Here is a 69,764-nt window from a genome sequence, read left to right as displayed (position 1 = left end):
TTCCCTTCTTCTCTCGCCTTGTTCCTTTCCTCTCTCGCCTTGTTCCTTTCTTCTCTCGCCTTGTTCCTTTCCTCTCTCGCCTTGTTCCTTTCCTCTCTCGCCTTGTTCCTTTCTTCTCTCGCCTTGTTCCTTTCTTCTCTCGCCTTGTTCCTTTCTTCTCTCGCCTTGTTCCTTTCTTCTCTCGCCTTGTTTCCTTTCTTCTCTCGCCTTGTTCCTTTCCTCTCTCGCCTTGTTCCTTTCCTCTCTCGCCTTGTTCCTTTCCTCTCTCGCCTTGTTCCTTTCCTCTCTCGCCTTGTTACTTCCTCTCTCGCCTTGTTCCTTTCCTCTCTCGCCTTGTTACTTCTTCTCTCGCCTTGTTCCTTTCCTCTCTCGCCTTGTTCCTTTCCTCTCGCCTTGTTACTTCTTCTCTCGCCTTGTTACTTCCTCTCTCGCCTTGTTCCTTCTTCTCTCGCCTTGTTCCTTTCTTCTCTCGCCTTGTTCCTTTCCTCTCTCGCCTTGTTCCTTCCTCTCTCGCCTTGTTCCTTTCCTCTCTCGCCTTGTTCCTTTCCTCTCTCGCCTTGTTCCTTTCCTCTCTCGCCTTGTTCCTTTCTTCTCTCGCCTTGTTCCTTTCCTCTCTCGCCTTGTTCCTTTCTTCTCTCGCCTTGTTCCTTTCCTCTCTCGCCTTGTTCCTTTCCTCTCTCGCCTTGTTCCTTTCCTCTCTCGCCTTGTTCCTTTCCTCTCTCGCCTTGTTCCTTTCCTCTCTCGCCTTGTTCCTTTCCTCTCTCGCCTTGTTCCTTTCTTCTCTCGCCTTGTTCCTTTCCTCTCTCGCCTTGTTCCTTTCCTCTCTCGCCTTGTTACTTCTTCTCTCGCCTTGTTCCTTTCCTCTCTCGCCTTGTTACTTCCTCTCTCGCCTTGTTCCTTTCCTCTCTCGCCTTGTTCCTTTCCTCTCTCGCCTTGTTACTTTCCTCTCTCGCCTTGTTCCTTTCCTCTCTCGCCTTGTTCCTTTCCTCTCTCGCCTTGTTACTTTCCTCTCTCGCCTTGTTCTTTTCCTCTCTCGCCTTGTTACTTTCCTCTCTCGCCTTGTTCCTTTCCTCTCTCGCCTTGTTACTTCCTCTCTCGCCTTGTTCCTTTCCTCTCTCGCCTTGTTATTTGCCTCTCTCGCCTTGTTCCTTTCCTCTCTCGCCTTGTTCCTTTCCTCTCTCGGCTTGTTCCTTCTTCTCTCGCCTTGTTACTTTCTTCTCTCTCGCCTTGTTCCTTCCTTCTCTCTCGCCTTGTTCCTTCTTCTCTCGCCTTGTTCCTTCTTCTCTCTCCTTGTTACTTCTTCTCTCGCCTTGTTCCTTCTTCTCTCGCCTTGTTCCTTCTTCTCTCGCCTTGTTCCTTTCTCTCTCGCCTTGTTACTTCTTCTCTCGCCTTGTTCCTTTCCTCTCTCGCCTTGTTACTTCTTCTCTCGCCTTGTTCCTTTCCTCTCTCGCCTTGTTACTTTCTTCTCTCGCCTTGTTCTTCTTCTCTCGCCTTGTTACTTTCTTCTCTCGCCTTGTTCCTTTCTTCTCTCGCCTTGTTCCTTTCTTCTCTCGCCTTGTGTTCTCTCTTTTCCTCCTCTCTCGCCTTGTTACTTCTTCTCTCGCCTTGTTACTTCTTCTCTCGCCTTGTTCCTTTCCTCTCTCGCCTTGTTACTTCTTCTCTCGCCTTGTTACTTCTTCTCTCGCCTTGTTCCTTTCCTCTCTCGCCTTGTTCCTTCTTCTCTCGCCTTGTTACTTCTTCTCTCGCCTTGTTCCTTTCCTCTCTCGCCTTGTTACTTCTTCTCTCGCCTTGTTACTTCTTCTCTCGCCTTGTTCCTTCTTCTCTCGCCTTGTTCCTTTCCTCTCTCGCCTTGTTCCTTCTTCTCTCGCCTTGTTCCTTCCTCTCTCGCCTTGTTACTTTCTTCTCTCGCCTTGTTCCTTCCTCTCTCGCCTTGTTCCTTCTTCTCTCGCCTTGTTACTTCTTCTCTCGCCTTGTTCCTTTCCTCTCTCGCCTTGTTCCTTCTTCTCTCGCCTTGTTACTTCTTCTCTCGCCTTGTTCCTTTCCTCTCTCGCCTTGTTACTTCTTCTCTCGCCTTGTTACTTCTTCTCTCGCCTTGTTCCTCTCTCCTTGTTACTTTCCTCTCTCGCCTTGTTACTTCTTCTCTCGCCTTGTTACTTCTTCTCTCGCCTTGTTACTTTCCTCTCTCGCCTTGTTCCTTTCCTCTCTCGCCTTGTTACTTTCCTCTCTCGCCTTGTTCCTTTCTTCTCTCTTTCCTCTTGTTACTTTCCTCTCTCGCCTTGTTCCTTTCTTCTCTCGCCTTGTTCCTTTCTTCTCTCGCCTTGTTCCTTTCTTCTCTCGCCTTGTTCTTTCTTTCCTCTCTTGTTCCTTTCCTCTTTGTTCCTTTCCTCTCTCGCCTTGTTCCTTTCTTTCCTTGTTCCTTTCTTTCTCTCTCTCGCCTTGTTCCTTTCTTCTCTCGCCTTGTTCCTTTCCTCTCTCTCGCCTTGTTCCTTTCTTCTCTCGCCTTGTTTCCTTTCTTCTCTCGCCTTGTTCCTTTCCTCTCTCGCCTTGTTCCTTTCCTCTCTCGCCTTGTTCCTTTCTTGTTCTTTCCTCTCTCGCCTTGTTCCTTTCCTCTCTCTCGCCTTGTTACTTCTTCTCTCTCTCTCGCCTTGTTCCTTTCTTCTCTCGCCTTGTTCCTTTCCTCTCTCGCCTTGTTCCTTTCTTCTCTCGCCTTGTTACTTTCTTCTCTCGCCTTGTTACTTTCTTCTCTCGCCTTGTTACTTTCCTTCTCTCGCCTTGTTACTTTCCTCTCTCGTTCCTTTCTTCTCTGTTGTTCTTTCTTTCTTCTCTCGCCTTGTTACTTTCCTCTCTCTCTCTCGCCTTGTTCCTTTCCTTCTTCTTGTTCTTTCTCTCTCTCGCCTTGTTACTTCTTCTCTCGCCTTGTTCCTTTCCTCTCTTTCCTCTCTCTTGTTCCTTTCCTTCTCTTCGCCTTGTTCCTTTCTTCTCTCGCCTTGTTCCTTTCTTCTCTCGCCTTGTTCCTTTCTTCTCTCGCCTTGTTCCTTTCCTCTCTCGCCTTGTTCCTTTCCTCTCTCGCCTTGTTCCTTTCCTCTCTCGCCTTGTTCCTTTCTTCTTCCTTTCTCTCTCGCCTTGTTCCTTTCCTCTCTCGCCTTGTTCCTTTCCTCTTTCTTCTCTCTTTGTTCCTTTCTTCTCTCGCCTTGTTCCTTTCTTCTCTCGCCTTGTTCCTTCTTCTCTCGTTACTTTCCTCTGTTCCTTTCTTCTCTCGCCTTGTTCCTTTCCTCTCTCGCCTTGTTCCTTTCCTCTCTCGCCTTGTTCTTTCTTCTCTCGCCTTGTTCCTTTCCTCTCTCGCCTTGTTACTTTCTTCTCTCGCCTTGTTCCTTTCTTCTCTCTTGTTACTTCTTCTCTCGCCTTGTTCCTTTCTTCTCTCGCCTTGTTACTTTCTTCTCTCGCCTTGTTACTTCTTCTCTCGCCTTGTTACTTTCTTCTCTCGCCTTGTTCCTTCTTCTCTTTCCTCTCGCCTTTTCCCTTCCTCTCTCGCCTTGTTACTTCTTCTCTCGCCTTGTTCCTTTCCTCTCTCGCCTTGTTCCTTCTTCTCTCTTCCTTCTCTCTCGCCTTGTTACTTCTTCTCTCGCCTTGTTCCTTTCCTCTCTCGCCTTGTTACTTCTTCTCTCGCCTTGTTACTTCTTCTCTCGCCTTGTTCTTTCTTCTCTCGCCTTGTTACTTCCTTTCTTCTTCTCTCGCCTTGTTACTTCTTCTCTCGCCTTGTTACTTCTTCTCTCGCCTTGTTCCTTTCTTCTCTCGCCTTGTTCCTTTCTTCTCGCCTTGTTCTTTCTTCTCTCGCCTTGTTCCTTTCCTCTCTCGCCTTGTTACTTTCTTTCTCTTTGTTCTTTCTTCTCGCCTTGTTCCTTTCCTCTCTCGCCTTGTTCCTTTTCTCTCGCCTTGTTCTTTCTTCTCTCCTTGTTACTTCTTCTCTCGCCTTGTTCCTTTCCTTCTCTCGCCTTGTTACTTTCTTCTCTCGCCTCTCTCTCGCCTTGTTACTTTCTTCTCTCGCCTTGTTCCTTTCCTCTCTCGCCTTGTTACTTTCTTCTCTCGCCTTGTTCCTTTCTTCTCTCGCCTTGTTACTTTCTTCTCTCTTGTTCCTTCTTCTCTCGCCTTGTTCCTTTCCTCTCTCGCCTTGTTACTTTCTTCTCTCGCCTTGTTACTTTCTTCTCTCCCTTGTTCCTTTCCTCTCTTTCCTTCTCTCTCGCCTTGTTACTTCTTCTCTCGCCTTGTTCCTTTCCTCTCTCGCCTTGTTACTTTCTCTCGCCTTGTTACTTCTTCTCTCGCCTTGTTCCTTTCCTCTCTCGCCTTGTTACTTTCCTCTCTCCCTTGTTACTTTCTTCTCTCGCCTTGTTACTTTCTTCTCTCGCCTTGTTCCTTTCTTCTCTCGCCTTGTTACTTCTTCTCTCGCCTTGTTCCTTTCTTCTCTCGCCTTGTTCCTTTCCTCTCTCGCCTTGTTCCTTTCTTTTCTCTCTCGCCTTGTTCCTTTCTTCTCTCGCCTTGTTCCTTTCTTCTCTCGCCTTGTTCTTTCCTCTCTCGCCTTGTTCCTTTCCTCTCTCTTGTTCCTTTCCTCTCTCGCCTTGTTCTTTCTTCTCTCGCCTTGTTCCTTTCTTCTCTCGCCTTGTTCCTTTCTTCTCTTCTTCTCCTTGTTACTTTTCTCTCCTCTTCTTCTCTCGCCTTGTTCCTTTCTTCTCTCGCCTTGTTCCTTTCCTCTCTTGCCTTGTTCCTTTCTTTTCTCGCCTTGTTCCTTTCCTCTCTCGCCTTGTTCCATTTCCTCTCTCGCCTTGTTCCTTTCCTCTCTCGCCTTGTTCCTTTCTTCTCTCGCCTTGTTCCTTTCCTCTCTCGCCTTGTTCCTTTCCTCTCTCGCTTTGTTCCTTTCCTCTCTCGCCTTGTTCCTTTCCTCTCTCGCCTTGTTCCTTTCTTCTCTCGCCTTGTTACTTTCCTCTCTCGCCTTGTTACTTCTTCTCTCGCCTTGTTACTTCTTCTCTCGCCTTGTTACTTCCTCTCTCGCCTTGTTCCTTTCCTCTCTCGCCTTGTTACTTTCCTCTCTCGCCTTGTTACTTCTTCTCTCGCCTTGTTCCTTTCCTCTCTCGCCTTGTTACTTCTTCTCTCGCCTTGTTCCTTTCCTCTCTCGCCTTGTTCCTTTCTTCTCTCGCCTTGTTACTTTCCTCTCTCGCCTTGTTACTTCTTCTCTCGCCGTGTTACTTCTTCTCTCGCCTTGTTACTTCCTCTCTCGCCTTGTTCCTTTCTTCTCTTGCCTTGTTACTTTCCTCTCTCGCCTTGTTCCTTTCCTCTCTCGCCTTGTTCCTTTCTTCTCTTGCCTTGTTCCTTTCCTCTCTTGCCTTGTTCCTTTCTTTTCTCGCCTTGTTCCTTTCCTCTCTCGCCTTGTTCCTTTCCTCTCCCGCCTCGTTATTTCTTCTCTCGCCTTGTTACTTCTTCTCTCGCCTTGTTCCTTTCCTCTCTCGCCTTGTTACTTCTTCTCTCGCCTTGTTACTTCTTCTCTCGCCTTGTTACTTTCTTCTCTCGCCTTGTTCCTTCTTCTCTCGCCTTGTTCCCTTCCTCTCTCGCCTTGTTACTTCTTCTCTCGCCTTGTTCCTTTCCTCTCTCGCCTTGTTCCTTCTTCTCTCGCCTTGTTACTTCTTCTCTCGCCTTGTTCCTTTCCTCTCTCGCCTTGTTACTTCTTCTCTCGCCTTGTTACTTCTTCTCTCGCCTTGTTCTTTCTTCTCTCGCCTTGTTCCTTTCCTCTCTCGCCTTGTTACTTCTTCTCTCGCCTTGTTACTTCTTCTCTCGCCTTGTTACTTTCTTCTCTCGCCTTGTTCCTTCTTCTCTCGCCTTGTTCCCTTCCTCTCTCGCCTTGTTACTTCTTCTCTCGCCTTGTTCCTTTCCTCTCTCGCCTTGTTCCTTCTTCTCTCGCCTTGTTACTTCTTCTCTCGCCTTGTTACTTCTTCTCTCGCCTTGTTCCTTTCCTCTCTCGCCTTGTTACTTCTTCTCTCGCCTTGTTACTTCTTCTCTCGCCTTGTTACTTTCCTCTCTCGCCTTGTTACTTTCCTCTCTCGCCTTGTTACTTCTTCTCTCGCCTTGTTACTTCTTCTCTCGCCTTGTTACTTCTTCTCTCGCCTTGTTCCCTTCCTCTCTCGCCTTGTTACTTTCCTCCCTCGCCTTGTTCCTTTCCTCTCTCGCCTTGTTACTTTCCTCTCTCCCCTTGTTACTTTCCTCTCTCGCCTTGTTCCTTTCTTCTCTCGCCTTGTTCCTTTCTTCTCTCGCCTTGTTCCTTTCCTCTCTCGCCTTGTTCCTTTCCTCTCTCGCCTTGTTCCTTTCTTCTCTCGCCTTGTTCCTTTCCTCTCTCGCCTTGCTCCTTTACTCTCTCGCCTTGTTCCTTTCCTCTCTCGCCTTGTTCCTTTACTCTCTCGCCTTGTTCCTTTCTTCTCTCGCCTTGTTACTTCTTCTCTCGCCTTGTTCCTTTCCTCTCTCGCCTTGTTCCTTTCTTCTCTCGCCTTGTTACTTTCCTCTCTCGCCTTGTTACTTCTTCTCTCGCCTTGTTACTTCTTCTCTCGCCTTGTTACTTCCTCTCTCGCCTTGTTCCTTTCCTCTCTCGCCTTGTTACTTTCCTCTCTCGCCTTGTTACTTCTTCTCTCGCCTTGTTCCTTTCTTCTCTCGCCTTGTTACTTTCCTCTCTCGCCTTGTTACTTTCCTCTCTCGCCTTGTTCCTTTCTTCTCTCGCCTTGTTCCTTTCCTCTCTTGCCTTGTTCCTTTCTTTTCTCGCCTTGTTCCTTTCCTCTCTCGCCTTGTTCCTTTCCTCTCTCGCCTTGTTCCTTTCCTCTCTCGCCTTGTTCCTTTCCTCTCTCGCCTTGTTCCTTTCCTCTCTCGCCTTGTTCCTTTCTTCTCTCGCCTTGTTCCTTTCCTCTCTCGCCTTGTTCCTTTCCTCTCTCGCTTTGTTCCTTTCCTCTCTCGCCTTGTTCCTTTCCTCTCTCGCCTTGTTCCTTTCTTCTCTCGCCTTGTTACTTTCCTCTCTCGCCTTGTTACTTCTTCTCTCGCCTTGTTACTTCTTCTCTCGCCTTGTTACTTCCTCTCTCGCCTTGTTCCTTTCCTCTCTCGCCTTGTTACTTTCCTCTCTCGCCTTGTTACTTCTTCTCTCGCCTTGTTCCTTTCCTCTCTCGCCTTGTTACTTCTTCTCTCGCCTTGTTCCTTTCCTCTCTCGCCTTGTTCCTTTCTTCTCTCGCCTTGTTACTTTCCTCTCTCGCCTTGTTACTTCTTCTCTCGCCGTGTTTCTTCTTCTCTCGCCTTGTTACTTCCTCTCTCGCCTTGTTCCTTTCTTCTCTTGCCTTGTTACTTTCCTCTCTCGCCTTGTTCCTTTCCTCTCTCGCCTTGTTCCTTTCTTCTCTTGCCTTGTTCCTTTCCTCTCTTGCCTTGTTCCTTTCTTTTCTCGCCTTGTTCCTTTCCTCTCTCGCCTTGTTCCTTTCCTCTCCCGCCTTGTTATTTCTTCTCTCGCCTTGTTCCTTTCCTCTCTCGCCTTGTTCCTTTCCTCTCTCGCCTTGTTCCTTTCCTCTCTCGCCTTGTTCCTTTACTCTCTCGCCTTGTTCCTTTACTCTCTCGCCTTGTTCCTTTCCTCTCTCGCCTTGTTCCTTTCCTCTCTCGCCTGGTTACTTCCTCTCTCGCCTTGTTCCTTTCCTCTCTCGCCTTGTTCCTTTCTTCTCTCGCCTTGTTCCTTTCCTCTCTCGCCTTGTTCCTTTCCTCTCTCGCCTTGTTCCTTTCCTCTCTCGCCTTGTTCCTTTCCTCTCTCGCCTTGTTCCTTTCCTCTCTCGCCTTGTTCCTTTCCTCTCTCGCCTTGTTCCTTTCCTCTCTCGCCTTGTTCCTTTCCTCTCTCGCCTTGTTCCTTTCCTCTCTCGCCTTGTTCCTTTCTTCTCTCGCCTTGTTCCTTTCCTCTCTCGCCTTGTTCCTTTCCTCTCTCGCCTTGTTCCTTTCCTCTCTCGCCTTGTTCCTTTCCTCTCTCGCCTTGTTCCTTTCCTCTCTCGCCTTGTTCCTTTCTTCTCTCGCCTTGTTCCTTTCCTCTCTCGCCTTGTTCCTTTCTTCTCTCGCCTTGTTCCTTTCCTCTCTCGCCTTGTTCCTTTCCTCTCTCGCCTTGTTCCTTTCCTCTCTCGCCTTGTTCCTTTCCTCTCTCGCCTTGTTCCTTTCTTCTCTCGCCTTGTTCCTTTCCTCTCTCGCCTTGTTCCTTTCTTCTCTCGCCTTGTTCCTTTCCTCTCTCGCCTTGTTCCTTTCTTCTCTCGCCTTGTTCCTTTCCTCTCTCGCCTTGTTCCTTTCCTCTCTCGCCTTGTTCCTTTCCTCTCTCGCCTTGTTCCTTTCCTCTCTCGCCTTGTTCCTTTCCTCTCTCGCCTTGTTCCTTTCCTCTCTCGCCTTGTTCCTTTCCTCTCTCGCCTTGTTCCTTTCCTCTCTCGCCTTGTTCCTTTCTTCTCTCACCTTGTTCCTTTCCTCTCTCGCCTTGTTCCTTTCCTCTCTCGCCTTGTTCCTTTCCTCTCTCGCCTTGTTCCTTTCCTCTCTCGCCTTGTTCCTTTCCTCTCTCGCCTTGTTCCTTTCTTCTCTCGCCTTGTTCCTTTCCTCTCTCGCCTTGTTCCTTTCTTCTCTCGCCTTGTTCCTTTCCTCTCTCGCCTTGTTCCTTTCCTCTCTCGCCTTGTTCCTTTCCTCTCTCGCCTTGTTCCTTTCCTCTCTCGCCTTGTTCCTTTCCTCTCTCGCCTTGTTCCTTTCCTCTCTCGCCTTGTTCCTTTCTTCTCTCGCCTTGTTACTTTCTTCTCTCGCCTTGTACTTTCCTCTCTCGCCTTGTTACTTTCCTCTCTCGCCTTGTTCCTTTCCTCTCTCGCCTTGTTCCTTTCCTCTCTCGCCTTGTTACTTCTTCTTTCGCCTTGTTCCTTTCCTCTCTCGCCTTGTTACACTCCCCCTCCCCTCTCTTTACTTCTCCTCCCCTTCCTCTCTTCCCTTTCTTCCTTCCCATCTCCTCCCTCTAACATCTAACTTCTTCCACTACAATTCTGACTGTATGTTCTGGGTATGGGGATAAAACATGACTCACAGTCTATCTCCCCTTCCCCCAGAGAGCGAGCGACAGCCAACAAGCTGGTGAGGAAGACAGAGAAAAAACTGAAGGAGGTGTTGATGCAGGCAGAGGACGAGAGGAGACATGCAGACCAGTACAGAGAACAGGTATGAACAAGTACAGACCAGTCCAGAGAACAGGTACGAACCAGTACAGACCAGTACAGAGAACAAGTATGAACCAGTACAGACCAGTACAGAGAACAGGTATGAACCAGTACAGACCAGTACAGAGAACAGGTACGAACCAGTACAGAGAACAGGTATGAAAAAGTACAGATCAGTACAGAGAACAGGTACCAACCAGTACAGACCAGTACAGAGAACAGGTATGAACCAGTACAGAGAACAGGTATGAAACAGGTATGAACCAGTACAGACCAGTACATAGAACAGGTATGAACCAGTACAGACCAGTCCAGAGAACAGGTATGAACCAGTACAGACCAGTACAGAGAACAGGTATGAACCAGTACAGACCAGTCCAGAGAACAGGTATGAAACCTCTTGAGTTCACCAGAGAGATGGAGAGATACAGTAGGTTTTGTTTTCATCCCAAAAGGAGTGGTTGGTCCTGCTAATCCCAATCCTAATCTAATCCAGCCCTGGCACCAGGGGAAGGTAGGGGTTATCTCCTCCCAAATTATACCTAACAAAATAATCCCTCTACAGTGTAGAGGTAGTGATACTGACCTCCTTTCAAAAATCATCTAGAATTTAATCTGTGGGATGTAATCCTAGTCCTCGTGTTCTGTGCTTAATCTGTCTCCCTCCGGCCCTTTCTGATACCCTTCCCCCCTTCTTCTATCGTCTTCTCCTCTTCCACTTGAACCATTCTCTTCATCTCTCTCACACCCTCTACACCCCCTCCTCTCTCTAGTTGGATAAGTCTATGGGCCGGCTGAGGCAGCTGAAGAGGCAGCTCGAGGAGGTGGAGGAGGATAACTCTCGTTCCAACGCCCAGAGACGTAAACTGCAGAGAGAGATGGAGGAGCTGACTGACAGCTCCCAGAGCATGACCCGCGAGATCACCGCTCTACGCAGCCACCTCAGGTAATACTACCACTGTGTATGTGTGTGTGTGTGTGTGTGTGTGTGTGTGTGTGTGTGCGTGGGTGTGTGTGTGTGTGGTGTGTATGTGTGTGGGTGTATGTGTGTGTGTGTGTGTGTGTGTGTGTGTGTGTGTGTGTGTGTGTGTGTGTGTGTGTGTGTGTGTGTGTGTGTGTGTGTGTGTGTGTGTGTGTGTAATCTGAGTGACCCTCCCAGATCCATTGTATGTTTGCAGTTCCATTGCCACCTACTACCACCATGTTGCATGTTTTTTCTTCCATTGACCTCATCTAATACTGACACACTGTCCATCAGTCTGCCTCACACTCCACTCCATCCACTCAGCATCACCACATCTGAACGGAAACCAGAGAAGTAGGTCTGTGTGTGCGTGCGTGTGCAATTCATTAAATTAAGATTTCTGTTAGTTGTGTGGACTGCAGTATATTTTAAACTGAGGAAATACTGTCCTCTCATTAGTTTGATGTCTCAGGGGTTTAGTCACCTTTATAACACAAGAGGGCTCTTGTCTTTCCAGTCCCTCGTAGAGACATATCAGATATACACTACAGAAAGTAGACCCCTTCCCTTTTTCCACATTTTGTTACGTTACAGACTTATTCTACAATTTTTTTTTATTCATCAATCTACACACAATACCCCATAATGCCAAAGTGAAAAGAATGTTTGCTAATTTATTAAAAATAAACAGAAATACCTTATTTACGTAACTATTCAAACCCTTTGCTATTAAACTCGAAATTGAGCTCAGGTGCATTCTGTTTCCATTGATCACTCTTGAGATGTTTCTATAACTTGATTGGATGCCACCTGTGGTAAATTAAATTGATTGGATATGATTTGGAAAGGCACACACCTGTCTATAAAAGGTCTCAGTTGACAGTGCATTTCAGAGGGAAAACCAAACCATGGGGTTGAAGGAATTGTCCGTAGAGCTCCGAGACAGGATTGTGTTGAGGCACAGATCTGGGGAAGGGTACCAAAAAATGGAAGAAGTTTAGAACCAACAAGACTCTTCCTAGAGCTAGCCAACCAGCCATACTGAGCAATCTGAGGAGAAGAGCCTTGGTCAGGAAGGTGACCAAGAACCCGATGGTCACTCTGACAGAGCTCTATAGTTCTTCTGTGGAGATGGGAGAACCTTCCAGGACAACCATCTCTGCAGCACTCCACCAATCAGGCCTTTATGGTAGATTGGCCAGACGGAAGCCACTCCTCAGTAAAAGGCACATGACAGCATGCTTGGAGTTTGCCAAAAGGCACCTAAATACTCTCAGACAATGAGAAACTATCATGACACAAGGTGAGACCCAGATGCAGACACAGTAGGCAGATGGTTGGAGTCTTACAATGTTTATTAATCCAAAAGGGTACGGCAAGAGAATGGTCGTGGACAGACAAAAGGTCAAACCAGTTCAAACGGTACCGAAGGGCAGTCAGAGTCAAGGTCAGGGCAGGCAGAGTCAAGGTCAGGGCAGGCAGAGTCAAGGTCAGGGCAGGCAGAGTCAAGGTCAGGGCAGTCAGAGTCAAGGTCAGGGCAGGCAGGATGATCAGGCAGGCGGGAAAGTCGTCCAGAGTCAGGCAGGGGTCAGAACCGGGAAGAATAGCAAAAAGAGACAAAAAGAGAATAGGAAAAGGAGTACGGGCAAAACACTGGTTGACTTGACTAACATACAAGACAAACTGGCACAGAAAGACAGGAAACACAGGGATAAATACACTGTGGAAAATAAGCTGGAGAGAATAACAGGAACAGGTGAAACCGATCAGGGCGTGACAGAATAAGGTTCTCTGGTCTGAATGCCAAGTGTCACTTCTGGAGGAAACCTGGCACCATCCCTACGGTGAAGCATGGTGGTGGCAGCATCCTGCTGTGGGGAAAATGTTCAGCAGCAGGGACTGGGAGACTAGTCAGGATCAAGGGAAAGATGTACAGAGAGATCTGTGATGAAAACAAAGCTCTGATTAAAGGGACTGAATACTTATGTAAATGTGATATTTCAGTTTTACATTTTTGTATAAAAGCTTTAAATGTATAAAAACCTGTTTTTGCTATGTCATTATGGGGTATTGTGTGTCGATTGATGAGTGAAAGAATTGGTTTAATCCATTTTACAATAAGGCTGTAATGTAACAAAATGTGGAAAAAGGTCAAGGGATCTGAATACTTTCCAAATGCAATGTATGAAAAACCCTCCCTTTATCTCCTCTCCATCTTCATGACCCTCTCTACCACCTCTCTCCTGCCAGGCGTGCTCCGATGCCCCTTGGGATGCGCTCAGGTCGCAGGGCGTTGGTGGATGATCTGTCGTGTGAGAACTCTGACTCGGAAGAGCCCCCCTCCCCGACTCCTTCTTCTGGTACTGGCCCCGGAACTGGCCCAGGCACCCCCACACCCCCCTCTGAAAACAACAGTCTGGGACCCCCCCCACCATACAGCCTCAACGACACTGAGTAACACACACACAAACACACACGCATACATACAGATACATACTCACACAGACACATAGACCTGCAGACATGTATATGTACACATAGACCTGCATACATGTATATGTACACATAGACCTGCATACATGTATATGTACACATAGGCCTGCAGACATGTATATGTACACATAGGCCTGCATACATGTATATGTACACATAGGCCTGCATACATGTATATGTACACATAGGCCTGCATACATGTATATGTACACATAGGCCTGCATACATGTATATGTACACATAGGCCTGCAGACATGTATATGTACACATAGGCCTGCATACATGTATATGTACACATAGGCCTGCATACATGTATATGTACACATAGGCCTGCAGACATGTATATGTACACATAGACCTGCATACATGTATATGTACACATAGGCCTGCATACATGTATATGTACACATAGGCCTGCATACATGTATATGTACACATAGGCCTGCATACATGTATATGTACACATAGGCCTGCAGACATGTATATGTACACATAGACCTGCATACATGTATATGTACACATAGGCCTGCAGACATGTATATGTACACATAGGCCTGCATACATGTATATGTACACATAGGCCTGCATACATGTATATGTACACATAGGCCTGCATACATGTATATGTACACATAGGCCTGCATACATGTATATGTACACATAGGCCTGCAGACATGTATATGTACACATAGGCCTGCATACATGTATATGTACACATAGGCCTGCATACATGTATATGTACACATAGGCCTGCATACATGTATATGTACACATAGGCCTGCATACATGTATATGTACACATAGGCCTGCATACATGTATATGTACACATAGGCCTGCATACATGTATATGTACACATAGGCCTGCAGACATGTATATGTACACATAGGCCTGCATACATGTATATGTACACATAGGCCTGCAGACATGTATATGTACACATAGGCCTGCATACATGTATATGTACACATAGGCCTGCATACATGTATATGTACACATAGGCCTGCAGACATGTATATGTACACATAGGCCTGCAGACATGTATATGTACACATAGGCCTGCATACATGTATATGTACACATAGGCCTGCAGACATGTATATGTACACATAGGCCTGCAGACATGTATATGTACACATAGGCCTGCAGACATGTATATGTACACATAGGCCTGCAGACATGTATATGTACACATAGGCCTGCAGACATGTATATGTACACATAGGCCTGCATACATGTATATGTACACATAGGCCTGCAGACATGTATATGTACACATAGGCCTGCATACATGTATATGTACACATAGGCCTGCAGACATGTATATGTACACATAGGCCTGCAGACATGTATATGTACACATAGGCCTGCAGACATGTATATGTACACATAGGCCTGCATACATGTATATGTACACATAGGCCTGCAGACATGTATATGTACACATAGGCCTGCAGACATGTATATGTACACATAGGCCTGCAGACATGTATATGTACACATAGGCCTGCATACATGTATATGTACACATAGGCCTGCATACATGTATATGTACACATAGGCCTGCAGACATGTATATGTACACATAGGCCTGCATACATGTATATGTACACATAGGCCTGCAGACATGTATATGTACACATAGGCCTGCATACATGTATATGTACACATAGGCCTGCATACATGTATATGTACACATAGGCCTGCATACATGTATATGTACACATAGGCCTGCATACATGTATATGTACACATAGGCCTGCATACATGTATATGTACACATAGGCCTGCAGACATGTATATGTACACATAGGCCTGCATACATGTATATGTACACATAGGCCTGCAGACATGTATATGTACACATAGGCCTGCAGACATGTATATGTACACATAGGCCTGCATACATGTATATGTACACATAGGCCTGCAGACATGTATATGTACACATAGGCCTGCAGACATGTATATGTACACATAGGCCTGCAGACATGTATATGTACACATAGGCCTGCATACATGTATATGTACACATAGGCCTGCATACATGTATATGTACACATAGGCCTGCATACATGTATATGTACACATAGACCTGCAGACATGTATATGTACACATAGGCCTGCATACATGTATATGTACACATAGACCTGCATACATGTATATGTACACATAGGCCTGCATACATGTATATGTACACATAGGCCTGCAGACATGTATATGTACACATAGACCTGCAGACATGTATATGTACACATAGGCCTGCATACATGTATATGTACACATAGGCCTGCATACATGTATATGTACACATAGGCCTGCAGACATGTATATGTACACATAGGCCTGCATACATGTATATGTACACATAGGCCTGCATACATGTATATGTACACATAGGCCTGCATACATGTATATGTACACATAGGCCTGCATACATGTATATGTACACATAGGCCTGCAGACATGTATATGTACATACAAATACACCCTCACATAGACTGACCTACTGATCCTGCACTTTTTTAAACTCTTTCCTCTGCAGTCCAAACTAGAACAGAGAGCATACACACTTTCCTTAAGTTTGGGTCGGTCACAGTGGTCAGTTATTCTGTCTCTCTCTCTCTCTCTCACACACAATTTAATGGGGGAAGAGGATTTGTTGATGATTCGTGAGCAAGAATATGGACTGTAATCACACTGGGGGAAGCTTCATCTCCCAGACATCTGAGGGAAAGTGAATTATATCAGCATAGCCATGTTCTATTGTTATGATACTGTATTATGCTTCAAATGGCAGAAGTAAGATGGCTACTGGCCACTATCAATGTAAGGCCATGTTTAACCCTTTGAGGAACTCTGACAATATTCTACCTGTGTTTAGCGTTCTTGTTGAGGACATCGCAAAGGGCTGCTAAATGTTCTAGAATGCTGTAGAATCCTGGAATAAAACACTCCGAATACTGTTCCACTCCTCAAAGGGTTAATGACAATCTGCATGTTTGAGAAGACATTTTGCAAGACTAGAGAAACACACACATGTGTACACACATGCGTACACACACACACACATGCACACACGCACACACACATGCACACATACACACACAAACAGACACACACACACACACACACACAGGGGACTGATTCATGTTTCTATGTATGTAGTCCCTCTGTGGGTCCTGGAAAAGGTCATCGCTCATTGACTGCTAGTGTGAAAGACAGCTGATATGCTCTTCTGTCTTTTAACAAGCCTGGGAGAAGCTCCCATGAGTTGCTCATCTTTCTCTCTCTCTCACTTCAATTTCAATTTAAGGCCAAGTTATTATTTTTTAAAATATTTTAGAAAACAAACAGAATGTCTGTGAAGTATTTTAGGATATATTACTAATTTGTTTGTAGTTTGAATTAGGTCATTTATGGGGGAAATATCAATCAGGGAAGAGGGTTAAGTGAGAGAGAAAAAATGAAAAATGATAATCAACCTTGCTGTTGTATGTACAATGAAGAATGAAGCCAGCGGCAAGTTTCTATAGAAAAAGACTGCTGATATTTCACTCCATCATCACACATACTGGTGAAACTGGCTAGGGCATAAACACCGGCATCATCGTAGACCTTATCAATCCATCTTATGATTGTCATAAGATGATGAAATGTTGCTATCTTTTGTCATGAGAAGCGATGACAACCAAACATGTTGTTGCAGTTGCATCAAACACTATTGCAAAACAAACCATGCAGTCTGTCTTCGGTCCTGTGCTCTGATCTGGGTTATCTAGACATTCATGGACCTTTTTGGATTGAGACAGATACGTAGTTACTGTAGTTAGGCCAATGGATTGCATAGGTAGGTATACAGTAGGTAGATAGATACAGTAGATAGATACAGTATGTTGATAGATACAGTAGATAGATACAGTAGGTTGATAGATACAGTAGGTTGATAGATACAGTAGATAGATACAGTAGGTTGATAGATACAGTAGATAGATACAGTAGGTTGATAGATACAGTGGACAGATACAGTAGGTTGATAGTTTCTTTAAGTCTTTAACATATCTCTTCTTATAAATACAGGCAGTTGAATCTATGTCATTTATATCAGTCTGAATATGAGCAAAATCCTCCATTATTTATTGGCGCTGGTTGTTTTTTGTATAGTTTTGAGTCTGTTCAGACATATCATTGGTAGATGACATACTGGTATGGTGTCACTGGCACTGATGGAAAGGAAGGCAGGGCCTCACACATACTGTAACCATGGCAATAGAGAGAGGTTACGAACAGAATCACAATTACTAGGTGGATTGTGGTTAACAACATCTGTCTATCTATGTAGACTTGTGTTGTTGAATAATTCCTGGATGGGGTATTGGTTGTTCTATTTGACAGTGTTAGGGAGGTTTGTAGGTCTTGGTTAGTAGGGAATGCACTGGAAATATATTGGACAGAGAGGTGACAGACATTTAAGACAGTAACCAACACTACATCAGAACTCACCTGTGGAGCAGGACACTGGAATCTCTTACACAGAACAGGAACATGTGAAAATGGAGGACGTAATGTTGGTGTTTTGAGACTGCTAGTCATTCTCAACATATCATAAGCATCCATATCTTTTGTGTTTATCAAACAGACATATTGTACATTGTAATATTGTTTTTTTTTATTCATTCATTGTGTAATATATTTATGGAACAAAGCTTTTGTGTTTAACCAAATGGTGGGCGTATGGATGAGAAAAGGGACTTATTGTATACGTAGTAGAATAGAATAGATTCAAGTAGAGTAGTAGGGCGGAGACTGGTTGGAGGAATTTCCACTGTCATCCATAGAACTACCCTCTGGAATAACACACCAAAGTGGAGGACTTTTTCCAGCAACTTCTGTTGGGTTCATTGTCTTCAGATCTGTCCTATGAAGCACCAAGAAAACCCTGTTTCTACCCAGAATTTCTGAAAAGATCATTCTAGAACAGTAACGCTCCAGGCTTCCCTCCCCTTATATCATAATAGTGTTTTTGCGGAAGTCATAAGGTGTCGAATCTTCCAAAATGTTGTCTTTTCATTAAGTGACAGACAGGGAGATTTCTAGCCAGTTAGAAGATATGGTTTTAGAGGATACATGCCCCGCCCCCTTTAATCTCCAACAACATTCACCATTCATTCAAGTTTAACAAGTGCAAAGACTTTTTGTTAGTGTATATTGTTTTGTATTTGAACTCCTCTCAGCCCCAGAACCTCTCTGCCTGACACAGCAGAAGTCTGTACAGAGAATAAATATCCTGTCCACATACTGTTCTTACAGACACCTTGACATAGGGACGTTTCGCTGCTCAGTCTAGTTAAACACTACGTATTTGCATGGCGGTGCATTCCATTGATTATAGCATTGGCCGCATAGTCTCCCGGTTGTCTGCTCTTGTACAAGGAAGAGTATTTACCTCCCTCCACATAAGACTAGGACATTCCCCTTGAAACGCATGCAGGGTTGAACAACTAAAAGGTTGTTTAAAGAGCAAAGTTACAGTTCCCCATCATTATCTCATGTCAAGCTTGACACAGTGGAGAGCAAAGTTACAGTTCCCCATCATTATCACATGTCAGAGCTTGACACAGTGGAGAGCAAAGTTACAGTTCCCCATCATTATCTCATGTCAACTTGACACAGTGGAGAGAAAAGTTACAGTTCCCCATCATTATCACATGTCAGAGCTTGACACAGTGGAGAGCAAAGTTACAGTTCCCCATCATTATCTCATGTCAAGCTTGACACAGTGGAGAGCAAAGTTACAGTTCCCCATCATTATCACATGTCAGAGCTTGACACAGTGGAGAGCAAAGTTACAGTTCCCCATCATTATCTCATGTCAAGCTTGACACAGTGGAGAGCAAAGTTACAGTTCCCCATCATTATATAATGTCAAGCTTGACACAGTGGAGAGCAAAGTTACAGTTCCCCATCATTATCTCATGTCAAGCTTGACACAGTGGAGAGCAAAGTTACAGTTCCCCATCATTATCTCATGTCAAGCTTGACACAGTGGAGAGCAAAGTTACAGTTCCCCATCATTATCTCATGTCAAGCTTGACACAGTGGAGAGCAAAGTTACAGTTCCCCATCATTATCTCATGTCAAGCTTGACACAGTGGAGAGCAAAGTTACAGTTCCCCATCATTATATAATGTCAAGCTTGACACAGTGGAGAGCAAAGCCAAGATCCCTTTGGATCATTTTCATGACGGTACTATAGAAACAGTCAGATCTTCAGAACTAGCAGCCTAATGAGGACATGGGATCTTTGAATTAACAATGAGTTCTATTAGTATTTGATTACAGAAAAAATGACGACATGTATTTGGTCTTTTTTTTCTTCCTCTTCATGTGATTTATTTGGCAAAATGTACTTTTTTTGTAAGTTACTGTAAATGCTGCACTTTACATATGCACCAATAGAGGGCAGACTCCGGCAGTATCAATGGCTGGCATTGGTTCACAGTCAGTCCCATCTCTCTGGAGATGATGCAGATGTTATATGTAAATCTAACTGATTTGTCAAAGATCTGAGCAGATGTTTTAAATGTTATTTGGATGCAAACTGTCACTTTAAAGTTGTGAAAATTAAGATCACTACATTTTAAACTATCTAGGTTTGGTCTTCAGGGGAAGTAGTAGGACGGTTGGTTTGAGGTTAAAGGTTGAAGGCTGACCCCTGGAATGTGATCAGAGAACTGAAGTGTCTGTGCCTCTGTAGAGACCGGTGCTTTTTCAAAGGTGTTATAATTATTATATTATTTTGTTTTCTTTCTTTTATGGCTTCTGTGGAAATGGAACATTTTGGAAATGTGTTGTTTATTATCCATTTTTTGTTGATGATGCTGTAATTATAAAACATATCTGACTGGGGTGAACTTTAATATATGTTGTTGGTTTTGACATTTTGTGTGTTTCAATTTGTTAATTGGTTTGGTGAACACTCAGTGACATGTACACATTTACTGTAATTGAATGTAAGGAGAGACTAACACTGACTTATTTAATTATGTTTCACCATTTATCAATAAGTTAACATTACACACATAAAGAAGTGAATACAGTAATACAGTCAAACCACAATAGATCATTTATAAGGTGAAGTATCATTCCCCCTTTTTAGTGGCACTGCAGCGAATTTGGGCAGTAGCGGGATCCACTACTCACACTGATGGGCCCCCATGATATCAGTGAACAGCCAGTCATCTTCCAGGGGCGGGGTCAGAACCTGATGTGGATGAGGGGTGTGAACTGGGGCCGGGAAGGATCTGGCCACTCCCTCAAAGGGAATACAACTCTGATTCATATCATCATTCACCAATGAGAAGGTACCATCTTGTTGGGGACAAGACCTCTGAAGGATGTTGGGGTCTGGGAAGTCACAATGGTAGCCTACAGAGGTGGACAGTTGGTTTGGGTTAATATTTAAACAGGTGAACTGCCTATCTGTACCTTGTCTTCCCACAGCACTCTCCAACATACACTGTGAGCTGCCCTGGCCACTAATGAAGTCTCTTATGGCTGTTACTGGATCGATAGAACATCCGTATCCAGATCCGTATTCATACTGCCCTCCATCACAGTCAATCCTCTCCATCTCAGATCTACCGTCACTCCTGCTGCTGCTGGTGTGGAGCATCAACTTCTCTATGAAACCTTCGGATTGGTTCAGATACGTGATGTCATCAACGTGTGCCTTATCACCTAGGCTCCTCTCATCACCAGGATACCCCCAGATGGTCTCTAGATGGGCTGGCGGATCCCCATCATTCTGTGGTTCAACCTCTGAGTCCCACAGGCTCAACATGTCCATTCTCTGGCTCTCCACTGTGTCACTGTCTGACATATTGTTTTGGGACTGGAAGCAAGCGGAGTTGTCTGCGACCGTTGTGACCCCAAAATCACAGGAATCTAGGGACAGGGGGGAGAGTCCGGGAGAGAGGGGTGTTGGGTTGAAAGTTGAGGTATCCAAGTTTAGAGGTAGGGCCGTGATATTTGAATTTGAGTCGTGTCTGAGTTGTGTTTCATATTTCTCTCTAATGCTGTCTATCCAGCTATAAAGGCTCTCCTCTGAAGTGACATCACAACTGAAGGGTTCTGTGTGAAAGTGTTCCTCCTCTTGTTCTAAGACAATGGTTTTCTCTGATGTTATGGATGATCTATAGTCAGTTTGATTTTCTGTTCTGCCCCACTGTTTATGAGTCATTTGGTATGTTCCTTTACTTGGAGTGTTGCTGTTGGACTGGTCCATTTGGAGATGTTTGGGGTTGAGTCTCCTCCATTGGACTCCAGGGTCTTTCTGTTCTGTTGCAAGGGCTTCAGTTTCATGTGAACAAAGGGAAAGGTCTGCTTCTGCACTTACAGGAGCTGGAGGGGAGTCTGAGTCAACATGGGGGTTCATTCAGAGGGAGGAGAAAGGACAAAAGGTGAAGATAAGTATAAACATCAGAGGAGCCCAGTTTGCTTAATTTATGCATCAAGTCACCTGGATAATTAAAGAGAGAATACCTTCTTTAGAGGTGCTGTTAGATTGGTCAGTGGTTATTGGCTGTCGTGATGGGGAAGGTGTGTCGCTATTTGCTACCTCCGTTGAGAAGAGGACAGACACAAGCTGGTGATTGGCTGCCTCTATCTCTGCAAACTTCCTGTTTGAGAGAAGGGGCAGTATAACATTTCAGTTTAAGGCATCTTATATTCACTCTCACCAGAAACACTGTACACACACACCTCTGGATCATGTTGTGTAGGAAGCGCCGGTGGTTGACTTGACGTTTGGATGGCCTGTTCTTCCTTGGTCTCTGGAGTGTCCGCATCATGTGGCCTGCTGCTGATGTCACAAAGGTAAAGAGGTCGCGACCCCAGGGAACACCTCGCTCCACCCTGGGTTCAAAGGTCACAGAGTTGGATGGACGCATGGCTAGAAGGAGGGGAAGGGAAGAGAGGAGTAACAGGTCTGGGGTATTAATCGGGGATGTGGTGAGAGAGAAGGATGAGGTGGGAGGGGTAACAGAGGTATCAACATTAGGAGAGGGGGATAAGGTCAAATATGAGTTTCCATAAGTCCAAAGACATTTCTTGTGAGCTTCCCACCATATGGGAGCATATACCACTAGAAGTGGCAGTAGATATGACTTGTAACAGAACCATTGAAATGTGGGAAACTCGTAGTGTAATCTTGAAGGCCTAACTACAATGTCTAAGTTAGAATTATTCACTTTCACATTTTCAGTGGAACACCGCAATGCAACAACAACAAACATGTCAACCTGCATTAGACATGAAATCTGTTGCCATAATTGTGAAACTACAACAACTTCACTGAGTCTTAAACTGACCTACAGAAACAAAACCCACACAAGTGGGCTGGGCACTCCTGTAACGTATTAGGGTATATCCCATAATTGTTCAGCTATTACATTGGTTTAAAACAATAACCAAAACCCTCTAATAATTGGTCCAGCCGACTATTTCCAGGGAAAATGATGTCCAAGGTGTAATTGGAATGATTAAAAAATGGTCATTTAGCAGACAGAATAACGGTTCATGCAGGAATCAAACCCATAACATTCGGGATGCCAGCATCATGCTCCAACAAGCTGGACCATCAAAACCACTTATTAAACAAAAACTATTCTACAATATAGAACAACACAAAGAAAACTCACCTTGGCACTGCTGTGGCTATCTCTAGCTCTGTAGACTGACTCCCAATAATGTGTCAGAAAGAGAGGTTGAGGTACAGATGGAGAGAGGTGGGGTTTCGTGGTTGATTGTGTGTGTGTGTCTGTGTGTGTGTATGTGTCTCAATGAGTCAATGCTGAACGTCACACATCAATCCCCTGCTCTGAGACAGAGCAGCCCGACAAATGAAGAGTGGCTGGGGAAGTGAGGGATGAGAGACAGAGACAAGAAAGAGGGCAATTATCTGAGAAGTCAACTGCTTGTAGAAGCGTAGGCGCACATCTCCATTGTGAGGAACACTAAAGGCAGCTTGTTAACTACTGAAAGACACAACGCACCAGTTGAGGTACTTAACAAGCTGTTCATTATCACATTTTCTGAGCTCAGAGCTGAGGTGGTTGCTAATGGCACATTGCCCTTTAGGTTCTGCAGAGGTCTGCCCTAGCACTCTATTTTACATATCTATGGCAGCACAGCGGAATGAATAGACTATCCTCACCGCATAACTGAATAACGGGTAGTGTGTGTGTGTTATTTCAAATAGGAAAAATCTATAGGCCTCCATCCCAAAGTGGGAGCGGAAATGATTGCCACCATCTTATTCCATGTAATTGGGAGTTTGGGGTGAACTATTCCTTTAAATATATACACTGTGCTTATCATTGTAAATTCAACTTACCACATGTAACCAAAGGAGGGAAGTGTGGCTTCAGGAGTGGCATCTATTTTTAGTGCAGCCACATGCGTGAGACCAGGGTCTACTCTGCCTTTGAGAAACGGCATGTTGGTATAGATTTGCTGACTTATACTGTGGACCATTACTTTGGTAAGTGACATCACCCATAACCCTTTTCCAGCAGTAAAGAGTAGGAGTGTGGATCTTTGTTGTCACTATTGGCAGTTTTGCAGCAAGTGGCCACATACACATGGCTATGGCAATGAATGGGAATGTGTTGAGAAACGTAATACCATTCTCCCACCAAAGTCAGTTATAAACACACGATCTGAGCGCATCAGTCAAATGTCCTGCATTTAATAGGCTAGTACAGTAGGCTACTTTAGAAGCATAGTGGTAGTAGCACTGTAGTTATACTGTATTTAGGTTGATTGGTGGTATTGTATCAGTATGACAACTCTTGCTATTCATCAGATCTGTCTAATTCATGTTCTAAACACTACATTCTGTATCCCTCTAGCTCTTTTCCTCCATGTATCCATTCACTCTCCCTCCTGCTTTCCCCATCTGTGCTTTTCTCACATGCTTTCATTGCAAATGAAGGCTACTAGGTAAAGCCTTATCACACTCCCTCTGACAGAACTTTGACCAGCCAAGCAGACCTCTCTGACCTCTGAGAACCTGCCTCTTATTGGCTGAGAATTCCATTGACCCACCCTTCCGTGTCCTCCAGCAGCAAGCACTGTGAATCTTGTGCCTCTGCCACTGCTGTGTTCCAAGCGGTGGATGAGACAGCTAAGTTGTAAAGTAAGTTGTCTCTCTCTTTGTCTAAAGCAAGGAGTCAGGGTTCAATTTGACAAGGCAAAACAACAAGGTTATTTTGTTTAATTTATCTATCATAGCCCACTGGATTTGAGGGTTGGGTGGGACCTTAGAAAATATAATGTAATGAAATCAAAAGTCCACTTTTATCCAAAATAAAATGATCAGTGAATCTAGCTTGTGATGCTGATAGCCTATAAGTAAGTGAAATATAATTCATTAGTTATAAGGAATGTTTTCTTTCTTATTCCATAATGTTAACACTTTGTTTCTCCCCTGAATTCACCAGTAACCATGAGTCGAGCCTGGGCCTTGTTTAAGGCCCACCCCTACATCAGCAATGTGGTCGGATACACAACCCTGTTCGCATCCGCGGACCTCATACAGCAAAGCATGCTTGGAGGGAAACAGAGTGGAGGATTAAACACAGACGAGGGAACACACACCATCGATGACTCAGAGGGGGCCAAGCTTAACATGGAGGGAACCAATATTTCCACTGGTACTAAAAGTGTCACAACATGGGCTGATATTGACTGGTCCCAGACCGCTCGAGTGGCCTTTGTTGGCTTCTGTTTCCATGCCAATTTCAACTACCATTGGCTGAAGGGGCTGGAGAGGATGTTGCCAGGGGGAGGGGCCAAAAGGGTGTCAGGGAAGGTAGTGCTGGATCAACTGGTTGCTGCCCCCGCTACTATCAGTGCCTTCTTCATAGGTAGGTGTGTGTGTGTGTGTGTGTGTGTGTGTGTGTGTGTGTGTGTGTGTGTGTGTGTGTGTGTGTGTGTGTGTGTGTGTGTGTGTGTGTGTGTGTGTGTGTGTGTGTGTGTGTGTGTGTGTGTGTGTGTGTGTGTGTGTGTGTGTGTGTGTGTGAGGAGTAAGTTTCACACATCCCCAAGTGCTACACGTGTGTGTTGGTGTGATATAACTTTCAATGTGTAAGACTTAAACATTGTTCTATAATATGAGTTACTCTTTTTAAGGTCTTAGTGTATTAGAAAACAAAGAGGACCCATTGGAAAACTGGAGGGAGAAATTCTGGACTTCATACAAGGTAAGGATGCAGAGCATGAATTAGTTGCTGAAGGAAGAGAGCAAAGTCTAGGTCACCACAACCACATTAATGGTCTCTCTGTCTCCCTCTCTTTTGTTGTGTATGACAGACTGGAGTGGTGTACTGGTCAACAATGCAGGTAGAAACAATACACATTATATGCATACACACACACACACACACACACTGATCTCTCTCTCTCTCCCCCTCTCTATCTCTCCCCATCTCTCTCTCTCTCTCTCTCTCTTTCTCTCTCTCTTTCTCTCTCTCTTTCTCTCTTTCTCTCTATGTCTCTCTCTATGTCTCTCTCTCTCTATCTCTCCCCATCTCTCTCTCTCTCTCTCTCTCTCTTTCTCTCTCTCTTTCTCTCTATGTCTCTCTCTCTCTCTCTCTCTCTCAGGCATTGAATTTCTCCCTGGTTCCCCCAGTTGCTCGTACAGTGTTTGTGGGTGGCATCACGCTGGTGTGGACAGTATTCCTGTGCCATTTCAGACAGCAGAAAGATGATACACAAACCAAACCCCCCTCTCACTGATATGGATGTTATTGGATGAGCTGTGTGATGACAAAATTGTGACAACTATTTCATTGAATAGCTTTTATGTGCTGCACGCTTATAACTTGATTAAAGTAGTTATTTTAAAGAATGTGTTTTTCATCTTTGCATGATGGCAGGCAGCCTAGCAGTTAAGAGCGTTGAGCCACTAACTGGAAGGTCGCTGGTGCGAATCCCCGAGCCTACAAGGTGATATATCTGTATCTGATAAGAGCATCTGCTAAATGAAAGCAAATATATATATATATATATATATATATATATATATATATATATACTGCTAAAAAAAATAAAGGGAACACTTAAACAACACAATGTAACTCCAATTCAATCACACTGATTGACAATAAATTTCATATGCTGTTGGAATAGACATGCATAGACATGCTGTTGGAATACATGCAAATGTAATAGACAACAGGTGGAAATTATAGGCAATTAGCAAGACACCCCCAATAAAAGAGTGGTTCTGCAGGTGGTGACCATAGACACCTTCTCAGTTCCAATGCTTCCTGGCTGATGTTTTGGTCACTTTTGAATGCTGGCGGTGCTTTCACTCTAGTGGTAGCATGAGACGGAGTCTACAACCCACACAAGTGGCTCAGGTAGTGCAGCTCATCCAGGATGGCACATCAATGCGAGCTGTGGCATGAATGTTTGCTGTGTCTGTCAGCGTAGTGTCCAGAGCATGGAGGCGCTACCAGGAGACAGGCCAGTACATCAGGAGACGTGGAGGAGGCCGTAGGAGGGCAACAACCCAGCAGCAGGACCGCTACCTCCGCCTTTGTGCAAGGAGGAGCACTGCCAGAGCCCTGCAAAATGACCTCCAGCAGGCCACAAATGTGCATGGGTCTGCTCAAACGGTCAGAAACAGACTCCATGAGGGTGGTATGAGGGCCCGACATCCACAGGTGGGGGTTGTGCTTACAGCCCAACACAGAGAACACCAAGATTGGTAAATTGGCCACTGGCGCCCTTTGCTCTTCACAGATGAAAGCAGGTTCACACTGAGCACATGTGACAGACGTGACAGAGTCTGGAGACGCCATGGAGAACGTTCTGCTGCCTGCAACATCCTCCAGCATGACCGGTTTGGCAGTGTGTCAGTCATGGTGTGGGTGGTATTTCTTTGGGGGGCCGCACAGCCTTCCATGTGCTCGCCAGAGGTAGCCTGACTGCCATTAGGTACCGAGATGAGATCCTCAGACCTCTTGTGAGACCATATGCTGGTGCGGTTGGCCCTGGGTTCCTCCTAATGCAAGACAATGCTAGACCTCATGTGGCTGGAGTGTGTCAGCAGTTCCTGCAAGAGGAAGGCATTGATGCTATGGACTGGCCCGCCCGTTCCCCAGACCTGAATCCAATTGAGCACATCTGGGACATCATGTCTCGCTCCATCCACCACAGACTGTCCAGGAGTTGGCGGATGCTTTAGTCCAGGTCTGGGAGGAGATCCCTCAGGAGACCATCCGCCATCTCATCAGGAGCATGCCAAGGCGTTGTAGGGAGGTCAATACAGGCACGTGGAGGCCACACACACTACTGAGCCTCATTTTGACTTGTTTTAAGGACATTACATCAAAGTTGGATCAGCCTGTAGTGTGGTTTTCCACTTTAATTTTGAGTGTGACTCCAAATCCAGACCTCCATGGGTTGATACATTTGATTTCCATTGATCATTTTTGTGTGATTTTGTTGTCAGCACATTCAACTATGTAAAGAAAAAAGTATTTAATAAAAATATTTCATTCAGATCTAGAATGTGTTATTTTGGTGTTCCCTTCATTTTTTTTGTAGCAGTGTATATATATATACAGTGGGGCGAACATGTATTTGATACACTGCCGATTTTGCAGGTTTCCTACTTACAAAGCATGTAGAGGTCTGTATTTTTATCATAGGTACACTTCAACTGAGAGAGACGGAATCTAAAACAAAAATCCAGAAAATCTCATTGTATGATTTTTAAGTAATTAATTAGCATTTTATTGCATGACATAAGTATTTGATACATCAGAAAAGCAGAACTTAATATTTGGTACAGAAATTTTTGTTTGCAATTACAGAGATCATACGTTTCCTGTAGTTCTTAACCAGGTTTGCACACACTGCAGCAGGGATTTTGGCCCACTCCTCCATACAGACCTTCTCCAGATCCTTCAGGTTTCGGGGCTGTCACTGGGCAATAGGGACTTTCAGCTCCCTCCACAGATTTTCTATTGGGTTCCGGACTGGAGACTGGCTAGGTCACTCCAGGACCTTGAGATGCTTCTTACGGAGCCACTTCTTAGTTGCCCTGGCTGTGTGTTTCGGGTCATTGTCGTGCTGGAAGACCCAGCCATGACCCATCTTCAATGCTCTTACTGAGGGAAGGAGGTTGTTGGCCAAGATCTTGCGATACATGGCCCCATCCATCCTCCCCTCAATACGGTGCAGTCGTCCTGTCCCCTTTGCAGAAAAGCATCCCCAAAGAATGATGTTTCTACCTCCATGCTTCACGGTTGGGATGGTGTTCTTGAGGTTGTACTCATCCTTCTTCTTCCTCCAAAACACGGCGAGTGGAGTTTAGACCAAAAAGCTCTATTTTTGTCTCATCAGACCACATGACCTTCTCCCATTCCTCCTCTGGATCATCCAGATGGTCATTGGCAAACTTCAGACGGGCCTGGACATGCGCTGGCTTGAGCAGGGGGACCTTGCGTGCGCTGCAGGATTTTAATCCATGACGGCGTAGTGTGTTACTAATGGTTTTCTTTGAGACTGTGGTCCCAGCTCTCTTCAGGTCATTGACCAGGTCCTGCCATGTAGTTCTGGGCTGATCCCTCACCTTCCTCATGATCATTGATGCCCCACGAGGTGAGATCTTGCATGGAGCCCCAGACCGAGGGTGTTTGACCGTCATCTTGAACTTCTTCCATTTTCTAATAATTGCGCCAACAGTTGTTGCCTTCTCACCAAGCTGCTTGCCTATTGTCCTGTAACCCATCCCAGCCTTGTGCAGGTCTACAATTTTATCACACAGTTCTCTGGTCTTGGCCATTGTGGAGAGGTTGGAGTCTGTTTGGGTGAGTGTGTGGACAGGTGTCTTTCATACAGGTAACGAGTTCAAACAGGTGCAGTTAATACAGGTAATGAGTGGAGAACAGTGGGGGATTCTTAAAGAAAAACTAACAGGTCTGTGAGAGCCGGAATTCTTACTGGTTGGTAGGTGATCAAATACTTAAGTCATGCAATAAAATGCTAATGAATTACTTAAAAATTATACAACGTGATTTTCTGGATTTTGTTTTAGATTCTGTCTCTCACAGTTGAAGTGTACCTATGATAAACATTACAGACCTCTACATGCTTTGTAAGTTGGAAAACCTTCAAAATCGGCAGTGTATCAAATACTTGTTTTCCCCAGTACCAGTCAAAAGTTTGGACACACCTTCTCATTTAAGTTTTTTTCTTTAATAGTACTATTTTTTACATTGTAGAAAATAGTGAAGACCTCAAAACTATGAAATAACACATACAGAATCATGTAGTAACCAAAAAAAGTGTTGAACAAATCAAAATAGATTTTAGATTTTAGATTCTTCAAAGTAACCACCCTTCGCCTTGATGACAGCGTTGCACACTCTAGGCATTCTCTTAACCAGCTTCACCTGAAATGCTTTTCCAACAGCCAACCAGCTTGAAGGAGTTCCCACATATGCTGAGCACTTGTTAGCTGCTTTTCCTTCACTCTGTGGTCCAACTCATCCCAAACCATCTCAATTGGGTTGAGGTTGGGTGATTGTGGAACCCCGGTTATCTGATATAGCACTCCATCACTCTCTCCCTTACATTCCTGGAGGTGTGTTTTGGGTCTTTGTCCTGTTGAAAAACAAATGATAGTCCCACTAAGGGAAAACCAGATGGGATAGCGTATCGCTGCAGAATGCTGTGGTAGGCTGGCTGGTTAAGTGTGCCTTGAATTCTAAATAAATCCCTGAAAGTGTCAACAGCAAAGCACCCCTACACCATCCCACCTCCTCCTCCATGCTTAACGGGGGGGAACCACACATGCGGAGATCATCCTTTCACCTACTCTGCGTCTCACAAAGACACGGCGGTTGGAACCAAAACTCAGACCCAAGGACAAATTTCCACGAGACTTGCTTGTACTCATGTTTCTTGCCCAAACAAGTCTCTTCTTCTTATTGGTGTCCTTTAGTAGTGGTTTCTTTGCACCAATTCGACCATGAAGGCCTGATCACGCAGTGTCCTCTGAACAGTTGATGTTGAGATGCGTCTGCTACTTGAACTCTGTGAAGGATTTATTTGGGCTGCAATCTGAAGTGCAAATAATTGTAATGAACTTTTCGTCTGCAGCAGAGGTAACTCTGGGTCTTCCTATCCTGTGGTGGTCCTCATGAGAATCAGTTTCATCATAGTTTATGGTTTTTGCGACTGCACTTGAAGAAACTTTCAAAGTTCTTGAAATGTTCCGCATTGACTGACCTTCACGTCTTAAAGTAATGATTGACTGTCATTTCGCTTTGCTTATTTGAGCTGTTCTTGCCATAATATGGACCTTGTCTTGTACCAAATAGGGCTAACTTCTGTATACCACCCCTACCTTGTCACAACACAACTGATTGGCTCAATCGCATTAAGAAGGACAGAAATTCCAGAAATGAACTTTTAACATAGTTAATTAAAGGTTAAATAAATAAATTACTAAAAATAAAAACAAGTCACACCTGTTCATTTAAATGTATTCCAGGTGACTACCTCATGAAGCTGGTTGACAGAATGCCAAGAGTGTGCAAAGTTGTCATCAAGGCAAAGGGTGGCTACTTTGAAGAATCTCAAATATAAAATATATTTTGATTTGTTCAACACTTTTTGGCTTACTACATGATTCCATATGCATTTTTTTCATAGTTTTGATGTCTTCACTATTATTCTACAATGTAGAAAATAGTACAAATAAAGAAAAACCCTTGAATGAGGAGGTGTCCAAACTTTTGACTGGTACTGTATATGAAAAATGCATTTTTTTTCTCTCTCTCAAAGCTGGAACTATGAATTCTGACACAAAAACATACATATTTAAATATTTTATAAAGTAAAAAAAATAAGGAGCCTGACAAATTACAAGAAGAGAAGCTAGTTACATTTTCTGTTCTGTTAATAAAATTGACTATTAATTGTATGTAAATCACATGGTAAAATATAATAGACTACTGTATTTTGAAATGTAATTTGTTTTTCACATAGTGGTTTTATTGGTTAGAAAGTCACTTCACACTAGCCTATACACAATTGATGAATGGATTCAATTAATTAACGAATAGACTAGCATAAAATATAAATATAATGACTTTTGGACGACGTGATGATCACACAGGAAGTAATAGCAAAACAGCCAACGAAAATGCGTGTGACCTCCGTAATCGCGGAGATGTGTTTATCGCGAGACAGCGACCCTTCCTTTTTCCTTTCCACTCTGAGTCTAAGATGGTAGGTACAGATTCTGAAAACATCGTTAATGCTCCAACTTGATAATCTAAGTCCATCCTCACTTTTACAGTAGCACAACTCAACAATTTCCATGTAAATATTTGCCTTGATGTCTTTGGTTTGAATTCCGAATGGTATTGACATACTATTTGGCGTTTTAGCGATACGGTTCAGTCCTTCACTACCGGGGGTTAGCGTCACAGTAGCTAGCTTGCTACCTGATATTTTCACTAATTACTGAAAGACTGCGTGTAATTTAGACACAAGATAATGGTACTGCTTTTCGAGAAATGTCGGTAACTTTTGTATCTTCGTTTTGAGGCTTTTCCATGTCCGAATGTATCGGATATCTGACTAGGTTAATGGCCCTAAATGAAAACGTGCTATTTGACCAGTGTTGGTGAACTATGTTACTCCGCTGTCTCACTAGTTAGCCGCTGTGTATGAGACTGCAACGTTATGCTACGCGGTATGCCGCCAAATTCAAGTTTGGTATGAATGATTTGTGTGCTGTTTAGGTATGAGTTACACAGACCACGTATACTAACGTTACAATCGTTTGAGGCCTAGCCATAAAGCATAGGGTTCAGAAGCATGCAAAGGTACTTTTCCTGGCACAGTGATCAGAAGTGTCATTAACACTGTGTAACTAATTATTTGGTTAGTGCGCGAATGGCAAGTTTGTATGTATTTACCTGCACCATCTATTCGCAGGGAGTTGACATCCGACACAACAAGGACCGTAAGGTGCACCGAAAGGAGCCCAAGAGTCAGGATATCTACCTGAGGCTCCTGGTCAAGGTAAGTGTCACAACCTTTTATACATTGATTCAAGTTAACATTAAGGCATTGTCATGTAAACAAGTAGTCTGACAACTAAGTTGTTGGTTTTCCCATCTTAATGTTATACTTTTTTTGGTTAATTGTAAAATCTATACAGCACATAGTTCAGAGTAACCCTTGTTAACATTTTACATTGAGTAGTCAATACTTTCTACTTAATAAATGTTTATGTTCTCTTTCCCAAAGCTGTACAGATTCCTGGCCCGTCGCTCCACTGCTCCCTTCAACAAGGTGGTCCTCAGGAGGCTCTTCATGAGCAGGACCCACAGGCCGCCGATATCAGTGTCCCGCATGGTGAGTTACATCAATCTGTCCCATTGCTGTGTTTTTAACCTGCTACAGAATCAAATTGCTACAATCAACTCAATTGAATGGCAGTAACGTTCACAGATTCAAATACTTAAGAGGGCAACAGTACAAGTGGGAGGACAACTTCAGCTGGTACTCTTGCTTATGCCTGTTGCGCTACAATGCTTTATTGGTGCTTTTGACACTTCCTTGCGCAAACGGCCTAGTTATGATTCTCTTTTGACCTTTGACTCCTATGTCGTTGTTAATATACCTTCTGATGATTTGGTACCTTTGAGTGAGCTGGAGATCTTTCCACCTCTCATGTGACTTCTTGAACATGTACCATTTGGGGTGGCAGGTAGCCTAGCGATTTTAGAGCATTGGTCCAGTAACCGAAAGGTCGCTGGTTCCAAACCCACTAGGTGAAAAGTCTGTCATGCCCTTATTGCTCCTGTGTCTGCTAAATTACTTAAATGTAATGGCCCAGTTTCCCAAATGCATTTTTAGACTAAGTTCATTGTTGGAGCTTTGTACAAGCTCAGCGGTTTCCCAAAACCATCGTTACTAAAATTGGACTTGAAACCGCTCATTATTTACTGAGTGTTCGTCGTTGGGTGCTTTTTTTTGCCCATCTGCGTCACTTTATACACAAGATCTCCGCTAAACATGGAATCAAGATGTTTCTGACCGCAGATAACTTCAGAACAAAGTTGACTACAAATACGAAGTTACAAATGAGCAAAGGATAACAATACATAAAAAAATCTTGCAATGGAAACCGAGATGACCTCATTAAAACAGTCTAAGGGGGATATAAGTGGTATCACTGAGTGGTCATGACTTCAAAACCAACTTATACTCTATCATACTAACACTGTCAAATCCCACCTGTACGATACCAAGGGTCCTACAGCTCATTAGGGATGACGTTAAGAGATTGACAGTTCTACCTTTTAGCACTATAGGGATGAGCAGAGGTGATAAAGAACATACTCCCTGGGCTACCGTTCCTTATGTCCTCTGTACCCCTTCAATTCCCTCAGTACTGGTTTAAAGAAATGTGTAGTTTATTTTCTGGCTTATTGTGGAAAGATAAGAAACCAATAATTAACCATAAACTGTCCATGTCAAGAAGCAAGGGTGGATTAGCTGTTCCTGTTTATTTGTATTACTTGTCTTGTGATGGTAATTTGATCTCTATATCATTATGGTATTACCCCGAGTGCTACTGTAAGATAAGCCACTTGAGTTTGTAAACCACAGTGCTTCAGCATGGAAGTCATAGATTTGTTGACTATGGAATGAGTGTCATCGGCCCTCCAGGACTATGACAACGGGCTAGACTCTAGCGGGTCTCTGGGACATGTATATGTAAATCAAAGAGCCTTGCCTAATATATTAATACTCTATGTGTTTGAACTGTACCCCCCCCCCCAGGCTTGAGTCTAACCGGTCACACAGGATAAGATTAAACACATGTAAAATTTATGCCTATTTCAGTCAGCTAAATTGATTTGATGTTCAATTAGTTATATTTTTAAAGTTGTAGGCTTTTGCCTCAATATTTCATGTGTAACATGTGCAATGATGACAAATCTTATTTGGTGCATTATTGGATTAGACAAAACTGCCTAAATATTTGTAGTCAACGGTGGTAATATCTCTCTAGGTTCTGATCTGTCGTCAGTATGATTTTAATAGAGAAAGTTGATCTGAGAGCTGCGCTGCCTTTCTTTCGTTCCGATCAGTATTGAGGCAGCTCCAACCATGCACTTGTGAACGTTCTCGCAGTGTTGTGTTTTTGGGAAACTCTTGTTACATATTTGCCAGTTTGTAGGAACGATGCATCAATTAACCCTCGTTAGCCTAAGTTCCATTGCTATTGAGAAACCGGGACAATGTCCTTCCAGGTTTATTGATATGAATACATAGCAAAGTGAAAGCATCTTAGTATTTATCTTTACCCTGTGGCGGTTGTCCCTCGTCTGAACTATTTGACGTCCTCTTCAGATCCGTAAGATGAAACTGCCTGGTCGTGAGAACAGAACCGCAGTTGTCGTGGGGACCGTCACTGATGATGTCAGAATTCAGGATATCCCCAAGCTCAAGGTAAAGGTTGTTTTAACTTACTGGATGCCTGTTGAGGTCAGGCTTTTGCTCCAGCACTAACACACCTGGTTTAACCTGGGGTGTATTTATTGCGGAAACTGTTTAAGAGCGAAACTAGCATTTCTATTGGACAAATTCAGGTAGGTCCCTCCTTTGCCTTTGCTTCCGTTTTAAGAAACGTTATGCAACAATCGGTGGAGTAAATACACCCCTGACTATTTTAATCTGGTGTTGGGCTACAACAAAAGCCTTCACGCCCTGTAACTAGGTTGCTCTTCTGGACTAGTGTGACTACTTCACTGAAAATTAATTAAGTACTAACAGGAGTTGCTAAACGTGTTCTGTTCTCCCTTCCCTCAGGTGTGCGCTCTGAAGGTGACTGACGGCGCTCGCCGCAGGATCCTGAAGGCCGGAGGTCAGGTCATGACCTTTGACCAGCTGGCTCTAGCTGCCCCCAAAGGACAGGGCACCGTGCTGCTGTCAGGTAAGAACACTGCTAGTTTGAACAATGTTCAAATTTAAAGTTATGCTGGGAATATTCTGTTGTACCTTTGCTCTACAGTCCTGTTACTGTTATCACCGCCACAGTCGGATTATGGCTAAACCCTGCCTGTTTCTAAAATGTCTCTTAAACCTAACCACACTGCTAACCTAAATCTGCCTAAATTAAGGCCAAAAAGCCTTAAAAATGTTGGCTTTGTGGCTATTAAGTAGTGACAGTCCTGTTACTCTGGTCTGAAACTCACCTGTTTTCCTTCTTTCAGGACCCCGCAAGGGCAGAGAGGTGTACAGGCATTTTGGAAAAGCCTGTGGAACCCCCCACAGCCACACCAAGTGAGTATTGTACCCCTTTCTTGAGATTGCTGCTCTCCTAGGCTTTCATTCAATATCTATCAACTTAGAGAATGTTTTCCAAATGGTTTGACAAGTTCGTTCCAGTTTCGTTTTCACTGAAAATCAAATGAGGACACTTTCTGAATATTGAGAACTTCGATAAGATGTTTTGTTAGTACGGGGGCTTGTTTTGGAGAGCCCTACTGTAGAATGAGGATACTAGATGTGCATTGTGTAGAGAAGGACAAACATGTTTCTCTAATGTAGAAACAATTGTCAGTTTGTCTGAAATGTTCTAATCTATATGTTGCACCTCACTGAATTAGCACCTGAGCCCAGTGTTAAAAAAACGGCAATTGAATTCATTGTTAGAATTTAATTTTTCAAAACTGGTAAATGAGATTTGGGTCCTGTATTTGGATTTTGTAATCCAATCTAACCTTTAATCATCAGGAAGATTTGTTTTTTGTTTTTCAAAACTCAAAAGGCAGTGATTAGGGTTGTATTAGATGGTGATCATCCTGATCCCACTGGAAGGGTGCATTCAGGGTGGGTTTATAAAGGTGAAAGGCACTACAACCAAGATATGTCAATATAACTAAGGTGAGGAGGTTTACATCTGAATTGATTTGACTGCAGTATAGGTACTGAATGTGGCAATTTTGTTTGTATTGAGAAGTGTCAAATAGAGGGATGATTTCAAAGTAGGTCATCCATGTGAATCATGTAGATCTGAACTAAATTGGGGGGGGTGCAGACAGTGATTGTCCTTCTATTATGTTGGATTAATGCATTTTTTTCATTTCGCTTGTAAGAACAAGGGCACAGGCCAGTCTGACTAGGCTTGGCGGTCAGGTAGACTGAGAGAGACTGCCATAAAGGGAAAAGGAGTACAGTCACGCGTGCAACTTTACATCGTTGAACATCGCAAGTAACAAAAATGTTGTTGTGTTTTTGGGCCCTCACCAGTTTGCATCCCTGCAAGTAAATGCATGTACCTTTTTGATTCAGTGTTTAATCGTCACCTACAGGGGTTGCAGGTGTAATTGCAGGGTACAGTGAAAATCTTACGATATAAATACAAATACCACTATATACATTAGTTTACTCCTCTCGGGTTCCCTATGACAGTTTAGTGGTAGTGCCATAACCTGTCCAGTAGATGGCGAGGTGTAGGTAGGCCTGTTCAAAGCACTAGACATCTGGATTCAGTGATCTTGATGTTGTGGCCTCTTGATCAGAATGATCCATCTGATTTTATTTTTTGAAAACGTCCAGATTGATCTTGAATTGCAAAACGGAGAATTCCAGAATCTGGATTATTCTGATCCAAATAAAACGTTTTTGGTGTAGAACAATTTGTTGAACTCAATGTTTGTTTACAAAATATTAATGTATGCGCCTGAGATCCACTAGATTCACTTTCTCCAACCCAGTTATATCATATCAGTGATTACTTGAAGGAACGGAGAAGGAAAAATGCGTAATTTAAATGCATCAGGCCTAGCTGTACTTTGCTAGTTTTGTCCCCAGACTATAGCTTTGCTTTACATTAAGTTGATGGACTGGCAGATTTGCATTATCTGCAGAATCTAGGAAGTGGTTTGAAACACTTATAAACACTGAATTAATGGCATATCTCTTCTCTCCCTCAGGCCCTACATTCGCTCCAAGGGCAGGAAGTTTGAACGTGCTCGTGGGCGCAGATCCAGCCGTGGATACAAGGCCTAAAGTCTTTTTTTGTTTTCCCTGGAATCTGATACAAATAAAGATAGCGATATAAAATGAATCGATGTCTCTGTCCATTTGTTTTTTTCAGAGCTTTATTGCGCTTGCATAGTACTTCACTCTGGACATTTTCTTGTGCAAACCTGATGGACAACTTGAATCAAGCTACTATTTCTGTTCACTCCTAGGACCAGTTGTATAACATTTAGTACCATTAATACAATTGTTTTTCAATGCCTTGTGTAATATTTTTATTTAGATAGGTGATGAGTGCATTGGAAGCATGGACAGTCTAGCCTACACCGTATTGACTAGACTGATTGAGGACAAGACTGGACTATCTGTGGCCTCCACAATGCGGTGCACTGGCGCCGATAACTATTGGAGAATGTCGGTAGGTCCGGAATGTCTTTCCTTATCAGGATTGGACTTCCTCCCCGCCACTCAAACTATCCAGTCCTCCCGTGTTTCATACACGCTTCCTGGAGGATAACCACAGGCGTTTTACGGAGCAAGCAAGCCGGGGAGGTAGAATGAGGTAATTTGAGTTCAGTCTATACAGCTGGATTAATATTTACACGGTTATTTTACCAATTGAGTATTAAGTAGCTATCTCCAAGCTAGCTTGTCAGCATATTGTTGCTAACTGACGTCAGTGAAATGACATTGTTTAGCTAGCTAATGACAAAATGATGGCCAGCCGGATAGCGCCTCGCTGCTAACGTTAGATATTGTGGCTAGACCGAGTTTTTAGCCAGGATAAACAACCAGTTGCGTTTATAACGTTATAGCTAGCCAATACATGATTTTCACCACAGCATTGTTGACTAGCATGCTATCTATCCACTACTGTAACAAGTTGGGATATCTTAAATTGTCTAGCTTGCTGCTAATCCCAATTGAACTTCAACTGCTTTGTATACTGTATTCCCTGGCGATGGCTACTGTAGCTACCAGTCAACACAACATGGGTAACTAACATTTTGAAACGTCAGAAGTAGCTAGCTAACTTATCAGCTAGCTTGCAATAGTTACGCACAGACTGCTGAGCAATGATTATTAACTGTAGTTAACACTTGTCATTTGCTAACGTTAGATCGCTACGAAACTAGTAGCTCGGTGGCTTCATTCTCTAAGCCAACGTTATTTATTCGTCGCTCTATCATGCTAGCTAGCCACTTGAGAAAGGATCACACATTTCTAAACTATTTTGTGTGCAAGACTGCCAAATGGATCCTGAATGTTCCGAGCACGGTCATAGTAAAACCAAATTAGAGCGGCGATACCTGCTACCCTGCAAATGCACCAAGGTACCCGCACGAGCAAATGCACCAAGTATTTTTCTTTAATCAGAGGCTGCATATCTGCCAAGTCTTGTCAGCACCTTAGATAAAAGTTATAGACTGAACATAACAATTAATACTTAAAGGGAAGCCTCTTATGGGTCAGTTTTGTTATGTAGTCTATGATGACTGAATCTGAATGATAGACACTTAATGCAAGGTTTTCCAGGCTTCATGTTAACCAACACATTATGTTTTCAGGCCATAGTATTTCACTAGTAACAATGTAAAGAACCAATTGGTGATGACTGAGTAAACAATATTTGAAGGTCACTTCGAGTTATGACTGCCGAAACCAGTCCTGGGCAAGAATCTGTCTAGTAGGCTAATCCGTCAATGAATCATACTTCCACTGGTTACAAATTGTGAAAGAGCGTAAGTAGACTCAAGACTGTCTGGATAAACGCCATCTGTCAATGTGTCCACCAAACTCTGTTAATTTCATTAGGTATATGTGGTAATAAACCAGTGCTCATTTACCCAAATTAAGTCATCGCATCAGTGACCACAGATGTCAGGAACGTGTGATTCTAAATCAGTGCGGTTTAGCCATCATGGCATGACTTCAAGGAATCCTGGACATGGGGATAATGCATGCACACAGATTGCCTAATCCAGTTTGAACCACAATCTCTCACGAGTTTGCTGCCCTGCTTTCACTTCTGCAACTGGCCAAAGAGTCACTCACCTTTTGGAACAATATAAAACTGTATCGGACTGTGAAACATGCATACACACCACTCTAAACTTAGAAGCAGGACATGTGGAGAGAGGACATGGTGAGGGAGCCTGTCTCAGTCACTCGGCTGGATTGTTGGAATAGTTGATTTGAAAGTAATTTCCTCGTTTTCTACTGTTCTATTGTTTTCATAATGACTGCCTTACAAGGTGCTACTGCACATGTTTTTGTCAACGAAACATAAAAGTACTTTTGTGTGGAGTGACATTGATACTAGAGCTGGGACGATAAACTGAAAATTATCGTCACCAATCACTTATTGCAGGCGTTTTACTGATATTGTTCATCATGATAAGTACTAGCCTATACTAAAGAAATGTGGAGTTTAAATTGAAATATGTTTGCTAATATGGGTGATTATATGGCTAATATTCATGATTGTTAATGGGACAATTGATGGCTACAACAAACTATTTTTAGTTTTAAAAATACATTTTGATTGATACTAGTCACTTCCTTTATGCTTCTTCAGCACGTGAATATATAGACTGAGTACTTTCTGCTGGAACACATTGGAAGCTAATGGATTACTAATACCAGTGTTTCTCTCTAGGTATACTTATCTATGTGAAGGAACATGAACATGGACCCTTGAACTCAAGAAATGACAACCCCCCCCCCCGGCACAATCTAGTAACATTTTTGAGTTTTTATCTGTTTTGTTTGGTTTTCCATCTCTGTCTTTGATGGAAAACAACTGATTATGTGGCATTTGTCATTCAGTTGACACTTAGCAACGCGGTCCATGTCCAATTCTATCTCACTACTGTAAAGCCTGCTTGTCTCTTGAAGAGTGATATTTAAATTCTACCTTGACACACCTTTCTCCTGCCTCCACATATCTCTCATTTTAGTGGAAGATCGGGACGTTTGACGTCAGCACTTAATACGCAATATTCCACTGCAATCTAGTGCTAATTAAATTGCTATAGCCTCCTTGCAAGACCAAGGTGTGTTCATTTTTGTCTGATTCATAGTTTTAAGATTTGTTGTATTTTGTTATTTAAACTCTTGTTTGACATGTAGCCGTCATTTCTAAGCTGCACTTTATTGATAAATATCAAGATAATTTCAAACTGTAATTTAAGCATATCTTTGAGTTATGTATATTTTTTAAATCTTTAGGAGTATATATATTCTGTTTTCATTTTAAACTGGAAAAGTATATCGTTTTTGTTTACAAGGCTCATCTGTCTATCATTTCGAAATGGACAAATCTAGAATCTGATTGCATTTAAGGACAAGGGAGACATAATCTGGAATTGACAGATCTAAGATCTATCCTTGTCTTCGGCATTTGCATTGTGAAGGCTGGTGTTTTCCATTGTTTTTATCTGTTCCTCTGTTGACACACTAAGGAGAAGAATCTCCATCTGAAGGCCAGTGGGATCGTACAATACTTCTTTGAGTGCAGATGGTTTTCACACGTCAACTCAGAGGTGCTTTTGTGGCGTTGCCTTTGCAATTCAAGCACTGAAGTGGAAGAATGATTTTAAGGAGGTTTCAGGGATAAATAACTTGTGTTTTTAAGACAGACTGACAGGTCTATAGTTATATTTTGGTCATCCCAGCAGATCCTAAGGAGAGGTGCTTCCATTTGATTCTCCTTTTTAAGGTGGCCATCAGTCGCCGAAATGAACTGACATGTGTATCACTACCTGAATTTAAACAGACTTATTCCATCCAACAAACTGCCAACTGCATGAAACACTCACACACCGTCCACCTGTCAGGAAACAGACCTTACCTACCCTAAACCTGAGGGTTGGAAGTCCGCTCCCCGTCAAGCCCCCCACACTAAGGATGCGTTCCCCAGAGCCCCCCATCCCATCCCCAGCTGAGGCGCTACTCCACTGCCAGTTCGGGGGCTGGGGAACGGGCAGCAGCTGCAACAACAGCTGCCCCAACAGCCCTGGAGGTCCTGGGGGTCTGTCATCCCCTTCTCCCTCCCCCAGCCCCTCTCCTGCCTCCAGCTATGCCTTGACCCTCACCCCCTCCCACATCCACGTCCAGCGCCTGGCCCCCCGCACTGGTAAAGAGGCACGTCTAATACTACCTCTGTCAGAGCTGGCAGGGTGCAGCTGTCCCCGCGCCCCTGCTCCCCCCTTGCTGGTTCTATACTGGTATCCCCCGGGGAGGCGGAGGAAGGGGGTGTCCAGGAGGAGGCAGGTGAGGGTGTACCTGGCTGAGGCCAGGGTGGAGGCTGAGAGGTGGTCCACTGCTATACAATGTCTGCTCAGGGGAGTCGCCATCACTGCTGACACGGGTGAGTGTGTGTTCCACTAACACAGCTACAATCAGTTATCTTGTCTGTTTGTATGCTATGTTACAGTCCAGGCACAATATGTGTAGGGTCTGAGGTTGTTGTAACATCCCAGTTGTTGGAATCAGTCTGATGTTATTCTAATGCCCGTCATAAAGACTGGCACAGTGTCACCGTGAGAGAGAATGAAGCTAAATCAGCACTCGTTATGGCGTTTGGCGTCGACTACTTCCTATCCTGTGTACAGACTTTAACTGTGCCTTCATTAACTTTATGAGCACCATTCACTCCATAAAGTTTGTTTCCATTACTGGGAGCGTTTATGTTAGTTATTGTTAACTGGAGTCATACTGGGTGATCTGAGGTCCTTTTGATGTAGGAGGCCAGAGGATACAAGGGAATATAGGCTTAGGCTACTGTATGAATACCATACCATGCATGTTCTAACAGATACAGGCTAGTTCAGTTCATTTCTGACCATGCTAGATATAGGCTACTGCATAATGGCTGTAGGAAACTGTATAATGGCCATGTGATAAGGGATGAATGGATATAGGCCAATGCTATTGTACTGCATGTACGTACATACATACAGCATGCTATGTTCAGTCAGGAGACCTGACTATTAAAAGGCTAAAGTATTGTTTAAGGGTTCATTCATGTATGTGAACAAACATGTTGTTGAATCTTTCTTGGCTGTGTGTGTGTGTGTGTGTGTGTGTGTGTGTGTGTGTGTGTGTGTGTGTGTGTGTGTGTGTGTGTGTGTGTGTGTGTGTGTGTGTGTGTGTGTGTGTGTGTGTGTGTGTGTGGGCTAGGTTATCCCTTTAACACTTAATTTCCTCTACTTTCTCTGTCTCTGCTCTTATCTTTCCTGCACACACGGTCTGTATCATTCAGCGTCTAACCAACACAGCATCCCTCCCTCCCTTCCAACTAACTCCCACCCCTCACCAACACTGCCTCCCTTCCAACTAACTCCCACCCCTCACCAACACAAACTCCCTCCCTTCCAACTAACTCCCACCCCTCACCAACACTGCCTCCCTCCCTTCCCACTAACTCCCACCCCTCACCAACACTGCCTCCCTCCCTTCCAACTAACTCCCACCCCTCACCAAGACAAGCTCCCTCCCTTCCAACTAACTCCCACCCCTCACCAACACTGCCTCCCTCCCTTCCAACTAACTCCCACCCCTCACCAACACTGCCTCCCTCCCTTCCCACTAACTCCCACCCCTCACCAACACTGCCTCCCTCCCTTCCCACTAACTCCCACCCCTCACCAACACTGCCTCCCTCCCTTCCCACTAACTCCCACCCCTCACCAACACTGCCTCCCTCCCTTCCCACTAACTCCCACCCCTCACCAACACTGCCTCCCTCCCTTCCCACTAACTCCCACCCCTCACCAACACTGCCTCCCTCCCTTCCCACTAACTCCCACCCCTCACTCACCAACATCTATTATCCATTTCAACATTTCAACATTCCCTTTTCTTCCAATTGTTTTGACTGACTCTCCTCCTTCCTCTCATTTGTTTTGACTCTTTCATGTCTCTGTGCATTAGTCTACACCCTCAGTGTCTGTCTGTGCATCCTCCCCCCATAGTCTTTCATCCTTGCTGTCTTTACACATTTTTCAGTCTCCTCTCCTCCTCCTGTCTCCTCTCATCCATCTATCTGCCCTCTGTCCTCTTTTGTTTTGTACCTCCTACCCCCCTTCCTTCCTACTGTCTGCATTTCTTTATCTTCCTCTTTCCTCCCTCTTTCTCCTTTCCCAGTTACTACCCCTTTCTCTCTCTCTCTCTCTCTCTCTCTCTCTCTCTTTCTTCCTTTCTCTCTCTCCCCTGCTCTATTCATCACACACTCTGTCTAACTGTCTCCACTCTGTTTGTCTGTAACTCTATCTCCTCTCTTGTCTCTCTAACTCCTTGTACTCTGTCTAGTCTGTTTCTCTCCCCTGCAGTGTGAATTAGACAACCTCCTAGCTGCTGGTTCTGCTTCTATAATGGCTTTAGTCAGAGATGTGTGCAGTTAGTGTTTTGTCCACTTCAACCCTATACAGTAGGTGCTGCTGTGTAGATAGGGCTCTGCTTGTTATTACCAGGTGTTTTGTGGAACACTGAAGTGTTCAGTTAAGTACCTTGTATCCTGTCCTGGGCCTTGAGGGCCTTTTCATTCTTCAAGATTGAATTATGAAGAGCCATTAGTCAAATGGAATCATTATTACTAATCTGGTCAGAGATAGTCCCTTTGAGATGAGCTGAAAGAGGTTTGCCTTGTCACAGATACACTCAAGGTCTAAGGGTGGGAAACACTGTGCTTTATGGCAGGGTTTCCCAAACTCGGTCCTCCCCAAATAATCAAAGCTTGAGGTGGTTATTTGAATCAGCTGTGTAGTGCTGGGACAAAACTAAAACATGCACCCGGAGGGGGTCCCAGGTCTGAGTTTGGGAAACCCTGCTTTATGGCATCACGTACGTTTCGTTTGTTGTTCTCTTGTACACTGTGAAGATGAAGCCTTGTATTTTTGATAGAACAATCAATCAATTTGTTTCTAATGATTGGCTGCTTTCCCTCAGAAATTGTCAAACGTCTACTGCCCCGTCCCCGAAGGCTGCTGCTATTGGTGAACCCCTTCAGTGGGAGAGGCCAGGCTATGCAGTGGTGTCAGACACACATCCTGCCAATGATCAGAGAGGCTAACATCAGCTACAACCTGATACAGACAGGTAACACACACCGTAACGTCAGCTACAACCTGATACAGACAGGTAACACACACCGTAATGTCAGCTACAACCTGATACAGACAGGTAACACACACCGTAACGTCAGCTACAACCTAATACAGGCAGGTAACACACACCGTAACGTCAGCTCTGCAACCTGATACAGACCGGTAAACACACACCGTAATGCCAGCTACAACCTGATACAGACAGGTAACACACACCGTAACGTCAGCTCTGCAACCTGATACAGACAGGTAACACACACCGTAACATCAGCTACAACCTGATACAGACCGGTAACACACACCGTAACGTCAGCTACAACCTGATACAGACAGGTAACACACACCGTAACGTCAGCTCTGCAACCTGATACAGACAGGTAACACACACCGTAACATCAGCTACAACCTGATACAGACCGGTAACACACACCGTAATGCCAGCTACAACCTGATACAGACAGGTAACACACACCGTAACGTCAGCTCTGCAACCTGATACAGACAGGTAACACACACCGTAACATCAGCTACAACCTGATACAGACAGGTAACACACACCGTAACGTCAGCTACAACCTGATACAGACAGGTAACACACACCGTAACGTCAGCTCTGCAACCTGATAGACCGGTAACACACACCGTAACATCAGCTACAACCTAATACAGGCAGGTAACACACACCGTAACATCAGCTACAACCTAATACAGGCAGGTAACACACACCGTAACGTCAGCTGTACAACCTGATACAGACCGGTAACACACACCGTAACATCAGCTACAACCTGATAGACAGGTAACACACACCGTAACGTCAGCTGTACAACCTGATACAGACCGGTAACACACACCGTAACATCAGCTACAACCTGATAGACAGGTAACACACACCGTAACGTCAGCTGTACAACCTGATACAGACCGGTAACACACACCGTAACATCAGCTACAACCTGATAGACAGGTAACACACACCGTAACGTCAGCTCTACAACCTGATACAGACCGGTAACACACACTGTAACATCAGCTACAACCTGATAGACCGGTAACACACACCGTAACATCAGCTCTGCAACATCAGTCGTTAACCGGTATCACACACACACGGGTGCAACCTCCTAACAACACGTCTCCTTTTCTTCTCAGAGCGACAGAACCATGCCAGAGAGTTGATCAAAGAGATCTCCCTGCCTCAGTGGGACGGCATCATCATCGTCTCTGGAGATGGCCTGCTGCACGAGGTGTGTGGGGGGGGTCTGTGTGGGGGTGTGTGTGTGTGTGTCTGACTCTGCTCTGCTTTTCTCTCTCCAGGTGATCAATGGTTTGATGGAGCGTCCAGACTGGGAACTAGCAATAAAGACACCTGTAGGTATCCTTCCCTGTGGCTCTGGAAATGCCCTGGCTGGCTCCATCAACCACCATGCGGGGTGGGTCACACACACACATCCAACCAGCTATGTGACACATGTGATGACTTGACCAGAGATATGAGACTGATTCAAACATAAACATGCAATATTTTAGAATTTCTTGTTCGATCAATGGTGAGAATGCTGGAGATACTAGTAGAAGCATTGAAATGAATGAATAGGTTATTCCTGTTCAGGGTTTTGGTCCCATGGTGTGTCTGGATTGAATTAATAATTTACCTCAGCCTCAAATTCATTCCTCCACCACTTGATACATTTCTCAATGCTCACATACACACCCACAGTAGTTTTCATTGGAAATAAAAATATGTGCCGTCTAATTAGCATTGGGACGATATATGATTCTATCGAATATTGGGATGTTTGACATTGCCTAATATGTGAAGTCCAAGATGGGTAGGTATATCGTGAAGTCCAAGATGGTAGCTATATCGTGAAGTCCAAGATGGTAGCTATATCGTGAAGTCCAAGATGGTAGCTATATCGTGAAGTCCAAGATGGTAGCTATATCGTGAAGTCCAAGATGGTAGCTATATCGTGAAGTCCAAGATGGTAGGTATATCGGGATGTGCAAGACTTCTGTATTTGAACTTTAAAAATCGAACGGTGCAGTCTTATAAGGTCTTATTAGGCTGCAACGATATGTTGAAAATGAAGTCTAAATAAATGAAGACATTTTTTTGCCTTACTAAGATTATTTCATGAGAATGTGACTAGAAAATCATATATAAGGACAAAACTTGCACAATCTGGAATTATTTAGTCAATATTGGTGGCTCCCGAGTGGTTCAATTCCAGGCTGTATCACAACCGGCTGTGATCGGAAGTCCCATAGGGCGGTGCACAATAGCCCAGTGTCGTCCGGGTTGGGAGGATTTGTCCAGGGTAGACCGTCATTCTAAATAAGAATTTGTTCTTAACTGACTTGACTAATTTTTTGAATGAACCTTTATTTAACTAGGCAAGTCAGTTATGAACAAATTCTTATTTACAATGATGGCCTACCAGGGAACAGTGGGTTAACTGCCTTGTTCAGGGGCAGAACAACAGACTTTTACCTTGTCAGCTCGGGGATTCAATCCAGCCATTAATGGCCCAACACTCTAACCACTAGGCTACCTGGCTCTAACCACTAGGCTACCTGGCTCTAACCACTAGGCGACCTGGCTCTAACCACTAGGCTACCTGGCTCTAACCACTAGGCGACCTGGCTCTAACCACTAGGCGACCTGGCTCTAACCACTAGGCGACCTGGCTCTAACCACTAGGCGACCTGGCTCTAACCACTAGGCGACCTGGCTCTAACCACTAGGCGACCTGGCTCTAACCACTAGGCGACCTGGCTCTAACCACTAGGCGACCTGGCTCTAACCACTAGGCGACCTGGCTCTAACCACTAGGCGACCTGGCTCTAACCACTAGGCGACCTGGCTCTAACCACTAGGCGACCTGGCTCTAACCACTAGGCTACCTGACTCTAACCACTAGGCGACCTGACTCTAACCACTAGGCGACCTGGCTCTAACCACTAGGCGACCTGGCGCTAACCACTAGGCTACCTGCTGCCCCAAAAGTTAAAGGTTAAATAAAAAAAGGAAATAAAATAATAAAGTCTCCAAACGATCATATCGGATATCACAATATTTGGAATAGCATATCGTAGCAGAGGTCTCCCCAAATATCACCCAACCTTAATTCTAATCACGGTCAACCTTTAGACTTCAGTTTCTTGATGTACAGCCCATTTGCCTTATTAAAGTACTGTAGACTTTAGCATCTTCAACTAATCCTTATGCCTCTCATATTGTTGTATCAGCTGTTTCAACGAATCATGGAGACTGATAAGAGATATTCTCTCTCCACTCCCTCCCTCTTTCTCCTACCCCCACTATTCCCTCCCTCTATGTCCTGTTATTTCTTGAGTTCTCTCCTTTATCTCTGGAAGACACGTCAATAAATGAGTCCAATCAATATAGTTCAGTCGGTTCTTTCATCTCTCTCCTTCCTATCTCTTGTGTTTTCATTATGATGGTTTGTTTGGCCACCAACATAACATTCACTGATAGTGTATGTCATAAACATTATGTTAACTTATTTTACACAGTATTAATTTCCTCTCCCCTCTCACCTTTCCTCTCTGTATTTTCCATTCCTCTCCCTCTCCACATTCTCACCCTTTCTCCATTCTCTTCCATCCACTGTTTCCCTCTTACTTTTCTCTTCATCCTAGTTATGACATGTGCCTTCGGGAGCCTCTCCTCCTCAACTGCTGTTTTCAGCTCTGCCGTGGCGGAGTCAAGCCCATGGATTTGGTCTCTGTGACAACCAGCCCCGCCCCTTCTCAAAGTGGCCGCCCGGGTCTTCCCAGAAGGATGTTCTCCTTCCTGTCTGTGGCCTGGGGCTTTGTGTCTGATGTGGACATTGAGAGTGAGAGGTGTGTATGTTTAAGTTAATGGCGTGGCTGCGGTGCCGAGTTCTCAAGAGTCCCGATAGCTAGCTTCTGCACATGTGCGGGATTCTCTATTTTACTGCTCCCTCTGCTGACACAGCCTATCAAACACAAGCAGTACTGAAGGGCAGTTTTTTTCCATCATCATTACAAACATTGGCTAAGCAGGAGGCAGTCAAAGTAGTAGTTGAATGGTCGGCTGCCCAGAAGTGGCACAGGCTATTCAGGCAAATTTCAGTCATTGTCAAATCGTGCACTACTTGCATGATCATTGAGAAGCAAAATTACAGTGATTTGTGGTTTAAATGCAGATTGTTTTTGCCCCAGTACAATGTGTAGACAGTTTCCTACATGTGCTACTGTTTATTTTGTAATGTTGGTTCAAATAGCTGCAGGTTTTATATCAGCTGTTCAGAAATTTGGGGCAGAGATATAGGCTCTACCATGTCTATCAAAAAGGTTGATAGGAAGGGTTCAGAAGAGGCTGAGTAAAGTGAGAAATGTGAAGGGAGGTGGATGTGTGTAAACTAACACATGGGCAGAACGTGATTTGGTTCTTTAACTCTGGGGAAGAGGCTTCCAGGGTGACGGGACAGGGCGCTTGCCTTCGGTCACTCATCCTTAAATTAAGTACATGCAATCTTTCACTGTACCTCCTTGATCACTTTTATTCCTAATGAATAAGTAATGTGTTATGTTCTCTGTTGTTGCCCTGGTAACTAAATGCTGTAACGGTGTGATGTTGCAGGTACCGGGGTCTGGGGTCGGCACGGTTCACCCTGGGCACTCTGGTCCGCCTGGCCTCCCTGCGCTCCTATAAGGGCCGTCTGTCCTACCTGCCCCCCTCCATAGTCGCCACATCCCCAGACGCCATCCCTCCGCCCCTGCGCAGACCCCTGTCCCGCAGCATCACTGAGGGCCTGGAGGGCTTCTGCCACACCCCCATCCAACGCACCAGCTCTGACATGGGCCTCAGCGAACAGAGGAGTCTGAGGAGGGTAGACACGGAGAGGGAGAGGGAGAGAGAGATGGAGAGGCAGAGAGAGAGGGAGAGGAGGAGGGAGAGGGCCAGGGGAGGGGGAACGGGGGTGGTCAGGGCGAGTAGCTTGGCAGAGGATAGAGAGAGAGAGATGGAGGGAGAGGTGGGGAGGTCAGGGACAAGTTCGGAGAGATCTGGGACGAGTTTGGAGTCGAACGAAAGGGAAGATTGCAGGATGGGAAGGGAGGATGGGATGACGGGGAACACGGAAGAAAGGCCAGATGAGGAAAGAGAAGACGGCACGATGGAGCAGGACTCAGGGGTGATAGAGGATATAGAGGAGAGAGTGAGGAATGGGGAAGGCAGCAGCGTCTCAATGGATGGAGTGATGGAAGCGAAGGAGGTTGGAGAGGGGTACGGGGTGGACATGGGGCGAGAGGCCAACGAGGACCCAGAGGGGTGTTACTCGTACCCTGACAACCTCCAGCAGACCAGACTGGCTCTAAGGAAGAACTCTGCCCCTTCCAGCCAGATAGCTAACGCCTTCTTTAGCCAGCCCCTCAGCCAGGAGACTGACCCTGTGTCTGGAGCCTCGTACAGGGCAGAAGAGATGGATCTGAACGGAACATACTTCCAGAAAGAAGCTTACCCACTGGACATCGCCCGGGAGAGAGCCCTCACCATATCCTCTCCCTTCAGACACTCTCCTTTCTCCTTCAAGCCCAAATCTCTGGACCAGAACGCATCCCGCCCCAGACCCCTATCCCTCCTCCACCACCCCCACTCTAACTCCCTACCTCCTAAACTCCCATCCCTGTCCCTCTCCCTCTCTCCCACGCCCCCTTCCTCCCCGTCCTGCGCCTCCCCTCACTCCTCCTCCTACCTCGTTCCGCGCCCCAACACACCCAACTCTACTTCCCCTTCCCCGTCTCTCCAGTCCCCCTCCTTTACCTTTGACATTGCAGAACCTGCTGGACCCCTCAAGAACCGCCCCCCCGTCTCACTCCCTTTCAACCCCCCCAGGGATGACCTCCTGCCCCCCTTGGACCAGGCCCTGCCGACCCGGGACTGGGTGACAATAGAGGGGGACTTTGTGCTTGTGCTGGCCATCTACCAGTCCCATCTCGGGGCAGACCTCCACGCCGCCCCCCAAGCCAGGTTTGACGATGGGCTGATCCACCTGACATTTGTGCGGGCAGGGATCTCCAGAGCCACCCTGCTCCGTCTGTTCCTGGCCATGGAGAGGGGGCACACCTGTCTCTCAGCTCCCCCTATGTGAGCCACGTCCCAGCCAGGGCCTTCAGGCTGCAGCCCCTCTCCCCAAGAGGAACACTCACTGTGGACGGGGAACTGGTGCCATACGGCCCGCTGCAGGCACAGGTAGAGAGAGCGATGGAGTGAGAAAGTGGAGTGGGCAGTTGCTAAGATTTTAAAACTGATTTCGAAATCTTTTCACTAACAATCCCAGCTCGTAAGTGCATGTAAATCCACTCCACATCTATAGTACTGAACTGGTGTATTGTCTTTGGTACGATGTTACCCTCTGTATTCTGCCTGTATTATATTAACCCATCACTTCAGTGCAACAAAAGCTGTTAGACTTTTCTCTGGTATATTAATAACCACATTATACACTTCTAATACCTATCTTTAGTTCCCTTCTCTAAAGTATTATACTAATCATTCTATCGGTTTGTCTCCCTCAGGTCCATCCTTCTATGTCCCGGCTCATTGTCGGCGACTCTGGAGTGAAGATCACCCGATTCTGACAAGGGATTGGCTGACCAGATCAGCTGATACGGTAAGTCGCTCTGGATAAGAGCGTCTGCTAAATGACTTAAATGTAAATGTAAATGTAATACGGCGCTCTCTCCCAACTATATAATCTCTGTTGCCTTCTACGTTCACAGAGAAAGGGGAGAAAAAAAGCCTCAGAGACTGAAAATAGACCGACTCATTTCTGGGGTTTAATGGAAGGGATCACCTGCTGAGCAGAGCGGCGGTGCAGGACGCAAGCCGAGGGATTAATAGAGAATTTTAAAAACGGATGAAAATGAGCTTTGTTGCACAGCTGTTGGATGACACTCCGTTTATCCTGAGAAGCCTGTACCTGCATAGCCATGGGAACTAAATAGGGGGGGACACGTTGAATGTGTATGGGGGAGTGTGTATTCGGTGCATGTGTGTGGTGTATACATTCTAGTATGCACAAATGGCATGCAGAGATGCACATTTCCTGACTTGCCTTACAGAGTTCAGATTTCTTTGTTCTCTATCAAAGCTGTCCTAGAACAGTTCTAGAACTTCTTCAGAGGGAGCCACACCCTCATGCAAATGTAGATCCCCTTCCGTATTGGAACCGCTGTCCTTCCCTGTAATGCCTTAAAGTACAACTCCTGTGACTTTGCCCTTTCAGTCTTATATAAGAAGCCTAAACCTGCGACAACGCAAATCTCCATTCACCAGAGGCTGGTGGGAGGAGCTATAGGAGGACGGGCTCATTGTAAAGACTGAAATGGAATTAATGGAACGGTATCAAAACCCCATGTTTGACTCTGTTCTATTTATTCCATTCCAGCCATGACAATGAGCCTGTCCTCATATAGCTCCTCCCACCAGCTTCCTCTGCCATCCAGGTATATCAGAAGGGACCGTCCACTACAGGAAAAACAAAGCAAAGCTGATGAGCATACTGTGGTGTTAGGTTTGTTTTGGTGTGTATGTAATATCTGTGCACACAGGAAGTTAATTAGCAATCCCATGGAGACAATTACTCCTAGAATAAACCAGTAAAGTTAGATCAACACTGAAATAAATATAAATCTCATTGAGTCGTTTTACACGGGTATTCCACAATAGGATAGATGGGACTGTTGAACAGTAGCCATCATGGTGTATAGTGCATTTGCCTGTTTTTCTTAGAAAAAAGGGTGCATGATGATGATGCTAGATTATGAAGTTGCAACACAGTGAACACGAGACTGTTGCTTGATCAAGTTTCATGTATGTTGTCACGGAATCCTCAGTCTCACAAAGACCCAGAATGCTGGTTGTTTTCAGCAAATAGTCACTAGTTCCACATGTGTAAACTGCCTTTACTACATACCTCTGTTGTAGTCGATTTGAATTGATATAATTGTGAGTAGATTCTGAACTGTTATGCAGCTGCAGAAAATCAACCCTCGATTGTATTCTATCTCTTAGATAAAGATTGCTGTTGAAAGGAACAAGATGTACTTGTCTTGCTGGTGTTATTTACCACATGACAAGCAGATCGTTTCCATAGGAGACAGTTATAATCTTAAACAGACAACATAAACTCAGTAAATGATTGATTACCATCTTGAGGATTTAGCTAATCACAGACGAGGCTGTGCCTCCCAAATCAGCCTACATTTCAGAAATGGCTTTCTCAATGGAATGTAGCCTATACAGTTGAAGTCGGAAGTTTACATACACGTAGGTTGGAGCCATTAAAACTAGTTTTTCAACCACTCCACAAATTTCTTGTTAACAAACTATAGTTTTGACAAGTCGGTTAGGACATCTACTTGTTCATGACACAAGTAATTTTTCCAACAATTGTTTACAGACAGATTATATCACTTATAATTCACTGTATCACAATTCCAGTGGGTCAGAAGTTTACATAAACTAAGTTGACTGTGCCTTTAAATAACTTGGAAAATTCCAGAAAATGATGTCATGGCTTTCGAAGCTTCTGATAGGCTAATTGACGTCAATTGGAGGTGTACCTGTGGATGTATTTCAAGGCCTACCTTCAAACTCAGTGCCTCTCTGCTTGACAGCATGGGAAAATAAAATAAATCAGCCAAGACCTCAGAAAAAAAATTGTAGACCTCCACAAGTCTGGTTCATCATTGGGAGCAATTTCCAAATGCCTGAAGGTACCACGTTCATCTGTACAAACAATAGTATGCTAGTATAAACACCATGGGACCACGCAACCGTCATACCGCTCAGGAAGGTGCGAAAAGTGCAAATCAATCCCAGAACAGCAGCAAAGGACCTTGTGTAGATGCTGTAGGAAACGGGTACAAAAGTATCTATATCCACATTAAAACAAGTCCTATATCGACATAACTTGAAAGGCCGCTCAGAAAGGTATAAGCCACTGCTCCAAAACCGCCATAAAAAAGCCAGACTACAGTTTGCAACTGTACACGGGGACAAAGATCGTACTTTTTGGAGAAATGTCCTCTGGTCTGATGAAACAAAAATCGAACTGTTTGGCCATAATGACCATCGTTATGTTTGGAGGAAAAGGGGGAGGCTTGCAAGCCAAAGAACACCATCCCAACCTTGAAGCATGGGGTGGCAGCATCATGTTGTGGGGGTGCTTTGCTGCAGGAGGGACTGGTAAACTTCACAGAATAGATGGCATCATGCTTCACCTGCTGTTTTCAACTCTCTAAAGACAGCAGGAGCGGTAGAGATACGCTCAAAGATTGGCTATGAAAAGCGAACTGACATTTACTCCTGAGGTGCTGACTTGTTGCACCCTCGACAACTACTGTGGTTATTATTATTTGACCATGCTGGTCATTTATGAACATTTGAACTTCTTGGCCATGTTCTGTTATAATCTCCACCCGGCACAGCCAGAAGAGGACTGGCCACCCCTCATAGCCTGGTTTCTCTCTAGGTTTCTTCCTAGGTTTTGGCCTTTCTAGGGAGTTTTTCCAAGCCACCGTGCTTCTACACCTGCATTTGCTTGCTGTTTGGGGTTTTAGGCTGTGTTTCTGTACAGCACTTTGATATATCAGCTGATGTAAGGTCTATATAAATACATTTGATTTGATCATGAGGATGGAAAATTGTGGATATATTGAAGCAACATCTCAAGACTTCAGTCAGGAAGTTAAAGCTTGGTCGCAAATGGGTCTTCCAAATGGACAATGACCCCAAGCATACTTCCAAAGTTGTAGCAAAATGTCTTAAGGTCAACAAAGTCAAGTTTTGAAGCCCTGACCTCAATCCCATAGAACATTTGTGGGCAGAACTGAAGAAGCGTGTGTGAGCAAGGAGGCCTACAAACCTGACTCAGTTACACCAGCTCTTCCCACTTATTGTGGGAAGCTTGTGGAGGACTACCCAACCAACGTTTGACCCAAGAAAAACAATTTAAAGGCAATGCTACCAAATACTAATTAAGTGTATGTAAACTTCTGACCCACTGGGAATGTGATGAAAGAAATAAAAGCTGAAATAAATATTTTTTTCTACTATTATTCTGACATTTCACATTCTTAAAATAAAGTGGTGATCCTATCTGACCTAAAACAGGGAATTTTTACTTGGATTATATGTCAGGAAGTGTGAAAAACTGAGTTTCAATGTATAAGGTGTATGTAAACTTCCAGCTTCAGCTGTACCTAGTATGTCTATGTTGAACGGGTGTTTTAGTTAATCTTAAAAACATATGATTCTTATGTATTTGTGACCAGAACAAATGTAATATGTCAGGAATTTAATCTCATGAGCATGTATCAATCAGTTATGCCATGTTTGACTGCTCGGGGCTGTTTGGTCCAGTAATTCAAGGCCTCTGTTCTCTTGCCTGCTAATTTTAGGCCCTGTTCAAATACTTTCAGATGCAGCCCTTCCTCCCTTCATTTTTTTATTGAACCTTTACTCCTTCCTCTGAGTAATCCCTGATATCACAAGACTTGATAGGTGAAGGCTATGTGATACAATCCTTGCTGATGCAGTGTCGCTAATCAGTTAGTTTATCAGTGATTACTTTAAGGAAAATACTTCATTTCAAACGGGGCCTTGGTCCCTAGACCAAAGCTGTCCATCCCTGGATATACACCAAGCTTCCTTCTATGGCCTGAGGATAAAACATTTCACAAGACTGGATGGTGGTTCTCGGGCTGGTGTCAGTGCATTATGACAAGTAATTACAAAACTATTCACTCTCAATTTTAAGAGACTCGCTGTGACAATTTAAACCTGATGTACTGCTCAGTGTCCGTGACCAGGGTCCTACAACCGGGAATTCGGGAAAACTTTCAATAAATTCCCTGGATAACTGAATTTTGCAACCTGAGCTGTGACCCCTTGCTAATGCCAGTAAGATGTATTGTCTATAGATGGATTGGCCTGTAATAAACTTGTAATTATTACTAAAATGAAAAATATACATATAATGTACAGTTCATAGTTATATATTGTTTTTAAAATGTTTTTTCCTTAAAATAATAAATGTATCTTGTAAACTTGTCTACCTCTACAAAATGTTATTTTCCTTGCATCACCCCCCCCACCCCTCAGGAGTACCCAACATGTTTTTGTTGTTTATGGAAAGACTGCGTATCTGTTTACTACACATGGCATTGATTTGCTTTAACGGAGGAAAAATAACATTACCGACAACATTCTTAGCATATTTATCTGGAAGACAATTGTTTGAAACGTGACTTAATAACAAAGTCTAGCCCTAGTGCCTGTCCGCTGATTTAATAAGTCTCAGTCCGCTGATAAACAAGGAAGCTGATGCCTCAGAACCTTTTCCTCCATCCCCCTCTCTCCCTCTCCTCTGACTAATCTACCCCTGCCACAGTGTCTTGTTATTGCCACCCCCTGGCTCCTCTTCCCATGGCCTCCCTCCTTCCTCTCTTCTTTGAAGTAGGCTCTCCTTCCTTTTGATATCTGATCTCTGAACCAGCCTGAAACTCATGTCTGTCTTTGTTGCATCTCAGAGAGCCTGATCAAATACATTGAAATGCTACCTTCCTTATGTAATCACCAAATTGACAAGGTTGGATTGCAAACACGTGACAGGGAGGGAACCTTGCCTTCTCACAATACGATCATTTCTGGATCACCAGGAAAAAGGATGCATTTCCCTTCCTTGACACTCATCCATGGTGGGGGTCTTTATAAAGACCGATGTCTCATCCTTTGTGTTGGACATTTGTCAGGCAAAAAACTATATTGGCATATGTTTTCCCTGGGTCCAAATTGTATTAGAATTTGGAGTTACTTGACACTCCAGAGTACATTACATAATCATGTAGCTGCCCATGTGATCTGCAGGTCTGCCCTGTGAGAGGTCACATCTGACCTTTTCTCAGTGATGATAAGGAAGTAAGTGCTGAACATTGTCCCTCACTTAATCATTAAAGGCCTAGTGCAGTCAACTTTTTTTTGTTGGTGTTTTACATATATTTCCACACTGAAGTTGTAATAATACTGTCAAAATGTGGATAATGCCCTTTTAGTGAAAGAGCTGTTTGAAAATACTGCAACAAAAATTCAGCTTGTTTTGGTGGAATGGAGCTTTGGCCTTTTCGTGGTGACGTCACCATGTGGTAAATTAGTTAATAGACAAATCAAAATCAAACTTTATTTGTCACATGCACCGAATACAACAATTGTAAACCTTACTGTGAAATGCTTACTTACAAGCCCTTAACCAACAGTCAAATCAAATTGATTTATATAGCCCTTCTTACATCAGCTGATATCTCAAACTGCTGTACAGAAACCCAGCCTAAAACCCCAAACATCAAGCAATGCAGGTGTAGAAGCACGGTGGCTAGGAAAAACTCCCTAGAAAGGCCAAAACCTAAGAAGGAACCTAGAGGAACCAGGCTATGAGGGGTGGCCAGTCCTCTTCTGGCTGTGCTGGTTGGAGTTTATAACAACATGGCCAAGATGTTAAAATGTTCATAAATGACCAGCATGGTCAAATAATAATAATCACAGTAGTTGTCGAGGGTGCAACAAGTCAGCACCTCAGGAGTAAATGTCAGTTGGCTTTTCATAGCCAATCATTAAGAGTATCTCTACCGCTCCTGCTGTCTCTATGCATTATAAACCTGGGGAAATGGACAAACACGGTTTGAAAAAATTAACTGCAATTTATCTTTTAGCTAGTCTTTTTCATTTTCTGAAATTTGCACTAAGAATGGCATAATCAAGTTGAAAACAGCAGGTCTGGGACAGGTAGCACGTCCGGTGAACAGGTCAAGCAAGGTTCCATAGCCGCAGAACAGTTGAAACTGGAGCAGCAGCACGGCCAGCTGGATTGGGGACAGCAAGGAGTTATCATGCCAGGTATGAGGCATGGTCCTACGGCTCAGGTCCTCCGAGAGAAAGAGAGAAATAGAGAGAGCATACTTAAATTCACACAGGACACCGGATAAGACAGGAGAAGTACTCCAGATATAACAAACTAACCCTAGCCCCCGACACGAACTACTGCAGCATAAATATTGAAGGCTGAGACAGGAGGGGTCAGGAGACACTGTGGCCCCATCCGATGATACCCCCGGACAGGGCCAAACAGGAAGGATATAACCCCACCCATTTTGCCAAAGCACAGCCCCCACACCACTAGAGGGATATCTTCAACCACCAACTTACCATCCTGAGACAAGGCCGAGTATAGCCCACAAAGATCTCCGCCGGGACGCCAACCCAGACAGGAAGATCACGTCAGTGACTCAACCCACTCAAGTGACGCACCCTTTCTAGGGACGGCATGAAAGAGCACCAGTAAGCCAATGACTCAGCCCCTGTAATAGGGTTAGAGGCAGAGAATCCCAGTGGAGAGAGGGGAACCGGCCAGGCAGAGACAGCAAGGGCTGTTCGTTGCTCCAGAGCCTTTCCGTTCACCTTCACACTCCTGGGCCAGACTACACTCAATCATATGACCCACTGAAGAGATGAGTCTTTAGTAAAGACAAAGGTTGAGACCGAGTCTGCGTCTCTCACATGGGTAGGCATTCCATTCCATAAAATGGAGCTCTATAGGAGAAAGCCCTGCCTCCAGCTGTTTGCTTAGAAATTCTAGGGACAATTAGGAGGCCTGCGTCTTGTGACCGTAGCGTACGTGTAGGTATGTACGGCAGAACCAAATCGGACAGATAGTTAGGAGCAAGCCCATGTAATGCTTTGTAGGTTAGCAGTAAAACCTTGAAATCAGCCCTTGCCTTAACAGGAAGCCAGTGAAGGGAGGCTAGCACTGGAGTAATAATCAAATATTTTGGTTGTAGTCAGGATTCTAGCAGCCGTATTTAACACTAACTGAAGTTTATTTAGTGCTTTATCCGGGTAGCCGGAAAGTAGACGATTGCAGTAGTCTAACCTAGAAGTAACAAAAGCATGGATTAATTTTTCAGCATAATTTTTGGACAGAAAGTTTCAGATTTTTGTAATGTTACGTTGACGGGAAAAAGCTGTCCTTGAAACAGTCTTGATATGTTCGTCAAAAGAGAGATCAGGGTCCAGAGTAACGCCGAGGTCCTTCGCAGTTTTATTTGAGACGACTGTACAACCATCAAGATTAATTCAACAGAAGCTCTCTTTGTTTCTTGGGACCTAGAACAAGCATCTCCGTTTTGTCCGAGTTTAAAAGTATAAAGTTTGCAGCCATCCACTTCCTTATGTCTGAAACACAGGCTTCTTGCGAGGGCAATTTTGGGGTTTCATTGAAATGTACAGCTGTGTGTCATCCGCATTGCAGTGAAAGTTAACATTATGTTTTCGAATGACAATAGTGGTCCTAAAATGGAACCTTGAGGAACACTGAAATTTACAGTTGGTTTGTCAGAGGACAAACCATTCACAGAGACAAACTGATATCTTTCCGACAGATAAGATCTAAACCAGCCCAGAACTTGTCCGTGTAGACCAATTTGGGTTTCCAATCTCTCCAAAAGAATGTGCTGATCGATGGTATCAAACGCAGCACTAAGGTCTAGGAGCACTTCATTGTGGAGCTAGAGGAGTTAGAGCCCTGTCTATGTCGGTAGATAAGATGAGAGTTCAAGAAAGAATTAAGAAAATATTTACCAAATAAACAAAAGTAAAAAATTAAAATAACACAAAATAACAACAAGGCTATATAGAGGTGGTCCTGGTACCGAGTCCATGTGCGGGGGTACAGGTTAGTTGAGGTATTTTGTACATGTAGGGAGGGGTGAAGTGACTATGCATTGATAATAAACAGAGAGAAGCAACAGTGTACAAACCAATTGGAAGGGGTCAGAGCTTTGAGAATCTGGAGACCCATGCCAAATCTTTTCAGTCTCGTGAGGTGGAAAAGGTGTTGTTGTGCCCTCTTCACAACTGTCTTGGTGTGTTTGGCCCATGATAGTTTGTTGGTGATGTGGACACCAAGGAACTTGAAACTCTCGACCCGCTCCACTAGAGCCCCGTTGATGTTAATGGGGGCCTATTCGGCCCGCCTTTTCCTTTTCCACGATCAGCTCCTTTGTCTTGCTCACATTGAGGGAGAGGCTGTTGTCCTGGCACCACACTGCCAGGTCTCTGACTTCCTTATGGGCTGTCTTATCGTTGCCGGTGATCAAAAACTTGATCACTTAATGGAAACTTAATGGTGTTGGAGTCGTGCTTGGCCACGCAGTCGTGGGTGAACAGGGAGTACAGGAGGGGACTAAGTACACACCCCTGAGGGGCCCCAGTGTTGAGGATCAACGTGGCAGAGGGAAATGTTTAGTCCCAGGGTCCTTAGCTTAGTGAGCACTATGGTGTTGAACACTGTAGTCAATGAACAGCATTCTCAAATAGGTGTTCCTTTTGTCCAGGTGGGAAAGGGCAGTGTGGAGTGCAATTGGGGCGGTATGCGAATTGGAGGAGGTCTTGGGTATCCGGGAGGATGCTGTTGATGTGAGCTATGAACAGCTTTTAAAAGCACTTCATGGCTACAAATGTGGGTGCTACGGGGTGGTAATCATTTAGGCAGGTTACCTTCGCTTCCTGAGCACAGGGACTTTGGTGGTCTGCTTGAAACATGTAGGTATTACAGACTCGGTCAGGGAGAGGTTGAAAATGTCAGTGAAGACACTTGCCAGTTGGTCTGCGCATGCTTTGAGTACACGTCCTAGTAATCCGTCTGGCCCCGTGGATTTGTGAATGTTGACCTGTTTAAAGGTCTTGCTCACATCGGCTAACGAGAGCGTTATCATACAGTCGTCCAGAACAGCTGGTGCTCTTGTGCTTGCTTCAGTGTTGCTTGCCTCGAAGCAAGCATAAAAGGCATTTAGCTCGTCTGGTAGTCTTGCGTCACTGGGCTGCTCGCGTTTGGGTTTACCTTTGTAGTCTGTAATAGTTTTCAAGTCCTGCCACATCCGACGAGCGTCAGAGCCGATGTAGAAGGATTCAATCTTAACAAGAGAGTTAAACTATTTTGCCAATAACAGCAAGTTTTTTTTAATCCTCCCCACTCAGACCACTCCCAGACAGTCCAAGCAAAATTTGTGTTTGTGAAATTACTCCTTGCTAAAAAAGTTATTTTAGTTTGTTTTCAATTAAAATGAACAAAAATAATCACAGTAAGGTACTTAATATACTAATCTCATATGTATATACTGTATTCTATTCTACTATATTTTAGTCAATGCCACTCCGACATTGCTCAATCAAATATTTATTTCTTAATTTCATTATTTTACTTTAAGATGTGTGTATTGTTATGAATTGTTAGATACAGGGAGCACTGTTGGAGGAGCTAGGAACACAAGCATTTCGCTACACCCGCAATAAAATCTGCTACAAATGTGTATGTGACCAATAAAATTTGATTTTACTTAAATTATTACCCAGGAATGATTTGATATTGAGATAAAAATTTAAAAAACGGCTGCATTGAACCTTTAATTTAAAAAAACATACAGTGACCCATTTTCCAGGCAGTTATTGGGAAAGAAACCAAGTTCTACTATATTGGCCATAACAACATCAGATGTTTGTGTCACATATGAAAGTGGCTTGTTATCAGTGTCTTTGGTTGTGTGGCTTCTTTCTGGGTTCAGAAGTTCCTTACAAAAATGGCCGAAAGGGAGGACGTGTTTATTTAAAACAAAAAGTTAGCGTCACTTCCTGTACCACCACCTCCTTTGTCTGTGCCCCAGGTTTCGGTACGCAAGGCTGGTTATTTATTTATTTCCTTTTTATTTGGAGGATATATTTTCATATATCCATTACTTTTTCATTTATTGAATGACAGTCGACTCTGAAATATTTATGCCTAAAAGCAAAGCGCCAAAAATGGATGACCTGGACTACAGTAAGTATCACAACGCTTCGCTTATAATAACACTCAGCTAGCCAGGTAGTTGTAACAGCAGGCATTTCACTACACAATTAGAGCACAGTTGTCACTAAACAATATTAACGTTGTATGCATTATAATGTACTGCATGTTTCTCATATGAGAGTCCCATATAACCGCAGTCGACGTAAGCTAATAATACAGTACTGGCTAACGTTAACTCGCTAGTTAGCAAGCTAGCTAACTCTTTAGGCTTACTGGGTAACTAGTTGTAGCTAACTACTTATTGTATTTTGACCACTCATCCAAATAGCTAGTTAACATTATTCATTACAGTATTGGTTACTATTTCACGTTAAACCTACCCACTGTCCGTCAAGAATCAAAACATTGAATAACTTAGCTAGCTCGTTAGTTATTCACCTCATTCTGAGGGGTGGGGTAACGGGGTTGTTGTTGACTTACAGATGTCATTTAGCATCCTAAACATGAACCTGATCGTGGCACTGTAGTGGCTGGTCACTCTACCGAGGTAGTACTGTGGTTTGCTGCGATACTGTCGCCTCTATTTTTTTTTTTTAAACTCCAGTCCAGGCTGGGGACCCAGAGGACTGTACATCGTTGTTCCAGCACTAACACATCTGACCTGATACAACTAATTAGATAGTGGCTTGATAATTAGTCTAAACAGGTGTGTTAGTGCTGTGTTAGAAAAAAAATCTATCCTCTGAGTGAAGAAGCTACAAAAATCTGTGCAGCACTGATAACACGCCTAATCCATTTAGTTACTTTAGTTGAAAACATCTGAGGATTGACAGTAGCTAGAGAGAGGTGTCATTTGGAATTAATACTTTTTTTGTGCAAATTGTCCTGCATAGTTCACATATGCCGAAAGGGAGGACGTGTAAACATATTTTTGTATGTAGATCTTATCTCTGTCCCCAACTAGTATTTGTCATGTCTAACCACTCCCGCTGTCACATTAGAGATTGTCAGGATTCCATGGAATGTTTCAAAGTGAAAGCCCTGCAGCCAGTGTTTTGGCTTATTTGATTTTAAACTTTGTTTTTCCTCTTATCTACAGTACTTGTGTTCTGTGTTGATACGCTACTTCTGTGCAATACTAGTTGGTTTTATGACCTCTGTGAACTGTTCTTTATCAATGAATAGGCTGTAAGGTTGAGTGCTCCAGTATATCAAGGCTACAATAAGACGCCCGTCATCAACCGCCTGATTTTCCACACATTTCCATTTGACTAGACAACCAAAATGGAGGAATTAGGTACAGGTCAGTGAGTGGAGAAACTAGCAAGAATTGAGAGGGGAAATTGAATAACTGTTTGGAAAATGGGATTGGATATGACTAGTTTTGTAAAACACGGCTTTTACTCAAACTTCTTATTGTTTTCAGTAAGAAATGCACAGTAGCAAACAGACTTTGAATACTGTCCTATTTCAGGTCAATTTTAACTTAGTTCTCTCTGTCCCCACCATTTTCCCATTGTCTCCCATTTCCATCATGCTCCCTGTTTTTCTATCCCTGTCCATCTTTTTATTCTCTCACCCCTCTTCTCCCTCCTTCCCTACAGTCCCGGTAGACCTGAGTCCAGAGGAGCGCTCTGAGCTGGAGGACATCCGTCGGAGGAAGGGAGCTCTGCTGCAGGAGATCCAGAGGCTCAGAGACGAGCTCAGAGAGGCCATCATAGAGGTGGAGGGACTGGAGACCAGCACAGAGGGCAGGTGAGAAAAACACACAGATGGTCCCCTGAATATTTCAGTTCCATTATTCAGTGTGTAGCACAGTCCCTCCCCCCTGGTGTATCTGAAGTTGAATTATAATGGGATGATTAGAGAGAGTCCATGTGACAGCTGTGTTTCCCAAAATAACTTCCTATGCATTCAGGTTACCTCTGCATTTACTCAATATTGCATCTATGGCAATTTCACTTTTAAGTTTATGTAAAAATATATAGCTTCTTATTGGCGTCTCCTCTCCCCGGCAACTCCCCAGGTCATAGCTGCAAATGAGATTGTGTTTTCAGTCAATGTAGCATTTCTAAGAGCTATTTTAGTGTGACTTCCCCACTCTGTCCTCTCCATTACCCTCTAACTGTATGTATAATTGATGGAGGGGTATTGTGTTGAATGAGATTCACTCCTTGTCTTTCCTCCCTGCAGTAAAACTCTACAGAAGAACAGGCATGTGGCCATGGGAAGGAAGAAGTTTAACATGGACCCCAAAAAGGTGAAAAGGGGACATGGAATGGATACATAAATCTGATCAGCTTTACTCTACAACCCCCTCCCACCACAACCCCTCTCTTTCACCACAACCCCTCTCCTGTCTGTCTTCTCATCAATCTCTTGAAGCGTTTACTCTCTTTTGATTGTTGTTTCTCTGTCTGTGTGTCTGTCTGTGTAGGGTATTGTGTTCCTGGTGGAGAATGAGTTGCTCAGACACACTCAAGAGGATGTTGCCCAGTTCCTGTACAAAGGAGAGGGACTCAACAAGACTGCTATAGGAGACTACCTGGGAGAGAGGTAACCATTCCCTCTCTCGACCTTGCTATTGTCTTATTTGTTATTGTTGGGCTGAACAGCATCAGAAGTCTACGTTCCTCTTCTCTCCTGTAGGGAGGACTTTAATCTCAAGGTTCTGCAGGCGTTTGTTGACCTTCACGAGTTCACTGATCTCAACCTGGTCCAGGCTCTCAGGTAAGCTGGGGTGTCCTCTATGATAAGCTCTGACATTTAATAAAAAACAGTACATCAATTTCAAATTGTAGAGGATAAAAACACTACATCAGCATCTTTGTTACCATGACTGCCAGTGCTCTCTCTGACCTTCTGACCTCTGACCTTCTGACCTCTGACCTTCTGACCTTTGTGTGAATCCTGCAGGCAGTTCCTGTGGAGTTTCCGTCTGCCTGGCGAGGCTCAGAAGATTGACAGGATGATGGAGGCCTTTGCCCAGAGATACTGTCACTGCAACCCTGGGGTCTTCCAGAGCACTGGTACACACACTTACCGTTGTTACAACACAGAGGTCTACTAGCCACTTCTCATCCTATGGTTCCGCTCTCTCCTCAGATACGTGCTATGTGCTGTCGTTTGCTATCATCATGCTGAACACCAGCCTCCACAACCCCAACGTGAGAGACAAGCCTGGATTGGACCGCTTCATCTCCATGAACAGAGGCATCAACGAGGGTGGAGACCTGCCAGAGGACCTGCTCAGAGTGAGTGAGGGAGGGGAACATAGCAGCTATGGGGAGGGGCTAGGGGAGTTTCTGTGGAAGTGAGGTGTCGTTGGCTCTTGACTGCGTGATCATATTTTTTCATCAGTTTGGAGGGGTTCAGTGGAATGAAGCTCTAGTTCAGATAAAATATCAGTGTGTTATAGTGAATCTCCCTGCTGTTTGTCTCTCCTCAATGGAAAGGAAAGGGGGATACCAGTTGTACAACGGAATGCATTCAACTGAAATCTGGCTTCGCATTTAACCCAACCCCTCTGAATGTCTCTTGTCTCTGTCTACCACAGAATCTTTATGACAGCATCAAGAACGAGCCCTTCAAGATCCCTGAGGATGATGGGAACGACCTGACACACACCTTCTTCAACCCCGACAGAGAGGGCTGGCTCCTCAAACTAGGTGAGCTGGCGGTGGTGATGCCGGGTGGTGGGAGGGGGTACTGTGGCTTCTCTCTGCCGATCACCTCAAGGTGGTTTCAAAACCAAATATGGATTATTTGGATGGCTTAAAAACATATTAACATTCTGTAATGTCTGTAACGGTCCTGATCAGCCCCAGGGTTTTTGGATAGTGAGTGTAAACTTGTGTGCTCTCTCTCCTAAGGCTTTGTGCTGTTATGTGCCTGCTTCCTTCTCTCTCAAGTTTACACTAAAGATAATGATACACCGCCAATGTTCTGAGGCAATATTGCCAGACTTGTTGTCCAGCAATGTTGCCTAAAACATTGTCCATGTATTATGATCTCAAGACTGCCATTGCATGATGGGTAAATAGACAGAATTGTCCACACTGAGGGAGCTGCCCTTGGATTCTCATATAAGATCAGTTTGTGTTTTCACTGCTATGTTCAGATTAGGATTGGGCACAGTAAACTGATCCTAGATATGTGTCTATGAGCGACTTCTACATGGAGCTTCCCTCAGTACCTAACTCTCTTGCATCATGGCAGTCTGAACCGTCTTCTCTTGCATGGTGGGGTCTGTGATCTGTTTGTCACTAATATCTCTGCCGTCTTCTCCCTCCCTCCCCCAAAACCTCTGGTCCCTGTTGTCTCTGCTTCTCCCTGTGATTTCCACACTCTGCTGCTGCCGCTTGTTTCTCAGGAGGTATGTACTGGGAGAATGGGTCCATGAGAAACACTATCATTCTTATGGAACCAAAATGGCCAACAGGCATATAGAAGAAAAGTTATTGTCCACATATGCCTTTTGTCAGACATCAGATGTCACATATTACCGTGTGAGATGAATTGGCATACAAAGGCATTGGAAATGTAAGGCTATACAAGCTGTCTGAATAACTGTAATATCCTGAAGGTGATGTGTAGTAATGGAATATTTGCTTCAGTATGTGGAGCAGTCAAGTGGAATGAGTTTCTCCAGTCCAGTCGGTATTCTGCTGACCTCCAGATCCCACCCTGTCTCATGCCTCTATTGGTCTGTTTGTATTTCAGGAGGACGGGTGAAGACCTGGAAAAGAAGATGGTTCATTCTCACAGACAACTGCCTTTACTACTTTGAGTATACTACAGTAAGTCAACATTATAGCTGTCAAAGTGCCACTGTAGAGCAATGTGATGGAAATGTAATCCATTACAGAGAGGGTAAAGAGCTATGTAACAGAACATTGTAACGTGGATCAGTGTTCTGTACTACAGTGTGTATAATGTGTGTGTTCAGGATAAGGAGCCCAGAGGTATCATTCCCCTAGAGAACCTGAGTATCCGGGAGGTTGAAGACCCCAGGAAACCTGTGAGTTTGTTATCAATACATTTAGAATGTCAACATGGGACATGATCACTGCACCATTTCTCCTGACTCCCGCTCTTCCCTCCCAGAACTGTTTTGAGCTGTACATCCCCAACAACCGTGGTCAGCTGATCAAGGCCTGTAAGACGGAGGCAGACGGCAGAGTGGTGGAGGGGAACCACAACGTGTACCGCATCTCTGCCCCCACACCTGAGGAGAAAGACGAATGGATCCACCACATCAAGTACGTAGGGAGGGAGGGAGGGAGGGAGGCAGAGTAGGGTGTATGGATGGATACATTTAGAAATGCATCAGACCAACATTCCTCTATTCTGTTTCTGTTTCTTCCATCCCTCTCTCCAGCTCTGCGGTCAGCGTGGACCCCTTCTATGAGATGCTGGCTGCCAGGAAGAAACGCATATCGTTAAAGAAGAATGAGGAACAACCGTAGAACATTCCCTTCTTCCTCTCTTCATCTCTCATTCCAACATGGGACACAAGCCTTTCTCTCCTTCCTAGATTAATTTCATTCCTCACTTTTTTCCCCTCTTTCTTTGTGAGGAGGACTTGTTGCTATCCTGTTTAAGAGACTGGCCAGCACAAACCGGCAGTTCAGGAGTTCACCACTCATCTACTACTGTCTGCTGCTGCTAGAGGCTGCTCTGTACGCTACCACACTACAAAGTGTCCACTACTACCCTATATACTACAGTTAGTTCACTCACTCAAAGCCTCCTTCTCGTCACTACACCTCTCCTTCCTTCTTTTCCGTGAAGTTGAAGTGAACTGTGAAATAAATATGTATTTTATTCAGGGTAGCAAGCAGGGCCACTGAACCTTCCATCACAAACAGGCTGCAACTCATCAGTCTGAAGTGACTTCCTCTCCATCTGTAACTGATCTAACATTGGGGCAACGGTCCAGTTCTAACCGGTCACTGTGTGAAGGACAGAATGCCCGGCGGCTGAGGAAGCCACTTTAACCTGTTAAGATGCAGCACTAGTTGTCTGCTGTGCTTTACTCTAACATCTTGGCTCCAGGTTAGCATGTCTATATCAGCATTATCAAAGTCCCACTTTAATACTGTAGCCTCTGTGAAGGAGATGACGCTGGTCCTTACTGCTTAGACCATAAAAATGTCATTCATGTTCAATTTGTTATGATCAACCATCTACGGGAAATGTTCCCAGAAAAACTGACCAATAAGGCAACAATAGAGCAGTGAACACTAAAAGACGACGACTCTTGTCAATGACCACTGGCGTTTCCTTCACAAGACTGTTAATAAACTCCCTCATACAGACACGTAAACTGTTACACCCAACTCTATAATACGCTACAGTGGGTTTTAAGAAGTTACAACGGCAGCTTATTACAATATATACTTCATTTTTTGTAAATACTTGTTAGACTATTGTTTACAACACAGATTTAATTTATTGTTTATTTTTGTTTGTTACATCTTTTGTTTTGTAAGAGCTACTGTAGAACTGCATGTGGAGATGAGGGTTAATCCTTCATACACCCAGATGGACCAGACTCGTGTTAGTGTTGGGTGCATTTGAGAAAGAATGTTAGTGTTCCCTGTTGACACAATAGAATCAACCTCCAATTGGAACATTTAGATTATTCAGGACAGGAGAGTGATGACATCACAAAACATTTAGGATAGAAATGTCTAATATAGAACAGGCATGGTTCTATGTGGTATGGAACAGGGAATCCTGTCAGTTCTATACATTCTATTTCTATCTGTACTGTTGATAATGTTGCACCGTCCTGAAGGAACCTCTATTACCCTCTAAGAGCCTGAATGAATGAGGCTCACTGAAGCACAAACGTGTCCCAGATGCCTGTAATGGCTTTCTTTCAGCCATAACCATCATGGATATATGAAAGGGCTGGATAGGTGTCCTTCATAATACTGATGCCCATCCAGTCCTGTCAGATCTGTGACATAAAAGGAAAGCAAGCTATGGGGGGTTATTGGGACATCACCCTATGATAAGTCTGAAATGACCTGTCTAATATGAGAACTGAAATGATGGTTCTGAAGTTGAATCATCAGTCAAGCCAGGAAAAGGCATCAGATTCCTCTTAATGTGATTGATTTGAAACGGACAACAAACATGGTGCACTAATATCTTTCAATATTATGTAATTGCTGAAATATTAAAATGTATTAAATGAATAACAATGTTAAGGATACATGTCTAATGATACATTAAGCCTGAATTGACTCGTAGATATTTTCATTAGTTTGTCATTGGATTAACATTTCATTACAATGAATATGGAAAATGCAGAATTAGGATTGTCTGCTGCACTTTATCAATATTTAAGCAGCTGTACCTGCTTTAAAGAGCTGTACCTTTTAGATTGGCAATACTATCTGTAGTAGCCTCCAGTGGTGACCAGGCTGTCCTGCATCATCCTCACTGGTTGTGATGGCTTTACAAATCCATATTTTGATCACTTCCAGCTCTGATAACTAAACTACAGAAGTTTTACTCTAAATGTTGTTCACATAGGAAAGTCTAGGTACAAAAAAATGATCTCTTAGTCTTCTCTAGTTATTCTCTGAGTGTTTGGTGTGACAGACACACAGCAGCGAGCCAACCTACAGGCAGGGCTGCTGTACACTACACGACACTGAAACACAGTAGACCTGTCTGGGTATTCTTGAAGTGCAAAGTTGCCAAAATGGAGTTGGGACGTCACACTGTTCCAACTCAACAAAGAGACAGACTTTTGTGAGAAAGGACACTAATGAATACTTCTGTCACCCAGACCCCAACCCCACTACTTCTGTCCCCCAGACCCCAACACCACTACTTCTGTCACCCAGACCCCAACACCACTGCTTCTGTCCCCCAGACCCCAACCCCACTACTTCTGTCACCCAGACCCCAACCCCACTACTTCTGTCACCCAGACCCCAACCCCACTGCTTCTGTCCCCCAGACCCCAACCCCACTACTTCTGTCCCCCAGACCCCAACACCACTGCTTCTGTCCCCCAGACCCCAACACCACTGCTTCTGTCCCCCAGACCCCAACACCACTGCTTCTGTCCCCCAGACCCCAACACCACTACTTCTGTCCCCCAGACCCCAACACCACTACTTCTGTCCCCCAGACCCCAACACCACTGCTTCTGTCCCCCAGACCCCAACACCACTGCTTCTGTCCCCCAGACCCCAACACCACTACTTCTGTCCCCCAGACCCCAACACCACTACTTCCTGGGATAGTGTTAGATTTAGTTTTTTTTTTTTTTTTTACAGCAATGTGAAGACGGATAGGTCATCTGTGCTATATGTAGCAAAAACAAAACCATGGTACACGGGTGCCAGTCAACTGTTGTGAAACAATAAAAAGTGAACTGAGACAATACTCCTGTGTGTTTGAGTGATTATTATTAGACTTAGTTTACAAATGTCTGCAGATCAAATTCTAAATGTTTTTATTCCAGTGAACGGTATTACCCAGACCTTTTTTCCATTGTGACTAGAGTTGCAAAATTCTGGAAACTTTCAGTAAATTCCCTGGTTTTCCTGAAATTCTGGTTGGAGATTTCCTGTAATTATGCAACCGTAATTGTTACCCACTTACAGCCCAAGTGTTTGTGTGATCCATAGAGAATAACTCTAGGGCCCTAAAGGTCGATTTAGCATGGGTGGCACCATTGATGACTTTCACCATTTTGAAGTAGTCAACTGGGTGGGTCTTTCTATGGGTCAAAGAAGGATCACATGATTCCATCTGGGTAATCACGTGGGATCAGCCAATGAATTATACTCGTGAGCAAGCATTCCATAACTGCAGGTGACAGTAAATCGCCAACCTTGGCTTTATATCTGTTTTAACACAGTACAGGTGGCAGTGTGGACACTCGGTTTGTTTGCCAATTCGCAGAAGAAAATGGACTGCTTCAAAATGGAGATGGCTTCAGTTGCCCTGTCCA

General features: G+C 44.2%; 5 protein-coding genes across 13 annotated transcripts in view; all 5 read left to right on the top strand.

Annotated features, from left to right (window-relative positions):
* LOC118380193 (myosin-10-like) overlaps positions 1–12,880 on the top strand; it is a 103,673-nt gene extending 90,793 nt beyond the window's left edge. For 4 of the 7 annotated variants that reach the window (XM_052495102.1, XM_052495104.1, XM_052495107.1 and 1 more), the window contains 4 exons: positions 9,117–9,225; positions 9,998–10,170; positions 10,483–10,542; positions 12,439–12,879. In XM_052495102.1, the coding sequence (XP_052351062.1) occupies positions 9,117–9,225; positions 9,998–10,170; positions 10,483–10,542; positions 12,439–12,646 (550 nt within the window). In that variant the 3' untranslated portion in view covers positions 12,647–12,879. Of the gene's footprint in view, positions 1–9,116; positions 9,226–9,997; positions 10,175–10,482; positions 10,543–12,438 lie in introns of those variants that run through there. The other 3 variants (XM_052495103.1, XM_052495106.1, XM_052495108.1) reach the window with 3 other exon arrangements.
* Positions 12,881–23,076: 10,196 nt separating this feature from the next.
* On the top strand, positions 23,077–25,699 carry LOC127915282 (mpv17-like protein). Of its 2 annotated transcripts, none has more exons than XM_052495099.1 (6): positions 23,077–23,224; positions 23,715–23,881; positions 24,186–24,611; positions 24,877–24,947; positions 25,057–25,086; positions 25,348–25,699. In XM_052495099.1, exons 3-6 carry the CDS (start codon positions 24,191–24,193, stop codon positions 25,480–25,482), a joined length of 657 nt encoding a protein of 218 aa, XP_052351059.1. In that variant the 5' UTR covers positions 23,077–23,224; positions 23,715–23,881; positions 24,186–24,190; the 3' UTR covers positions 25,483–25,699. The 2 variants fall into 2 exon arrangements, with proteins under 2 accessions (XP_052351059.1, XP_052351060.1); XM_052495100.1 differs by having other exon boundaries at positions 23,140–23,224; positions 23,678–23,881.
* Positions 25,700–30,915: 5,216 nt separating this feature from the next.
* Positions 30,916–36,862, top strand: LOC118377577 (60S ribosomal protein L18). Its single transcript, XM_052495098.1, has 7 exons — positions 30,916–30,996; positions 31,711–31,797; positions 32,026–32,133; positions 34,141–34,239; positions 34,600–34,723; positions 35,004–35,073; positions 36,729–36,862. The coding sequence occupies exons 1-7, from the start codon at positions 30,994–30,996 to the stop codon at positions 36,802–36,804; spliced, it is 567 nt and encodes a 188-aa protein (XP_052351058.1). The 5' UTR covers positions 30,916–30,993; the 3' UTR covers positions 36,805–36,862.
* Positions 36,863–37,212: 350 nt separating this feature from the next.
* On the top strand, positions 37,213–54,997 carry sphk2 (sphingosine kinase 2). Its single transcript, XM_052495096.1, is given in 10 exon segments — positions 37,213–37,339; positions 39,437–41,149; positions 43,729–43,878; positions 45,039–45,133; positions 45,204–45,319; positions 47,553–47,756; positions 48,520–49,997; positions 50,000–50,130; positions 50,457–50,551; positions 50,661–54,997. Coding segments are annotated over 8 exon segments (2,700 nt in total). The 5' UTR covers positions 37,213–37,339; positions 39,437–40,686; the 3' UTR covers positions 50,520–50,551; positions 50,661–54,997.
* Positions 54,998–60,608: 5,611 nt separating this feature from the next.
* LOC118377580 (cytohesin-2) lies at positions 60,609–69,193 on the top strand. Of its 2 annotated transcripts, XM_052495097.1 has the most exons (13): positions 60,609–60,811; positions 61,967–62,084; positions 62,386–62,536; positions 62,975–63,041; positions 63,219–63,337; positions 63,431–63,511; positions 63,698–63,810; positions 63,887–64,035; positions 64,338–64,450; positions 65,502–65,580; positions 65,730–65,801; positions 65,888–66,042; positions 66,162–69,193. In XM_052495097.1, the coding sequence occupies exons 2-13, from the start codon at positions 62,066–62,068 to the stop codon at positions 66,247–66,249; spliced, it is 1,206 nt and encodes a 401-aa protein (XP_052351057.1). In that variant the 5' UTR covers positions 60,609–60,811; positions 61,967–62,065; the 3' UTR covers positions 66,250–69,193. The 2 variants fall into 2 exon arrangements, with proteins under 2 accessions (XP_052351057.1, XP_035620409.1); XM_035764516.2 differs by lacking the exon at positions 61,967–62,084 and having other exon boundaries at positions 60,610–60,811; positions 64,338–64,449; positions 65,504–65,580.
* The last annotated feature ends 571 nt before the right edge of the window (positions 69,194–69,764 follow it).

This window comes from Oncorhynchus keta, chromosome 34 (genome assembly GCF_023373465.1).
Source record: "Oncorhynchus keta strain PuntledgeMale-10-30-2019 chromosome 34, Oket_V2, whole genome shotgun sequence".
NCBI lineage: Eukaryota > Metazoa > Chordata > Actinopteri > Salmoniformes > Salmonidae > Oncorhynchus > Oncorhynchus keta.
Note: the sequence above shows the minus strand (reverse complement) of the source record. Positions and strands in the feature narration are given on the sequence as shown.

What these genes read in the sequence shown, in the direction of transcription:
- LOC118377580 (XM_035764516.2), top strand. Translation starts at nt 60,745, where the DNA reads ATGACAGTCGACTCTGAAATATTTATGCCTAAAAGCAAAGCGCCAAAA. An exon ending in TGGGGTCTTCCAGAGCACTG is followed by an intron (nt 63,811 to 63,886) that starts GTACACACACTT and finishes CTCTCTCCTCAG; the next exon opens with ATACGTGCTATGTGCTGTCG. An exon ending in ACTACTTTGAGTATACTACA is followed by an intron (nt 65,581 to 65,729) that starts GTAAGTCAACAT and finishes GTGTGTGTTCAG; the next exon opens with GATAAGGAGCCCAGAGGTAT.
- LOC118377577 (XM_052495098.1), top strand. An exon ending in ACCTGAGGCTCCTGGTCAAG is followed by an intron (nt 31,798 to 32,025) that starts GTAAGTGTCACA and finishes TCTTTCCCAAAG; the next exon opens with CTGTACAGATTCCTGGCCCG. An exon ending in ACCCCCCACAGCCACACCAA is followed by an intron (nt 35,074 to 36,728) that starts GTGAGTATTGTA and finishes TCTCTCCCTCAG; the next exon opens with GCCCTACATTCGCTCCAAGG.
- LOC127915282 (XM_052495099.1), top strand. Translation starts at nt 24,191, where the DNA reads ATGAGTCGAGCCTGGGCCTTGTTTAAGGCCCACCCCTACATCAGCAAT. An exon ending in TATCAGTGCCTTCTTCATAG is followed by an intron (nt 24,612 to 24,876) that starts GTAGGTGTGTGT and finishes ACTCTTTTTAAG; the next exon opens with GTCTTAGTGTATTAGAAAAC. An exon ending in TGTACTGGTCAACAATGCAG is followed by an intron (nt 25,087 to 25,347) that starts GTAGAAACAATA and finishes TCTCTCTCTCAG; the next exon opens with GCATTGAATTTCTCCCTGGT.